The 72,089-nt window shown below is 37.4% G+C and overlaps 4 protein-coding genes and 3 non-coding genes across 8 annotated transcripts in view; 2 read left to right on the top strand and 5 right to left on the bottom strand.

The window, feature by feature from the left end:
- Positions 1–13,627: 13,627 nt before the first annotated feature.
- LOC126732461 (mitochondrial uncoupling protein 5) lies at positions 13,628–15,128 on the top strand. The gene has a single exon (XM_050435314.1). The coding sequence runs from the start codon at positions 14,068–14,070 to the stop codon at positions 15,046–15,048; it is 981 nt and encodes a 326-aa protein (XP_050291271.1). The 5' UTR covers positions 13,628–14,067; the 3' UTR covers positions 15,049–15,128.
- Positions 15,129–20,398: 5,270 nt separating this feature from the next.
- Positions 20,399–34,028, bottom strand: LOC126732460 (uncharacterized). The gene is made up of 22 exons (XM_050435313.1): positions 33,974–34,028; positions 33,387–33,827; positions 32,151–32,380; positions 31,978–32,058; positions 31,655–31,804; positions 30,259–30,383; positions 29,890–30,159; positions 27,830–27,917; positions 27,647–27,752; positions 27,446–27,559; positions 26,654–26,817; positions 26,418–26,538; positions 25,914–26,138; positions 25,641–25,831; positions 24,640–24,807; positions 24,449–24,554; positions 23,951–24,088; positions 23,614–23,772; positions 23,331–23,531; positions 22,363–22,557; positions 22,207–22,275; positions 20,399–20,785 (listed from the first exon to the last, which is right to left on the bottom strand). The coding sequence occupies exons 1-22, from the start codon at positions 34,019–34,021 to the stop codon at positions 20,639–20,641; spliced, it is 3,537 nt and encodes a 1,178-aa protein (XP_050291270.1). The 5' UTR covers positions 34,022–34,028; the 3' UTR covers positions 20,399–20,638.
- A 4,563-nt stretch (positions 34,029–38,591) lies between these two features.
- On the bottom strand, positions 38,592–43,018 carry LOC126732459 (protein CURVATURE THYLAKOID 1D, chloroplastic). Its single transcript, XM_050435312.1, has 5 exons — positions 42,758–43,018; positions 42,422–42,663; positions 39,101–39,205; positions 38,922–38,993; positions 38,592–38,838 (listed from the first exon to the last, which is right to left on the bottom strand). Exons 1-5 carry the CDS (start codon positions 42,909–42,911, stop codon positions 38,767–38,769), a joined length of 645 nt encoding a protein of 214 aa, XP_050291269.1. The 5' UTR covers positions 42,912–43,018; the 3' UTR covers positions 38,592–38,766.
- On the bottom strand, positions 40,927–41,021 carry LOC126690644 (small nucleolar RNA snoR128). Its single transcript, XR_007644689.1, has one exon. It is a non-coding gene; the product is annotated as a small nucleolar RNA snoR128 (small nucleolar RNA).
- Positions 41,327–41,421, bottom strand: LOC126690645 (small nucleolar RNA snoR128). The gene has a single exon (XR_007644690.1). It is a non-coding gene; the product is annotated as a small nucleolar RNA snoR128 (small nucleolar RNA).
- LOC126690646 (small nucleolar RNA snoR128) lies at positions 41,738–41,831 on the bottom strand. Its single transcript, XR_007644691.1, has one exon. It is a non-coding gene; the product is annotated as a small nucleolar RNA snoR128 (small nucleolar RNA).
- A 25,371-nt stretch (positions 43,019–68,389) lies between the features above and the next one.
- The window catches only part of LOC126732458 (14-3-3-like protein GF14 kappa), a 4,820-nt gene continuing 1,120 nt past the window's right edge, over positions 68,390–72,089 (top strand). The window contains exons 1-3 of one of the 2 annotated variants that reach the window (XM_050435311.1): positions 68,390–68,940; positions 69,599–69,721; positions 71,628–71,744. In XM_050435311.1, coding sequence (XP_050291268.1) covers positions 68,455–68,940; positions 69,599–69,721; positions 71,628–71,744 — 726 coding nt within the window. In that variant the 5' untranslated portion in view covers positions 68,390–68,454. The remainder of the gene's footprint in view (positions 68,941–69,598; positions 69,722–71,627; positions 71,745–72,089) is intronic. The other variant, XM_050435310.1, reaches the window with a different exon arrangement.

The raw sequence follows: 72,089 nt of genomic DNA, 5'->3' as shown, positions 1-72,089 counted from the left end.
ATAATTATATGTGCAATAGGTAAATTTTGGGATAACAGTATATTTTTTCTAAAATGTCCTTGAATAAAAAGAAAATTTTATACTAAGAAGTATGTCTCTCTCAACAAAATTTTATTTCTCAATATATCCTAAGAATCGTAAAATTATTAAAGGGGCATATAATCTATCGAAGTAGAACCATAAAAATATACTAGACTCATCACACATGCTTCGTGCGTGTGATGAGGCTTTTTTGGATTTAGTGTCATAATTTTCCATGCATCTCAATTTAAAACGTTTTTATCTTCTATCCAATTAAAGCACACGCATAATGATTTTTATTTTGGACATAGAAAATACATTCATCAAAATGAAAAAAAGGCAGTACAAACAGATGTGAAGATAGAACAATTCAAACACCAACATAAATAATAAATAAATCATTAAAAAGAAAAAAATGGAGTACATTAAAAATCACCCTTTTTTTTTTTAATAATTCAAAAATAAAGAAGAATAGATTTGAAAAAAAAAAAAACATGAGATTAGATTTTAGAAGAAAGGAAACCGAAAAAGAAGAGAGAGAGAGAGAGAGAAGTTTATGTCTTGATAAATGGGAAAAAAAGGATAAGAAAAAAAAAGGTGAAAACGTTGGGTTTAGTGATCCTATTTTATAGCGAAAAAAAAATGTGTTTTTATTTTATATATATAATTTTTATTTTGAGAATCTAGTTTATAAGTGAATAAAAGCATTTTGAAAATCAATAGGAAAGTAACCCTATTTTTTAGGCAATGTTTTAGCGCGAGTTAAAGTTGTATTTTACCGGATTGTCCTTTAACTTTGTCTCTTCTTAAACATAGGGATGTAGAGAAATTTTTTTTTTTTTTTTAACAAAAAAAATGAGGATTCTAAATAGGGAAAACTCCTTAAATAGTAGTATAGATAATTTCTCTCAAACTCTTCTCGTGTCAACAAGAAGCGTTATTCCCTCCTCAGAGGAATGATATAACCCAATTCCTCCTTCTTACACTACGTGAACTATCATATGTAATTAAGTATGATAGTTCCTAATAACTAATAAGTGTGACAACATTGCTGCTTGTGTGAATATTTAGGTGTGGCACATGGAATGCATTTCTAATCAGTTAGTTATTAATGGTTCCACATTGGTAATCTATAAACAATCTCTCCCTATTTTTTGGGGCATTTTTTGTGATAAGCCTTTTTAGATTTACCCCGACTATGTTTAACGTTGTACGTATCCATTATTGTTACAGTAAATGTGTATATTTATAGTGTTGTTGTAGCTTTCTATTTGATATTTTAATTTTTTTTTCTTTCTCCTCTTTCATTTCATTCTCTCTCTTTCCTCTATCATCTGATTCTCTCTCTTCCCCCTACTCTCTTTCTCCTATATTTTCTCTTGAATCTAGCAAGTAAATTTATACAAATCATCAAATTCTTCAAACTCATTCTGTACGGCACCAAGGTACCCAGATCCATTTGGACCTTGAGTTCTAGCCCAGCAACGTGGCCCATAGCCCTAATCTCTTTCTACCTAAAACCCCAACCTGAACCTACAAAAACTACAAGCCCAAATTTTGCCACCTGACCCTTGCTCAACAAATCATTCCTAAGCAGTAGAGAAAGAATAATGTCCAAACCCCCATCCATAGCATGCCCGGCAGTGCCTAGGAAACACCGTTGCCGGGCGTGCCTGCTCGAGTTGGAACTAAGTTCCAAGGCCACTTTCATCACATTCCACTCCCACCTAACCATCCACTTACAACTGATGATATTGGACCTACAATTGCACTAACCAAAGCAGTAATCATGACCTCTCCACTAATCCAGAGCTATAAATATGAGAAGTTGAGGAAAGGAAAAGGTTATTGAAAGGTTCTCAAGAAAATAGTAAGTAAAGAAAAAAAGTGATTCAGGAAGATAGAGAGAGAGAGAAAGGAGCTACTTCGTTGAGTCTCTGTGCCGAGAACGACCCGAAGTAGGAAATCCTAAACCCACATTGCAAATAAGTTGTGAGCCCAAGTGAGATTAGGCCCAACAGCCTCATTTCTGGCACGCAAAATTGGCGCCCACCATGAGCTATCCTACGAAGCTATGGTTCAACTGAGACTCACGCGTGAGAAGATGTTTGAAGGGCGTTCGGGAGGCCACGTCGAAAGCGGATCTGTGGGGTCTTCTCGGGAATCCACATGGCAGGAGAGAAGACAAAAAAGACGTGAGGATAAGGAGCACGAGCGAAGAGACGAAGAGTCTGGCCTTAGGGAGGGATCAGACCAAACTCACCGAACAATGTCAGATGCCTCAGGGCACGGGCAATTTGACGAGAGAGACCAGGAGCTGGAGCGGTTGCGCAGACTGGTGAGGGATTTGGAGTTGGAGGCAAGAGATTGGCGCCAAAGAAGGGACCGAGATAACCTAGAAAGGAGGGATGGTAGCATGGGAAATCGGGGTGAGGGGGGATCTAGTCAGTCCGGTTCCTGTCGACGTCGGGATCGCTCCCTTTCTTGAGAATCACGTTGACGCAGGAACTGCTCCCATTCTTGGGAGTCGCGTCAACGCTAGGCCCGTTCACGTTCACGAGGATATGCCAACCATGGTTCAGATTCCCCAGAGGAGCAACAGCCCTATAACACCGCTATGGATGCTATGAGCCGACCCTTACGAAGCGCCGCTCGGTCGCCATTCTCAAACAAAATTGAACGGGCAACTATGCCAAGTAGATTTACACGGCCGCCATTCAACTCCTACGATGGGAAAACAGACCTAGTAGAGCACGTCAGTCATTATATCAATATGATGTCTTTGTACACACATAATGATGTGCTGATGTGTAAGGTGTTTCCCTCAAGTCTCGGACCCACGGCATTCGACGCCGGGATCGCTCCCTTTCCCGAGAATCACGCCGACGTAGGAACCGCTCCCATTCTCGGGAATCGCGTCAACGCTGGGCCCGTTCACGTTCACACGGATATGCAGACCGTGGTTTGGATTCCCTGGAGGAGCGACAGCCCTACAACGCCGCTATGGATGCTATGAGCCGAGCCTTACGAAGGGCTGCTCGATCGCTGTTCTCAAACGAAATTGAACGAGCCCCTATGCCAAGCAGATTTACATGGCCGCCATTCAACTCCTACAATGGGAAAACAGACCCGATAGAGCACGTCAGTCATTATATCCACATGATGTCTTTGCACACACACAACGATACGCTGATGTGTAAGGTGTTTCCCTCAAGTCTCGAACCCACGGCGTTGAGATGGTTTAATGGGTTGCGAAAAGGTTCCATTCACACTTTTGCCGAGCTGATCCAGGAATTCAGTGCTCGATTTGTAACATGCAGCCGAGTGCCACAACCAGTGGACGCATTACTATCTATAAAGATGAGGGTCGACGAAACCCTTCGGAGTTATGCCGGCCAGTATTGGGAGCTATACAACGAAATTGGTGGAGGTAACGAGAAGATTGCAGCAAGCACTTTTAGAATAGGGCTGCTCGAGGATTCTGAACTACGAGAGTCGTTGACGAAAAGACCTCCTGAGGATATGAGACAACTTATGAGGCGTATTGAGGAATATAAACACCTTGAGAATGATCGGCTGTAGAATAAGGGCAAGGCCCCATTGCTAAATCGTTCCCGGCAGGGCGTTTTTCCCCCAAGACCAAGGAAGGATTTCAAGATGGGAGCCAGTACATAAGATCGTAAACCAGATTATGAATGAACCGTTCTTCAAGTACCCGAACAAGATGAGGGGCAACCCATCTCGGAGGAATCAAAATTTGTAATGCACATACCACAGGGATAAGGGGCACACCACTGAGTAGTGCCGGGTATTAAAAGATCACCTAGTGCAACAAGTAAAGGCAGGATATTTGAAAGAGTTCATAGTAGACTCCGAAAACTGGGAACCCTCTCTCGCCACCATTAAGGGTGATTGAGGTCATCCATGCTGCCCCAAGAGGCGCGACTATAACTGGGAGAAGGGTGTTGACAGTGGCACCCAAAGAAAATTACTCGGAAAAACAACCTCCTGAAAAGAGGATAAAAGTTGGTTGGGTGCCTATCTCCTTTGACGAGGAAGATCTGGAGGGAACGACTCAACCACACGATGACACGTTGGTAATAACGACGTGGATAAGCGGCTTCTTAGTGAAAAGAGTGATGATAGACCAAAAAAGCGGGGCCGATGTAATGTATCCGAACCTATTCGAAGGGGTTGGATTAAAAAATCAGGACTTGACGAAGTATAATACGTCGTTGGTCTGGTTTGATGGAAGGGTGGTGATCCCCGAGGGTCAAATTTCCCTACCTATAAATATTGAAGTTAAGGAAGTGATGGTGACCTTCATAGTAGTCAGATCATTCTCCCCATACACGACGATCCTGGGAAGGCCGTGGATTCATGCAATGTGGGCTGTCCCGTCCACCTTACACGTGAAAGTTAAATTCCTTACCGAACAGGGCGTTGCTGTAGTACGAGGAAACCAGCAAGTGGCAAGGCGATGCCTAATTGCCACAGTCAGGTGGAAGGGCAAACAGGCTAAACAGAAGAAAACCACCGAGGAGGCATCATTATAGCAATCACAGAAGCCTCGAGAAGAAGTGGGGGCTAGTTGTGCTGAGAAGCTGATGAAGATTAAAATCTTACCAGATACTGATAGGTATTTTCAAATAGGGACGAGCATGAAGAACCAGGATAAGGTAGAGGTGTTGTTATTCCTTATGCAGAATGTGGATGTTTTTGCATGGAGTTCGTATGAAGTGCCCGGAATGGACCCTGAGTTCATTGTCCATAAGCTTAACATGGACCCATCATTCCCCCCAAAGAAGCGAAAGCTAAAGAGAGCGGCCAAGGAGCATGTTGACGCGGTAAAGTTGGAAATCCAAAGGCTGAAGGAAGCTAGGGTGATAAGGGAGATCTTCTTCCAAGAGTGGCTAGCAAATACCGTGGTAGTGAAGAAGAAGAATAGCAAGTGAAAGGTTTGTGTGGATTTCACGGACTTAAACTGGGCATGCCCGAAAGATCTGTTCCCTATGCCGAAGATTGACCGATTGGTAGATGCCACATACGGACACCCGAGGATGAGTTTCTTCAACGCCTTTCAGGGGTTTCATCAATTGCCCAAGCACCTGAGGACCGAGAAAAGATAGCATTCATCTCCCCGGATGCCAACTATCACTATAATATGATGCCATTTGGATTGAAGAACGCCGGAGCCACGTACCAACGGATGATGACAAGGATGTTCCGAGATAAAATAGGGCGTACGGTAGAAGTATACATCGACGATATGGTGGTGAAGAGTAAACAAGAAGCACGACATGTAGAAGATCTTTGGGGAGTGTTTGAGGTACTTCAGCAACATAAGTTGCGCCTAAATGCTGAGAAGTGCACTTTTGGTGTGGGGGCTGGTAAGTTCTTGGTGTATCTGATCACCAATCGGGGAATAAAGGCCAACCCCGATCAGATCGAAGCCGTGAATTGCCTCAGGCCGCCGAGCAATCCAAAAGAAGTGCAAGTATTGACCGAGATATTAGCTGCACTTAACCGGTTCATTTCCAAATTTACTGATCGCTGTAAACCGTTCTATCAGCTTCTGAAGAAGTGGAAGGGATTTCAGTGGAATGAGAAATGTGACAGAGCCTTCCGAGATTTGAAGGATTATCTGATGTAAGCGCCCATGTTAACAGCCTCGGATTCTGGGAAGGATTTATTCATGTACCTCTCAGTGTCCGATCATGCCATAAGCGCCGTGTTGTTAAGAGACCAAGGAATACAGCAACCAGTGTATTACATCAGCAAAACCCTGGTTGATGCCGAGACAAGATACCTGCCCTTGGAGAAACTGGTGTTAGCCCCAGTGCAAGCTACGAGGAAGCTGCCGCATTATTTTCAAGCTCATACTGTATTCGTCCTAACCAAGTATCCTTTACTGTCATTGTTAAAGAGGCCAGACTTCACAGGTTGAATAGCTAAATGGGGGACAAGGCTAGGTTCCTTTGACATACGATATAGGCCACGAAACTCAATAAATGGGCAGGTCCTTGCTGATTTCGTTGTGGAGTTCTCCAAAAAACAACGGGAAGATGATCTGTCATATAGAGAATCACCCATGGAGAGTGTTTGTGGACAATGCTTCGAGTGCCATGGGGGCTGGTGCCGGAATCGTCATAATTACTCTAGAGGGAATACGGTTGGAGCATTCCTTCAGATTGGGATTTAAGGCCTTTAATAACGAGGCAAAGTATGAGGCCTTTCTTGCCGGATTAAGGACCATTTCATGCATGGGTGCCTGGGATGTAGAAATTTACTCTAATTCTTGGCTGGTTGTTTATCAAGTCCAGGGTAGCTTTGAAGCTTGGGATTCTCAGATGAAAGCCTATTTGTAGGCAGTAAAGCAAATCATTAACTAGTTCTGTACGGTGAAGGTGGCCCAAGTTGGCCGGGCGCAGAACAAACACGCTAACTCCTTAGCCACGCTAGCCTTGTCAATGACCGAGAAGGTGCCTCGGCTTATTAAAGTAGAGCTTATATGGGAGCCAAGTATTAGTATGGCAGATAACACCACCACGGCCGGGGTTGACGTCGCCATGATTTCAGCAACTAGGCCATGTTGGATGAACCCGATCATTGACTTCTTGGCCGAGGATCGAGTTCTAGTCGATGAAAAAGAGGCCAAAAAGATCCGTCGAGTGGCTTCCTGATATTCGCTGTCAGTAGATCGCAAGTTATACTAGAGGTCTTTTGGAGGACCGTACCTTTCATGCTTACACCTTGAGAAAGTAAATAAGCTTCTGTTCGAGTTGCATGACGGGGTGTGTGGCAGTCATGTGAGGGGGCACTCATTAGCACACCGAGCGATGACTCAGGGATTTTGGTGGCCGCAGATGCAGAAAGATGTAGCTGAATATGTGCATAAATGTGAGCAATGACAAAAACACGCTCCCCTGATTGACCAGCCAACAGGTCATTTGAATCCCGTCAGTAGTCCATGGCTACTCGCACAATGAAGGATAGATATTCTCGGCCCATTTCCCCACGCAACAGGCAATCACAGGTTCGTGCTGGTGGCAGTTGATTACTTCACAAAATTGGCAGAAGCTGAGGCTTTAGCTAATATCTAGGATGTAGACATCAAGAAGTTTGTGTGGAAAAACATAATCACGAGATTTGGGGTGTCGAACTGGCAGATATCAGACAACGGGCTACAGTTTGACAGTAAAGCTTTTCGCGCCTTTTGTGGAGATCTCGGCATCAAGAACAGGTATTCCACTCCAACGTATCCACAGAGCAATGGCCAAGTTGAAGCGACCAACAAGGCAATCGTGAATGGGTTGAAGAGAAGATTGGATGGGGCAAAAGGAAGGTGGGCAGAAGAGCTACCACACGTCTTGTGGGCTTACCGTACAACTCCCAAAAGGTCCACAGGGGAGACTTCGTTCTCCTTAACGTATGGAGCAGAAGCCGTGGTACTGGCCGAGGTAAACCTATGCAGTGCACGAGTTGCAAGATTCGACACTGCCTAAAACAATGAGTTAATGGTAGAACGCTTGGATTGGTTGGATGAGTGTCGAGAAGTAGCAATTATACGACTGGCAGAGTATCAGCAGAAACTTGCCCAACGATACAACCGAGATGTAAAGGCTAGGGAATTCAATGTTGAAGACTTGGTGCTGAGGAAAGTCGTGGGGAATATGCGAGATACAAATGCCAGGAAGCTAGCCCAAGCTTGGGAGGGACCGTATAGAGTTACTGCCATTGCGGGCGTGGGAGCGTACTATTTAGAAGACCTTGATGAAAGGCCACTTCCTCAGCCATGAAATGTTCACAATCTTAAGAAGTTTTATCACTAACTATCCGTGCGTGGAGGTGTAAGTCCATATATGTACATCACATTAGCTAATATGATGATGAGGTTTCTCGTATTCAATTTTATTATTACTTATTTAGAATTGCCAGATAATGTGTAAAGGGGAAGCTAAAAAAAAAAAAAAAAATCACAAGGACAGAGGCCTGATTCCTAGTTTGATCAATATCACCGAGCAGATGGAATCCTTCTATTAAAAAATATTCTAAGGAGAAGCCTGATTCCCGGTTCGATCACAATCACCAAGCAGGTAAAATCCTTCTATTAAAAATATCCTAAGGACAGAAACCTGATTCCCGGTTCAATCAATATCACCGAGCAAGTGGAATCCTTCCATTAAAAATATTTTGAGGACAAAAGCTTGATTCCCGGTTCGATTACTATCATCGAGCAGGTGGAAACCTTATACAAAAAAAAATCCTAAGGACAGAAACCTTATTCCCGGTTCGATCAATATCTCCGAGCAGGTGGAATCCTTCCATTAAAAATATTGTAAGGACAGAAGCCTGATTCCTGGTTCAATTACTATCACCGAGCAGGCGGAAACCTTATGCAAAAAATAAATAAATAAATAAAAATCCTAAGGATAGAAGCCTGACTCCCGGTTCGATCACAATCACTGAGCAAGTGAAATCCTTCTATTAAAAATATCCTAAGGACAGAAGCCTGATTCCCGGTACGATCACTATCACCGAGCAGGTGGAATCCTTCTATTAAAAATATTGAGGACATAAGCCTGATTCCCAGTTTGATTACTATCACCGAGCAAGTGGAAACCTTATACCCAAAAAAATCCTAAGGATAGAAGCCTGATTCCCGGTTCAATCACTATCACCGAGTATGTGGAATCCTTCTATTAAAAATATTCTAAGGATAGAAACCTGATCCACAGTTCGACTTCTATCACCGAGCAAGTGGAAACCTTATACTAAATATATATATATATATATATATATCCTAAGGACAAAAACTTACTTCCCGGGAAGGTGGAAGCCTACCATGCATCTTCCTGAGGAGGTAAATATGTGTTAAGATTTCCATATATCTGGGGGCTTGACCTATTCTACCTTACAAACCATCCCCGGCAATACATGCACGAAAAAAAAAAAAAAACAAAAAAACAAAAAAACAAAACAAAACAAAACAAAAAACAAAAAACAATGCGGTAGCTAAGCATTCATGAGTATGACCAAAGCAAACATTCAGCAAATAAATCATTATTCCAACAAATCAACAGAAAAATGAAACCAATGTTTCATCACCAAACCCGGTGACTGTATATGAGTTATACCCGAAAAAGAAAACAATTGTTTAGTCACCACAACCCGGTGACATAGGTAAATTGACTAAATAAAATAAAATATCAAAAGATAAGAAAAATAAATATAAGCAGTGAGGATCTGGTTTGGCAGTTAAGTCCTTGGGTCTACAGGTTCTGTTTGGGCGGCTGTCTTGGTTTGCTGCTGGTCGGCTGCAGGAAGGAGGTCCCCGCCAGGCTGATCACCAACACGAGGGATACTGGTGGCTTCCATGTCATCCAATTCCACATGAGCGTCTATTTGCTCCACAAATTCCCTCATGCTCGCCGTCTCTTCTTTGTCAATTGGCACCGGGGGGTTCTGCGCGGCTGGAATTGAGCTCGGGAATGGTATCTGGCCGGGATCCCTTAGAGGAGAATCTTCAGGGACCCCCAAGGCTTGCAAAGCAGCAAACCAACTGGCCTCAAAACCCAATCTCCGAGCCTAATTCACAACTGGCTCCGCAGAATTCTCGACGTCTGCGAATCCTTCGTTGTATCATTTTTCTTCGCAAGCCTCCAAAGTCGCTCTCAAATCGACAAGTTCCTCGGCTTGTGCAGTATTCAGACTAACTGCCTCGGCTAATTTTAGATTTGTCTCATTTTGCTTTGCCAAGAGTTCCACGGACCTTTTCTCCACCAGCGCCTTAGCCTTTTCTACGGTAACAACTTTCTTCTCGACAGTATCAATAGCCTTTATTTTCTCCTTTGTTGTTTTAACAGCCGTTTCCCTAGTAGCCTTCTCCCGGTCAGCATCCTCGGAAAGTTCCTTTACACGCCCATCAAGGATGTGGGCCAGTTGTGCAGCCTAATGAAACAATAGGAATTTGTATGGTAATGAAGGAAAAGATGAATGGAAAATAATAAATATATATAAGGATTAGTAAGAAATCAGCAAACGAAGGATTACCACAATAGTGTGCCACTACAACCTTCTTTCCATAGATTCCTCCATCCCCTCTTCAAAAGTGTGCACGTCCTCGAGTAGAAGAAGGTCATGCTCCAAACTTTGGGCAACACGACCCCCTTCACCTTTATCCCAAACCCGTACACAAGTGCTCGCGGGGAGTGGCTTGCCGTCCAACAAAAACTTGTGCTGCCACGCCTGCGCTGCTTGGGAAGAGGACGCCACGCTCGCCTCGACCTGGATCTGCGACTCTTGAATGACAATACCGCCGGATGGCCGGGGGGGAGTCCGAGTCACTGCATCTCCCGGACCAATAGAAGTATGATCGGCAACATGTTGCCTCTTTCGAGTTCGTCAGGTTTGGGAAGGAGGTGGAGGGAGGCGCTTAGCCCTGAGGCGGTTGCTGTTGCGCGGCCTGCCTCCCACCGGGCACAAAACGGTCTATGGTCATGGTCTTCTGAGTCACCATATCTTCACTACAATCAGGTTCAGAATCAGAAAGGTCAGTAATATCAACGACAAGTTGCTCGGTTTCCTCCGCGGGAGCCTCGGGTTCAGTGGGTTCTTCGAGTTGTGTGGGTTCCTCTTGGACGGGAGCTTCTTCCTCAACAGGTGAGTGAGCAAGTTCTTAGAGACGTTGGGACACGCACTCTGCCGACTCGTCCTGCAACGGCGTGAGTTTGTTCGAACAAGTATATCGCCTACCCAGCTCTCGAGCTTCTCCCACTGTAAATTTCAGCGAAAGAAAATTTGCGTGCCAAACGTCAATGTATGATAAGAGGGGGCTGTCAACCAAAAGCGCTTGCTTGAAGGACTGCCAGGTAGAGTAGACATGTTCGATTACGAGAATTAGATAGGATGCCCGGAGCTGCCTGTCCCAGTGAACGAATATCTCGGACCGAAGTACAAAGTTCAAGTCCTTGACGTGAACTACCCTGATGTCCGGGTTAAACGCTTTGCCGTCTACAAAAAAATAAATAAATATATGCATAATAAGAAGAAGTACAGCGTCAGTATCCAGATAAATAAAACAACCGTAAGTGAAAAAACAATTAAGTTAGAAATCAATACGAACTCAATTCACATTGTGAAAGGGGGCAGGAGATTTCTCCGGCAAACCAATTGCCGTGCACCCGGATGAATTCCTATTAGAATCAGGTAGGCATGATATCAACCATACCCGCGTATCTCTAACCTTTAAGTAATAGTTTGTACTTTTATTCTCACATAGACTGTACATGTGGTTAATATCATGGTGGTTTAATTGCAAACCGAATGTATGGTTCAACCTACTGACACAACTAACTACCTGGTGAAAATTGGGGGGAAGTTGGTCGAGGCAAAGCGCATAATATCTAAATGTATTGAGTAAGAGAGGTTCCACGGGAAATCTAACCCCACCCTTTAGAATCGCCATCAAGGGAAAGAAAGCAGTATGTTCCCCTCTGTGGAGAGTAATCTCGCTCTCGTGGCAATACGCCACTTCCACGTCATTAGGAATGTCAAACTTCTACCTAAATGTGGCTAAAGACGCCGCAATGTTTAAAAGGAAAGCATAACCCATCTTAAAGACTAGGATTGAAGGAAGAAACTCGAAGAAAGCTGAAGTAAAAGGGAAAGGTAGAAAACTTACTTTGGGCTCTAAGGAAGAAGGGGGCTCTAAACTGATGAATAAGCGCACAGATGAATGCTCGGCAGAGAGAAAATTCAGAGAGTGGAGAGTGAATAAGTGAAAAAATGATTTGTGGGGCTATTTATAGAGACTGAAGGGGAATGGGCAGCGTCCAATCAACCATAATGGCGCACAATTAGCGAAGAAACTTCTCAGATGCCTATGCCAACTGACACGCACGCCGCCTCGGTTCACGAACCGTCAAGCAGTGATGACGGCTGAACCAAATGGAGCGGAACGGCACGCCTTTTGAGAGCGCATTAATGGATTTCTGAGATCGCCCATACTTCCACCTGCTAACCTATTCAAACGTAAGTGCCTTTTGGATTCCTTGATTCTTCCCGGTAGCTGAGCATGAATCAAGGGGGGACTAATGTACGGCACCAAGGTACCCAGATTCATTTGGGCCTTGAGTTTTGGCCTAGCAACGTGGCCCATAGCCCCAATCTCTTTCTACCCAAAACCCTTACCTGAACCCACACAAATTGCAAGCCTAAATTTTGCCACCTGACCCTTGCTCGGCAAATCATTCCCGAGCACTAGAGAAAGAATAATGCCCAAACCCCCATCCATAGCATTCCCGGCAATGCCCAAGAAACACCGTTTCCGGGCGTGCCTACTTGAGTTGGAACCAAGTTCCAAGGCCACTTTCATCACATTCCACTCCCACCTAACCATTCACTTACAACTGATGATATTGGACCTACAATTGCACTAACTATGGCAGTAGTCATGACCTCTCCACTAATCCAGAGTTATAAATATGAGAAGTTGGGAAAAGGGAAAGGTTGTTGAGAGGTTCTCAAGAAAACAGAGAGTAAAGAAAAAGAGTGATTCAGGAAGAGAGAGAGAGAGAGAGAGAGAGAGAGAGAGAGGAGCAATTTCGTTAAGTCTCTGTGCCAAGAACGACTCGAAGTATGGCAGTAATCATGACCTCTCCACTAATCCAGAGCTATAAATATGAGAAGTTAGGGAAAGGAAAAGGTTGTTGAAAGGTTCTCAAGAAAACAGAGAGTAAAGAAAAAGAGTGATTCAGGAAGAGAGAGAGAGAGAGGAGCAACTTCGTTGAGTCTCTATGCCGAGAACGACCCGAAGTAGGAAATCCTAAACCCACGTTGCAAATAAGTTGTGAGTCCAAGTGAGGTTAGGCCCAACAACCTCATTTCTGGCATGCACACATTCTAATTCTAGATCCCAAACTCATGAAGTCCATATAGTTAAATTGAATTTTAGACGAAGTTAAAGTTAGATGGTTTAGTTTGTAATTTAATTAAAAATATCATAAATTAATAAAATTATAATAATTCTAAAAATAAAACTGCTCTCATAGTACCATCTTCTTAGTTGGGTGAATCACAAAAATGCCTACAACCACCGAATTCATTCTTTATCATCATTATTTTCATGGTTTCCTTTAGTAAGTTCCTTTTAATGGGTAAGTTTTTGTTGTTTTTTGTTTTTTGTTTTTGTTTTTGTTTTAGTAAGTTCCTTTTAATGCAATGAAAGCACATAAACACCTCAAAAACAAGTTTTTTTTTTTTTTTTTTTGGTCTAGCATAAATTAAAAAAAAAAAAAAAAAAAAAAAGGGTCGGTGTAGCATTAACTAAATAGTAAATAGGTTGGCTCGTGGTCGTGGGAAGCCCAAGTCATATTTAGCGACCTTCAAAGTCAAGCCGAAAGCCTCTGGAAAGGTTGTGATGTGAGGTGGAGATTCGTAGACAATTAAAATAACTAAAAAAAAAAAATTTGAAATTTGAATATAAATACAATTTTAAAAAACAAAATTAAAAAAAAAATTAAAGTTAAAATTATACTAGTGGACACCCACAACAAGCACAACCCCGTGTTTCAATTTGGTTAAGTTTTCTTACTGCTGATCGACTCATCGTGTTCGTGTTCGCGTTCGCGTAAGAACTAAGAACCTAACTTCCACCTTCTTTCCTTAACCAGCACTTCCCTTCTATAAAGTCTCTCTTCTCCTCACTCTCTCTCAACCCCAAACCCATCTTTCATTTCTCTCCCAAACCTCAAAAACCAAGAAAAGCCATTTTCTTATAGCATATGGCTCAAAGGCCTAGCGTTCCTCATTATTCTTCCATAGCCTTGGGCCTCCATTCTCATCTCTTGGTTTCCAGTGAGATGAACCCAAACTCTAACTGGTCCTTACATTGAAAAGCTTAAAAGAAAAAAACTTTCCCTTGAATATTCTAAATTTAGCCCCTAAAAGCTAAACCCATATAATTCCATTCTTTCTATTTAACATTCACAAAGTTCTTGTTTTTGAACGGTTTAAGCTTTTTTTTTTTTTTGCTGATTCAAAAAAATGGGTCTCAAGGGTTTCGTTGAAGGAGGCATAGCTTCAATCGTGGCGGGTTGTGCCACTCACCCACTTGACCTGATCAAGGTCCGAATGCAGCTTCAAGGCGAAACCCATGTTCCGAACCCGAACCTCCAATCTCTCCGCCCAGCTCTAGCTTTCCACACGACGTCGCTTTCGGCTCCTGGGTCCATCCACGTGCCTCCTCCGCCGCTCCCCACCGTGGCGGCGAAGGTGGGTCCGATCGCCGTCGGCGTGCGTATCGTCCAACAAGAAGGCGTGTCCGCTTTGTTCACGGGGGTGTCCGCCACGATGCTCCGGCAGACACTTTATTCGACGACCCGAATGGGACTGTACGATATTCTGAAAAAGAAGTGGTCCGACCCAAAATCCGGGAACATAACGCTGCTGCAAAAGATAGCGGCTGGGCTCATAGCCGGCGCGGTCGGCGCCGCCGTGGGAAACCCGGCTGACGTGGCAATGGTGCGCATGCAAGCCGATGGTCGGCTTCCCCAAGCTCAGCGGCGCAACTACAAGAGCGTACTGGACGCCATTTCACGCATGGCGAGCCAAGAAGGCGTGCCGAGCTTGTGGCGCGGCTCGGGTCTGACTATAAACCGAGCCATGCTGGTCACGGCTTCGCAGCTAGCTTCGTACGATCAGATCAAGGAGATGATATTGGAAAAGGGTGTGATGAGAGACGGGCTCGGGACCCACGTGACGGCGAGCTTCGCGGCGGGTTTCGTGGCGGCGGTGGCGTCGAACCCAGTCGACGTGATAAAGACCCGAGTGATGAATATGAAGGTGGAGCCAGGGGCTGAGCCACCTTACTCCGGTGCTTTGGATTGTGCGTTGAAAACTGTGCGAGCTGAGGGACCATTAGCTCTTTACAAAGGGTTTATTCCTACGATCTCGAGGCAAGGACCTTTCACTGTCGTCCTGTTCGTCACGCTCGAACAGGTTCGTAAGTTGCTTAAGGATTTCTGATGGAGATTCGATGATAGTTGATGATGACGAAAATGTTACTGATTAATTAATAATTAATAAAAGTTTCCTTTTTTATTTAATGTTATGTGTTTATTTTTCATTTTTTTAATGATTTATTTTATGTTTGGTTCCTTGAGTTTAGGAGGACTAGAAGAGGGTAGTCAAAACGAAAAACAAACGTGTGATTTGTGTGAATAATGTCGTTTAATCGGGGTAGACTCATCAACCTCATGTCCCATGATCGCAATAGGTAATATCACGTGTATCATCAGAGTTTTACTAGTATTATCGCTCAAACTGTTCATCAAACAAAACAATTCGAGAACTCCTATTATCAAACCACACCTTATGGTGATAGTTGGCGAATCTTTTTGTGATAGTGTTTCAATTTGTTTCTTCTACGGACCCTTTTTTGTTCAATGATTATTTAAACTCGATTTACTTCTTCAAGAATCAAGATGACGAGGCAATGAGTCAGATTATAGAAGTTATTTAATCTTTTATTTAATTGGAAGTCAATGTTGTATAAATTCAGAAGTTGGCCTGGAATTTTAAGATTTTGGAAGTTATACAACATTGACTTCCAATTAAATAAAAGAATAAATAACTTCTATAATCTTTACCATTATTTAATTATTCTAACTTGAAACTGTAGAGATTCTCGAAATAGTTTATTCATCAATTTTGGGGGGGTTTTATTGCCTAGAGTTTAGAAGCAATCGAGCAAAGAATTCTACACATCACATTTGAGAGTTGAGAAGTTCAATTTGTCCACTAAAAAACAAAAACGTGCACTTGTTGTATGTTTGTTTGATGGGTGCATTTGAGATTGTTGCTGGCATGATAGTTATGGGTATGACTTAACGTAATTGAAAGTGTAATAACAGCTGGAGATGTAAATTGGTCTAGCTATATTTGGCAAGAATACAGGTAGTGAATTGAATGTTTAGCAAATATCTGAATCAAACGTTTAGAAAAAAAAAAAAAAAAAAAAAATCAAGCAAAAGAGGTTTTGATTTTGACAATAAAAGAAAGGGTTTATTTTTGGCCTGAGCAGTAAAGATTGTTTGATATAAGTATAGAAACTATAAAAGTCTAAATGAGCTTTCTCGAAGACTCGAACAACCTACCGTCGCGGGCATCAAGGATATTGGCTTGAGGTCAACCACTCAAAAAAAAAAAAAAAAAAAAAAAAATAGCAAGTAAAATACTAGGAATATTAGATTCGTTTTCTCAAAAAAAAGAAAAAAAGAATATTAGATTCAAAAGAGAAAAAATGTCAACCAATAAAGGAAAATTGCCATGTTCCAAAGCTTGAAATGAATGATTTAAATTTAAATTTTTATTTTTTATAGATAATATAATAGTTGAGTGGAGAGATTTGAAAGTAGTAGGAAGAAGGTGAAGTTAAATTGATATTTTCTCTTATTTGGTAAGGTTAAAAAGTAAAAAAAATTATAGTAAATCCATTTGCGATTAAACCTGTTTTTACTTTGCCTACTCATGTTTTAAAACTTGACATTTTATCTACTTAAGGTAAATCATGTTCTTTCGGTTAAAAATATGATAAATATCTCTTTCCTAAAATAACCAAAAAAAAAAAAATGGAAAAAAAAATTGTCATTTGTAAGAATGGTAAAAACTTGCTAAAAACTTCAAGAATACAAAAATTACAAATATAACTTGAAAAAAATTCGTCTTTCTCTGACCCAGGTCTCTCCCTTTCAAACGGTCAAACCCCATATTTTACTTGTTCATCATCATCATCATCATCATCATCATCATCATCATATATATATATATATGGATTTTAAATTTTATAAAAATTCCCTATAAAACTTTCTGTATTTACACCTCTATTAAACTATTGCCACGAATAATAATTTCATATATAAATATAATCATATTAAATTATTATTAATATTAGGGATCCTAATTATTATTTAATTATTTATTTAGAAAATAAATAACATTCCGTATTTTTGGTGAGTTAATGGATAGTTTTCAGCCGTTCAAGTTCATACATAAACAGCATCACAGTAATGGTCAAGAATACATATACTATTAGAAGCTAGCAGATTTTACTTCCTTTTGAAAAGTATCCAATATTGTAACTTGTAAGCTATGATGCTTTTTTTTTTTTTTTTTTTCCTTTTATTGAGGCCAACATGATATATGTAATGCTTCCTTGTTTTGATGATTTTTAAAAAAAAAAAAAAAAAAAGATAATTAATGTTGTGAATTTCAATTAACTTAATTGGTAAAGTGTTATTCTTGAATATTAAACTTAGATTTGAATCATACATTTTCTATATATATATATATATATATATATATATATATATATATTTTGATGAAAAAAGGGCCTCAAGTTAAATTGATGGCGTGGGGGCACTCTTGGACACGTTAGGACTATCCATGCATAGCATTTTTAAAAGTGCACAACTCGAACCTGACAATTTTTGAACTTGCACATATGACTAGGTCCGGAACTCCTACCAACGCGCAACGCCCCTAAGGGGCCCTACATTTTCTATCTATCTATATATATCTTAGTATGATAATTAAGAACAATTATGATAGAACGTGACAATTTTTTTTTGGAGGGGGGGGGGGGGGGGGAGGAGGAGGATTGGAGAGCAAAAGGAAAGAAAAACTGGGAACTAGAATGCAGTTTGCATTTGAATTTCTCTTTTGGTTGGGGGCATGTGAACATGACCAAACATCATACGTTTGGAATTTAGCATTACGGCTGTGGGGGCCATGCAACGTGTATCCTTCGGTTTTTTTGTTAAATGTTTCTTTGGTTGTAATGCAAGTAGTGTCGTAGACTTGTAGTTGCATCTCACCCACTTTTGCAAATACTTGACATTATAATTGGCTCATGCCTCTGTTGGGCCCCAAGTTCTCCAACCAATTTGCCAATTGCAAATAGCATTATTCCCTCCAAAACAGCATAATTCGTTTCTTCATACAATAAAGGTTAAGAGGATGAGCAAGCATTGGCTTTTCTAATTTCTAGTAGATGAATATGGAGGAGATTGCTCCATGAAAGGCTCTCCTTGATGAGGCTATGAGAATGAATTTGCATCGCACATGTGGTCGATCCATGTGGATGGGACCCAGTGAATATATGCATTCACTAATTATGGATGAACTTAGATTGGAAACATCAATTTTTTGATTGGAAGAGAGTTCGATCATCTTGTTTATAAGTCTCCCAAAGCATGAGTATTTTCTTTTAGTATTTTACTAATAAAAGATTATTTTAGGTACCCTTTTTTTTCCTTTTTAAAGTTTCTGCAACTTTTGTTAGGATGAATCAAATAGGCATTATGATTCGGTTGCTAATTTGACTGGAAATTTCTGGGAAGCTACCGAAGTAATAATTTTAAATGGGAGACATTATTTTGGATATATCATATATGCACTTCAAATCAAGAATACTTTTCATGAACCCGCCCACCTTTTCTAGAAAAAGACATATGTTTAGTATTTTCGATCATCTTTTTCTTTGGACACTTCAAACCACGTAAGTCATTTCATAAATTCACCTACTCTAAGAGACACTAATATCTATTCCTACTAGAAGCTCCTACTAGAAGCAATAAGGAAATGCATTTTCTATAAACCGACGTAGATAAAGGTAAAAGTTAGCTGAAATAATATAGTAAAATCCATAAATAGTATCAAAAAGTGCAATAAAACTCATAAATTGTAGCAAAAATAAACTGAATAGTAAAATAAATTGTCAAAAATAATCTTTACCAAACAAACAGTAAGAAAACTCATTTATTAAACTTGATATTTGGATGTATTTAAAATATAAATTATGTAGTGAGATCATCAAGTACGCACTTGATTTTTTAATTAATGTAAATCATTACTCCAAATCATACAATTATATTTTATTTTTTGTTTGATAGATTTACTCAATTCCAAAGAAATTTATACCTACCTCAGTGCCCCAAATTTATGAGGTTCCAATAGCTAAATCCCACTTGGACTGAAATCCTTTGAAGCTTCAAGCTAATACTCTCAGAGAAAGTTTAGGGATATAAAAAATTTGACACCTGCTAAGTGATAAGTTAAAAAGTGATATCAATGGTGATGCGATGATAACCAATGAAAACTTGTTAACTCAGCAAAAGTAAAAAAAAGTCAGCTAATTTTTTTTTTTTTTTGTATGCAGAGGCATCTCCTAAATCCTAATAGCAATTGAAATTTGAAACACAAACCCATCAAAGTTGAGAGTCTTGAGACACATGGATACGCGCAAGACATTTGCAGTGTTAAGGCCCATTGCCTATTGGTACTATAGTAAATGCTAATACATTTATTGCTCTGACTTTATACTTGGCCAATTCTTCTGCCAAAGCAAAATTCAAAGACTCACCTTACCTTTGAATTTTAAGTTTTAACTTTTAACCATGTTTGAATTCACAACTCACAAGTCTCATTTGAAATTAAAGTATAAAGAGATTGGCTACAAAGGCAAGAAGGAAGACAATTTTTGGGTAAAAATAAAGAACTTTATTTGAAAAGGATATGCACCAAAACAAAGTTCTCGATCACATCATATAAAGACCGATTTGTACTCTTTTTTTTTTTTTTTTTTGTTTGATGGAAGACCGATTAGTACTTAAATTGGAAGTATTTGCAGCACAACTTAAAGGATAAATAAATAAATATAAAACATAGTTTTTTTTTTTTTTTTTGAAATGAAAAAAAAAAAAACCATGTTTTATATATATTTATTCATACATGATATAAAACATGGTATTGTACATAGAACTAGAAGGGCCGACAAATTTTGATACACTTGGCATTTGATTACCTGCTGATTGTGAGATATAAATAAGTGACAAATCATTGACGGCAACATGGTATAACAACAATGGTTTACCAAACATGTAGATGCAGTGTATGTGCAATGTTTTTCCTGCACAGGGAACGACCTTCTTATGCCTCAAAATTTTCTATGTTGAGTGGTCAGCCTTGCACCATTCAAGTCTTTAACCACCTCAAAAAGAAAACCTTAGGTTAGACTTGATTGAAGTCACATGTGACGAAGTGGGGTGGAGCTCATCATCATTCACAGAACTAACTATCAATCAAACATACATTTCAACTCATAATTCATGCATCCAAAACAAATAATACAAAGAAACCTAAATCAACAGCACTCAAGATCTTCAAAGAATAAAATGCAAAAAGATAGTTGCCAAAAATAATATGACAAATTTTTTATTATTATTTACAATATTTCACGAAAAAATTGAGACCACTTAAAAACAGCCTAGGACACTATGGAGTTCCCAAAATTTTACATATTCCAAAAGGAAAGAAAGGAACAAAGGCAATGAAAATATATTATTGAGGATATGGTGGTCAACCTACAAAAAATTGAGAGAACCAGTTCAAAATTGCCAAAAACTTGTCGGTAGGAGACTGCATTATCCTGAACTATGTACCTGCGTCATCAACAATGATTCATTGTCCCCATGCCCACTTTTCATTTACTCTCAAATGGTATGAGGTTAAAACTGAACACCCTCTCATCAGTTTTGTATTTACAGAAAAAATAGAATTAATAGTAGTTGTCCTTGTATTTAAAAGTATCACTATAGAGCAATGACCGCACTTCCATAATTTTTGGTGGCGGCTCCAAATCTTTCTCTTGCAGTGTGTTCCCAAGCAATTGCTGTATCTCTGATGTAAATATTTCGTCCAAAATCTATGAATTCAACAATGCAGATGATTAGAAGATAAAACTATATGTAAATGAAAAAGTTTTCTTGATAATATAAAAGGGCTTTGAAACTTCTTGTATGCCAATTCCGTTTTAAGTATACTTTCAAGTTTATGACTAGATCAAACCAAAACAAAACCTATCTAGCAAAGAAGTTTGAAAACTTCCAAACGCATCAAGCTATTAATCAGACAGATGTTTGTTAGGTTCTTTGGCTGCATTGTCAGACATGCAATTATTTTTACCCAATAAGAATGTCAAACAGTGGCATATACAGCATGGTATGTAATGCTCTCTCAGACACGTAAGTAATATCATGCAAGCGTAATTGATAACTAAACACAGCTGGTGCAAACTATTAGCTTGTCCAGATAGATTAAAAAAGCCACTTGATAAAATTATGTCACAAGTCCAATTTAGATAGTGGATTATCACCACTAGTCTCCCAGATAGTTTAGCTTAGGTTTGGTAGTCGAGAACTTCCAAACCTAGAGCAGGACTTAACCAATACATACGTAGATTAGCAGATATATTTACATTTACATTGTTACTAACATAGTTCTCACTGAGGAAGAATAGCAGAATACAACAATTTTATGAACCAGAATGATGTCAACCTGATATCATTGTCTTGAAGGAACCATAAGAGTAATTTTGAAATTTCAATTTTTTCTCTCTTCACTCCCCTTCCATTGAATAAAATCCAGCCCCATTGTTACATAGTCCCTCTCTCCTTGTATTTGTTCTTTATAGGCAGTTTTAAGCAAAATAGGGTGGCGAAGTTAGCTGTAATCCAAGGAAAGGTATGAGAGTGGTGGTTTTGGTGGTATGTGGTTGTGAATTCCAGTGGAGGGTTGAAGTGGTGGATGTAAGATCAACCATGGTGGAAATAGCTTACAATTGAACAAAGCCAGTGTTGGTAATAGTGGCTAAAAATTGGTTCAACAAGGTTTTGGAGGTCAAAATAAGTAATTGAGAATGAAACTCCAATATTTAATTTTTTTCAGCATTCATCTCAAAAGAACAAGAAAGCACATTTTTCATATATTTTCTAAATACTTGAGAAGTGAGGTGAGATGTAATGTTTTAAGAGGGAGTTTAAGGAAAAATTCATATCCTTTTTCCAACTAAATGTGGAAAGGTTGTTAACCTCCTGATATGTAAATTATGTCAGCTCAAATGATAATGACGATGATATTGTTAAACTACTGACAGCAGTGGCCAGACCTACAATCAGCCCAAGACGGTTTGGTGTAGAGTTCATCAGTTCCACATAGAAGAGGATTAGATGTTAAAACTTTCACAAGTTAATTTTTACTTAAAATTTTATAAGATTGAATTGAATCTGTCCTGCAACAGAGAAATTCAATTTCAAGAAGAAAGTTAGTGGCTGTGATTCTACTTACAGAAACTGCGATTCGCAAGCCTTTATATGACCCGTTTTCTCTCCTGTTTTCCAAACTACATAGTATATCCTGTGGAGAAAGGTAAAGAATGAAAAACCAACTCACATTCATAATCCAGAAAAGTTTGAAGATGAAATGCCCCAAGTATAATTTTACCTGCCCCATCCTGTCCCAAAAACCACGGCATATTGCTAGAAACACATTAGGTTCAACGATAGTATGGAGCTGATCTATTGTCCTTATTAGGATATTCCTCAAAGGCTGCATTCTATTTTGTATGTCTGATTCTACCACATTTTCCGTTAAGTGTTGAATGATCTTTTTCAAATTTGTTTCATGCTGCAATCTAGTCTGCATGTACAAAAAAACCAGAGGCAAAACCCATTAACCAATTTGAATGGTCAAAATCTAATTCAACTGATTTAAGTGGATATAAAGATGTGCTGGGTTGCAAAAGATAGAACATGCCACCACTGAGCTTTGACTCAAACGGCACTTCCTCCACTGGGTAGAGGATGAGGTCATTGGTTCAAAACCCAATGGGTTTGTGTTATTTTTGAATGAAAAGGAAATAAAAAAGAAGAAGAAGGGGGTGCCAATATGGCCACAGATGGATGAAAATCATGTTTTTTCATTGGAACTTGATGTTAATTTATAGGAACCATTGCTTTGGTTGTCAAGAAAAATAGTTGGCTATAAAAGATCACCATAAACAAGAGATCTAATAGATTGTAAGAGTAGTAAAAAATGAAGGTGCTTCATAACCAAAACAATAATAATATCTACCGAACCTACAAATTTTAAAAAGCTGGTTTCAAGTCAATTTTTTTTTTTTAAATATTCTAAACTATGAGCTACCAACCACTTCTTTTCTTTTTTAGATAATTAATTTTTTCGCCTCAAGTTTTGTACTAGTGAGCTAGGCTTCATGATAAACGGTCCCCAGCCATTGTGCTACTACTTGAGGCTGCTATCAATCACTTTAATTTCACCTTGCATTGGAGATTGATTTATCAAACTCCTGTCTTCAATAATCATAGACTTTTTTAGTAAATTAATGTTCTAGCAACATTCTTTAACATTTTGTACAATAGATCTTAAGTTTTCTTTCAAAGGGTACTCACATTCTCTGCAAGTTTCTCCACAACCGCATGAAGGTAACTTCTGAATTTGGCTCTAAGCATCACGCTTACTTCACTAGAACAATCTTCTCTGGTAGTGCCTCCATCATGAGGGATGCAAGAACTCCACAAACTCAGGTGTGTTTCTATTTTTGGCCGCAGCACATCCAACATCCTTCTCATGGAATTTAAAAGAATTCCTAACTGAAAATAAAATATACGTTATAATTTCCCATATAAAAAGAAACATACCAGTGCAGCTATACAAACTAAGAATCAAAGTAACCTCTTCTGGGGCAACATAGGTGTCACTTCGTTTAGCAAATTTCTGGACATATTTGAGGCCATATATTTTTGATGTCAGATTGTCCTTCAACGGTGTTAAAACATCAGCATACTGCTTGTCCAAAGCTTCAAGAATTGCCCTCTCAATATCTTCTATAACCTTTTTATAAAAAAAGAGAAGCCAAAACACATATAAGTACATGCAATCTCAAGTTTGGGTTAATTTCCAAATCCTCCATGTCTTGTCTTTCATAATCCATCAAAAGACAAAACTTCAGAAAGCCAAAAATAAAGTAACAAAAGAAAGCCCAGTAATGAAGAACCATATTTGGACATACCTTCTCCAAGTGACATTTGTATTTGGGCCAACGACAAATGATAACTTCATATTCATCCAATGTTTCATTTATCCGATCATACAACTCTTCAACAAAAGGAGTTGTTGAGTATTGGGTTCTGACACCTAACCATTTCACCTTGAAAACAATCGATTTACAATGTTAATCGTTATGTGCTATGTGAATATCTGAGAGTTTCTTTCAAATATTCATGTTTGGTGCAAGTGGTGTCTACGTGCTTCTGACCCAGTCATGCAGGAAATATTATGCAAATTTAAATTGGCTAAAAGCTCTACAAAGGCATTCTTAAATTTTCTATAAACTGTAGTGATTGAGCAAAATGAAAAGCAAAATCCGTGTTCAGAAACATCCTTGGATTATGAAAAAAAATAAGGAAACTATAGTAAACATCAAATCATAATCTATAAAGCTATCAATATAAACGGCAGATTCTACCGAACTTGAATTCACCAAGTTACTGCAAAAAAATAAATGTACCTTGTCTAATTTGCAGGACTCAAGCAAAGAAAGACGCTTTTCTTGAATCCAGCGGTTAATATAGTCTTGGAAAATCTCTTTTGCATCAACCCCACCTTTGACAGGACTGAAGAATACGATTAGTGGATAGAGATCACAGAGAGACAAACATGACACTTCAGTATGGAGTAAAAATAAGAGAAAATAATTACTTAATGTTCCAGCTTGCAAGATCCCTTTGGAAGTCTGCTGTTGCAATAACAAGTTCTGCAACATGAGCTGAAAGGCTAGGAGGAGGGCATGCAACAAGGAATGCACACAATCTATTGCAAAGCTCCAAACTATAAATAGCTGAAGAAAGATTTGGAAGGTCTATAAAACTGCATAAAAGTCAATATGGAATGCCAATGAGAATTAAGATTTCAAGTATATCAATTAGTTGCTTAAACTACTCTTTTAAGAACAAATGTCTACATGAATCACCATGAAAAGTAACCAAAGAAAGAAAAAAGAAAAGGGATAATGCAACAACTTTTGATTAAAAATTGCACAAGAAAGGATGTGAACACAAGCATAACTTTATCTGCTCCTAAATCTAATAAAGTTCACATTTCCATATGTAAAAGTATGCAAATATAGGAGGAATTTACAATAAAAGCATGTGCTCATAATATTATTATCACTGTTTTCTTGATGACGCTTACTCTTAGATTATAAGGACTATATAAAAACCTTTGGCTCATAAATAAAAGAGCAGTAGTGGAGAAAATAGACATTAACCCCACTTAAAGAAAAGAAGAGAGAGGAGTGGAAAGTAGACAGATGCTATTATTTTTAAAACATGGTATTGCAGAGAACAAGGACCAAATACTAATAAACTTTGTTCATTTTTTGGAAGCATTTATAGAATAGTAAATTGAGGTGCAGGATAAATTAGATGATAAATGCCTAAATAAATAGAGTATGAACTTAAAGCTATAGATTACCCAAACAAGGAAACAACAATAGTCCAAAAATGTGGTCATGTTACAAGAAGTCAATAACTAAGAAATCCAGGCTTCGAAAAGGCAAATGAAGCTACCAACTAACCTCCAATAATAAGATTAACCATAAAAAAAAAATGATAATTACATTCATAACATCTGATGTACACTGAGAATATTTACATATTTAATGTGGATAAATTACCAATGTTACAATGAGAAGATTTTACCTTGGAAGCACATGCTGATTGTGGATTTCAATGTCAGTGAAAATTTCATTTCTGAAATTACAAATAAGGGAATTCATCTTCCGATAAGAAGTTGAAAGAGACATGGGATCCATAAATGTCGCCCCTTCACTACTCAAGATAAGCTCATCTGTTTCTGCTAAGTGCCTTCTTGACCTCTTTTTTGCGGCAACCTGTACAATCATTGGCACTTCATCAGAAGAATGAAAAGACATTAAAAGGAAGCATAACCGTAAAGAAATTATTTTCTAAAACCTGAAAATATCTGCATAATGTCAACTGCGCCTCAGGATTTAGAACATCATGCAGTAAACCATATAGCTTAACAGCAGGGATCAAAGCAGGAGGTATCATCCCAGTGGCAGGCTTGAAATCATCCATCATCCCCGATGGGGAAGATTCATCTAGCAACTTGTAGTTCTCAAAAACCAATTTAATGATCTGCTGAACTTTATACTCAATCTCCCCTAGAATACGATTCTGATTGATATTTTGCAATACATCAACAAAGTTAGAAATCTAATCATCCCTGCTGTAAATGTACTACGAACTTAAAATATGAAAATCAAAATGAAGAGAACACATTGGAGATAAATTAATAGCAACTGTAACATGTTCATAGTCAAATCATTACAATCTGAAATATTAAAACATTGTTTATCTTGACTTTCAAATTTTATTTTGAAGCTGAGAATTGTTCCAAGACTACTAAAACATGAAAGGTAGCATGAATAAATGTGGTGCAAGATTAGCTCATACCTCTTGGTGACTTAATGCAATCTTGCCTTTGCTTTTCATAAATACAGGCAATAGAAACTCATGTATCAAAGTCAGACAGTCTTCTGTGGGTGTAGCCACATCCATTACATAGGTAAGGTATCTGCTAGTAGTATAAGAAATTACCCAATGTAATAGCAGTTTAAATTTCCAACAATGCATTACAAAATTATCCTAGTTGACATCATAAAAGTACCCATTCAACCATTTCCCTATACCTTAGTCGGGTGTATGCATCTGATACTCCATAATAAGATGCAAACTCGGATACTAACCACTTCCAAGGGCCATTTAGCAACAAATTTCTTTGCTGAATATGTTGAACTTTCATTGCAACTTCCAACACAAAGTCATATGCCACAGTTTCCGCAACAGAGCCACACTAGAAGAAAAATGTGAACAAAACCTTAAATTCTATAGTCAAGAATATCAAGATGTAAAGATTGCACTTAAACAATTAATGATATTGAACCTATTTCATATGTACTGTAGGCCACATTATTAACTATTTCATACAGAGGTGATTTTTTTTCAAACCAAGAAGGCAAGAAGTGGATTCTCTTTCAACAGAAAGAAGGCAGGCTGGGAAGCCAAAGGAACCTTTGAAAATGTATGTTTGCATTCAAGAAATAAGATTAAAATGGAATCGAACCCCTTTTATTTGTCCAATACTACTTATATATGAAGACAATTATTTAGAACATAAGATATTCATCTTTTGAACTTCAATCGCAACTAGGCATTTTAAGAATTTTGGCCGCCAAAATACTGCCAGTGTTGAAAAACACAAAGCCTAAGAACACACACACACATATTAATTTCATAGGTATATATCCCTTAAATACAAAGACATAATATGCCATATATTGGCCCTCTCTTTCTTAACATTTCTTTACATGGAACTTTCTTTAAATGCAAAACAGACAAAGAAAATTAATTGTAAACTGAATTAATTTTATTCTTCTTCATCTTCTTTTTTTAGTTATTGAAGGATGAAATATTGCATGTACCTTTAGATGCTTATTCTCATCTGGAGTTATTGAATAGCTTATGTATAGTTGTACTCTGCCGACCAATTCATGCTCTGGCTCATGAAATATAGGCCACCATCGAAGCTTGTTTCCCTGCATTGAACCAATATTTAAACCTTCAAGGATAATTATTTCCCTACCCAATCCATACAGAAGATAGGTGAATTCTCAAAATCTTACCGGTTCATCAGCGATTGAGGCCACTTGAGCTAGGACACGACCCTTATGCTGTCCTTTGGAATCTTGAACTTCAATAATCAGATCATCACCAAGACTATCTGGAAAGCTACATTAAAATAATTTAACAAATGCACACCTCCGAGAAACAAAAAGGAACAAATACAGAAAGGAAAAGGTACATACAACACATGTGTTTCACCAGATCCAGGTTGCATTTGAACTGCATCCTCCTCAGATGAATTTTTCAATCTCAACCAACAAGAATATCGTTCTGATAACAGATCATCAACTTAAGTTAGATACACCTTAAAGGAAGGGAGATCAAATATTACTCTTATAGCATGAAGACATTAAATAAATTGGTTATAGCTACTCATTACACTGTTGTGTGGTGGATTTAGACACATGCTTCCTGTAACTATAGTTTTCATTCTCCTAAAGCCCAGAAAAGAACAGTTTTCTTTTTCAGAAGCAGCTTCCTTTCTTGACTTCTTTGCTCAGTAAATATCGGAAAAATGCAATAGATTTAGACCGTAAAATTAATAATTCAAGTTATTCTATGGGCCTTAAAAATCTCAAACGTAAAGCAAGCTCCACAGGATGCCAAATTAAAACGATAAATTCAGATCTATTATTTCTCTACTCAGTTGGCGCTATGTTAAAATCATGCCCATGAGATGTCTTCTGAAAGGAAATGGATTTAGAATGTAAAATTAATAAGTCAACTATTCCATAGACCCATATAAGCTAAGTGTAAAGAAAGCTCCGTAGGATGACAAATTAAATGATATTTTGGATCTGTTATTTCTTTACTCAATTGGGACTGCATTAAATCACACTCATGAGATGTTCTGAAAGGTGCTGCTGATACTATGCTGGCCCGTCAGAGCATGAAAAATCCTTGGAAGTGATAGGAAGTAGTGTCATGAGGAACCATCTCCTGTTTCATTTCTTCTAAAATTCATGGTGGAGGGACAATGCATATTTGAAGAGGGTAATAAAATGCTCCTATCAGGAGGTGAAAAAAAATTCTTCTCTGTTTCACTCTAATGCCTATGTGCACACCTCTTAACACAGAAGGAGCTTTAGTTTTTCTTCTTTACTCATCATTTATCTCATTCCTGAAGAAGTGAACAAAGAAATGTACAAAATTTTAACACAACCACATTCTAAAACATATTGATCTGCCAGGGTGAATATACTGCCCCAACACACTAATTGAATTCATATAACATTCAAAAACAGTTAACCCACCCCACCACCTAATATGTAGCCCACATTTCAGAAAGCACAATCTGATCAAGGAGAGGTTTGGAAAGCGGGCAAACAGTTTCTTGTACTATCCTATGCTAAACTCCAAAAAAAGCCAGCTTATGGCCATCCTTTAGCAAGCCTAAGCCATTTGAAAGAGCTGGTAGGCAGCTTTGTAATCCACTGTATGAGTGTCCTGAAGTCTCAAGCTAAATGCCTACAAGATGAGCAGCTAAACCAGAAGGGTCTATTTCCTATGAGTATGGAATCCTAAGCCCCCTTGGACGAAGATAGCCAGAAAGGTAATTTTCCTGCCTAATTGATTAGGCCTGAGGAGCTGTCCTGAAGCTATTAGTCCTGAATGTCCAAAGACTTCACTGATGAGAGACGATTCATCCAATAACTGGCTTTTAACATGATCCTCGTCGATGAATCAATGCGAGAAGAATAGATGGATCTGGATTATCACTGAATGATTTAACTAATAGTGAACTTCATAAATTCTTCAAATGTGTAGGTTTTCTTTGTAGCTTCTAAGGCTTAAAAATTAAGCAATTCCAAGTAAAGGAATAAGTGTTATTTTGCACAATAGAAAAATGTAAGTCGCGAATGACAAGAAGAAGCCTGCAGATGATGTGGGCTAGCACTGTGAGGAAAATCATCTCAAAAATGTATAAATTAAGCAATTCCAAGTAAAGGAATAAGTGTTATTTTGACAATAGAAAAATGTAAGTCACGAACAACAAGAAGAAGCCTGCAAATGATGTGGGCTAGCACTGTGAGGAAAATCATCGCAAAAATGTATTGCTATGGAGGGAGTGATTGTGTTATAGAATTCACATCCTCATAAGCTTGGGATCAAACTTCACACGTGTATGCAATTGTCATGACTACTACTTCCCAGCTTTGGCAGAGTTTCACAGGTACAAATTGTGTGTGTGTGTGTGTGTGTGTATGTAACCAATCCAGGATAGTACAAGGAACTTACATACCTGACACTACTTCCTTTGAAGAACTATAGTGCATAGGAGTCATCCCAGATTCTAAAATCCCAGAGACCTGTCTTATAAACTGGCTGCTTGAACCATTTGCAGGAGTATGACTTGCAACCTGAACTTTCCTTGTAGCTTCCCATTTAGAATATAGATTTGATTTATATTTGGAGAAATATGAACGAAGTGATCCTGATTTAATCATTTGTGGCTTTACAAGTGAAAAACTGCAGCAAGTAGGCGGGTCTAAACCCATTTTCACTTTACGCACTGTGCAATGACCAAAATCATTAAATGAATAGTATCAAGCCTTGAAATTATCATTAAAACCACAACAAAAATGCCTTGATGAATATAATATGACAGTACCTTGAAGCTGCATTTTCATTTTGCCCGAAGTTTTCCTAGATTTTGGAGCAGCTCCCTCACTGACTATCTCTGGAGATCGTTTTGCCAATAGTTCTTCATCTGGTTGTAATAATACACATCGTAAACTGCAATTATAAGGCCAAAAAGAGGATAATGAAAGTAAAACCAATTAAAATAATAAAATGCAAACTAAACTTAAATATGATATGTCATTAGATAGTGCTGCATGTGCATGATAACACTAAAGAAATAAGATATTTACAAATTACGAATTATGGGAAGTAAGATTCAGTTCCCTAGGCCCATTTCAGTAGCTAAAATGCAAACCAAAGCTAAAAAGAGGAGACAACAGAGCTAGAATCTACCACCTATGAAAAGCATGATTTATTCACTAAAGCTTCACTGGAACACAAAATCTTTTGCTTGAGTCAAAGCATCTCCAGTGTCACATGAACAACTACCCCCTTTTGACTTGTTGCTTTAAACAGTTAAAAGAAATATTGGGAAGAAGGTGAAGTACTTCTCCTAGGAATAGTCCTATCATAAGTACGACTCTCCTTGTGTCTGCCCATTCATAGCTCAACTTTTAATTATTCCTTTCTACATCAGGACACAGACAGAATCTTGTTTTCATAATTCTTAAAGCCGCAAAGGGTATTAATAAGTTAGACAAAAACATACTCCCATTACTTATAAATAATAATAAATATAATGAGTTTGTATTTTCAAGTTCTCCAATATGGAAATTCTGGGCGGCATACTTGATAGTGTCCCTTACAATATTGTAGGCAAGATCACTGTCCCCAACAAAAAAATTTTGATACATAAATAACCTTTATTGAAAAGAGGAAGAACTTTATGTACATAGGGTCTCATTGTCCTCAAGAAATGGTACCATGATTTGGAATTCAGAAAGATTATTTTTGAAAGCATGCCAGTTTGGGTTAAACTTAACCTGCACATAGTAATGTGGTCAAAGGAAGGATTGGAATATATTACTAGCATCCTTGGTGAGGCCCTGAATGCAGATGAGCCTACTAGTCATTGGAGAATACTTGGTTATGATTGATTATGTGTTGAGATTTAAGTGAATAAGGAGATACCTAAGTCTATCATATTGAAGCTATATAAGAAAGTTATGGAGGTAGCTATGAAACTACCTTGAAACAACCAAAGTGTGAAAATTGCTCTTCCTTTGAGCATTCTAACTATGCTTGAATTTGTGTTGATTTTCTGTTTCTTTGTGAGTAGCTTCTTTTTCGAAAGAAGTTTATTGAGTACGTATTTGAGTGACTAGGGACCTCTAAATTGTGTTTGGAATTCATTGTATATCTGTTTTTTTGGTAATAGACATTCTCACACAAGAGTAAAAAAAATAATGAAACCGTGCACTCACCCAAATGCCTCTCGCAACACTGCAAACTCATCATTCAAGAAATAGGGAGCTTCCATGCAATGGCGCTGAGACCATGAGTGAAGGCAGAGACGACAACATGCTTCATAAGAGAACAAAGCACACCATTTACCTTGCCCACTGAATGCAATTCTTGCAACACAGAAGAAAATACAGTGGAAATAGTTATTGGACTAATAAATATAATAACTACAATCGTAAATTAATAACCATTAAACTCAAGAGGGTACAATAATCTTCGACACTGAAGTTAAAAACCAAGAGAAAACTGTATGCCCAAATTATAGTTCAGCAACCTAACTAACCTTGCATGAAACGTGGGGCGTTGAGTAGGCAAAGAAACTGAAGATGCATCGACTTCAAAACCAGCAAAGGTCTTGTGATGCCTAATGGCAGATTACCAGTAACTTCTTGTAAATAGAGAAATAAAAAAAATAAAAAAAAATAAAAAATATGTAGAAAACACGTATAGACAAACCTAGTTGATTGGTTAGGAATTCCATGACCAGTTGTATTTCTTGATTCTTTTGAATCATTTGTGGTGGCAGAAACACTTGAATATGAAAGGGAAGGTGTCCCATGTGCTTTAAAAGTTAAAATTTGCTCAGAAGTTTGCTCTAAGTCAGATTCAGACCCAACAAATAGAGGCGCACTGGGAATACAATTATCCAAAGGCTTCTTATTCTGCAGTCCTCTTCCATAAAAATCCTGCAGGCACTTGTCCAGCTGAGAATCCAATGAGAGTAAACTAAGATTTATACAATCAATAAGAGAATGACTTAGGCAGAAAATTGGCAAGAAACCTTTCTCAATCTTATCTATTTGTCTAAAATCTAAATAAACACTCATGCTTAATAAGAGGTTTGTACGTTGAATATAAAACATCAACAGTTATGCTTCAGATCTAATAAACTGGAATGGACATGCTTTTTCACGGTCCACCTGCATATTGATCTAAACTCTATATAAGCTACAAGCCAATCACTGAACAAAGATGTACAGATAACTCAAAAAAATTTCCTGGAACAAAAAATTTACATCCAAAGTAAAAAGGTCAATATTTATGGTTATGAACAATGCCCACCCATTGATTTCTGGTATAACCTACTAAACTAGTATAGTTTGTATTATGCGTACGCAAAGTGTCAATGGTTGTGGAGGACTAGCTTAGTTACCATGCACTAATAAAAATATTTATCTAATCACTCTTAATGAACCCCAAAAACGATATGCCAGCAAAGAATGATGATGAACTTGCCTTATTGTCAGTCAGTACCTATACTATTTCCATCAGAAAGCTTTCTCTAGCATTTAGACCTTTCAATAACCATAAAAAATGTTCATAGCAACTAGATCACTATATATAATTATAAACAAGTTGATCAAAACAATTAACTATGCAATATTTAGAACCCTCTTAATTTTGACTATGGCAAAAGGTAGAGGCATCATCAATCCATCATCATGGTAATCAAACCAACATGGGGAAAATAGAAAGATCATCATTTCATCATGTAGAGGCATCAAACAATAATAATAACCTTATATAACTGGTTCTAATTGTGCTTAGTTTGTAAAGATAACTTTATGCAGTTAGGCATCGTTGCTTTCATATATTTCATAGTATAGCTTTGTATTTTTTTACTGTTAAGCCTCAAAAACAATTTCAATAGCAAGCATTCACAATTCAACATGATTATGCATAATAGGAAACCTGCTTGGCAGTTCTTTCCACATTTTCCCCTGCAGCAACATTAGGCAAACAATCACCCATAGTGTAGGTTCCTCTGTCACATTCACCACCTTTGTTATTCATAGATTGCATAAACGGAACTTTTGCGCTTTTGGCTGAATCCAAAAGTTCTTCTGTGTGATTAGGCTGCCCAACTCGGATCCCCTTTCCTTGTTTAGATTGAATCGTCTCTCTAGACGAACTGAAGTAAGAATGTACCTCATTTTCTGAGTCAGAGGATAAGTCCATGTCTGACTCACAATCATTGCCACTCACATGTGGCATTGTTTGCCACACTGAAATCACATTTATGGGTGAACGTGCACATCCAAATACGCCCGGAGAAGGCAATCTGAGGACACGATTGCTACTCCTTAGGTTGTCAACACGTTCAGATTTTTCTTTTCTCTGAATATCATCCTCCTAATACAAGTCCTCAAAATTTAAATCAAAATGCACTAAAAACTCATACTACACAAACTAGACCCCAAAAAAAAAAAAAAAAATCATAGACAACAATATTTAAAACAAACACCATAACAAAAATAGGCAATTCAGTACTGGCTTACCCCTCGAACCCATCTAAGGGTCTCACTGTCAAGTCCTTCCTTGAACATTGTCCTTAGGTTTCTTCTTCACAAAGAAAAAAACAAAGTCAGAGTAAGAAACACATCCTAAAACCAATAAACAGTAATAAACGTGACTTCTGGACCAAGATTACTGCTTAAAACCAAGTTTTCTTGGAATCCGACTCACAAAATAACTCACATTCACAACAAAAACCACGAACAATCAAATCATTTACCGGAATCTGACAAACACAAAATCACAGAATGTACATCACCAACAAAAAAAACAAAAAACAAAAAAAACTTACTAATACTAGTTGAAACACATGCAAGTATTGTAACAAAAAATGCACAGTATTATATAGACAGAGAAATCTTTCATTCAGGCTACTTACAGTGAGAGAGAGAGTGATAGACAGAGAAAACGAAGTTTAAAGAGACTGCGGAATTTGATGGGTTTTGCTTCTATTTCTATTGCTTCTGCCTTCTCTTTCATCGAGTTATATATACTTATATTCCCTCGGCTTTTTTTAGATTTTTGAAAAAAAACAAAATTAAAATAGTGGGAGATTCGATTTTATTAATAATTATTAAAATTTGAACAGAAATAGAAATAGAAGATTTTATAGTACATGGGAGGATCACGAAAGGTTTTAAGGAACAAACGGAAGCGTACGTGCAAGTGGTCGTCGCGGCGGGACTTACGTGGCTCTGCTTCCTTTTAAACGGTCGAATTTTTTATTCAGTATTTCCGTGCACCTGTGGTTGACGCTAATACTATTGGGATTTGATTAGTTTGGTCACGTTAGTACGGCTTTTGCTTTCAATCTGACTTGGAATTTTTGTGGTACCCAAGGATCTTTGCTAATAATTTTACCTTTCCGGTGGAAGCTTAGAGAACAAGCAAGCTCCCATGGGAAAAAATATAAATATATATGGAAAAAGACCAAGCAAGCTATGGGATAAAATCAAATATGTGAGTGATACTTCTAATTTGTTTTTATAAATATAGATAAGCAATACATATTTTTTTGGTAAAGCAAGATATATATATATATATATATATATATATATAACAGAAAGTCTAATTTAATTTAATTCTTCTAAAAAAATTAATTTAATTAATTATGGGTCTAATTTAGTTTTAATTAGTATGGGATAAATAATAGATGAGATATATTTTAGTTATTCAAAAAAATTAATTTGGATTAGGATTAGTTAGATTAGTTTGGATTAGGATGAATAATAAATAAGTTTTTTTGATATATTATAAGAAGGTAGTATTTTCTTTATCTATTTGAAAGTGTGTATATATATAATTTTTTTTTTTTTTGGTTATGAGTCTAATTTTATTTAATTAGTATTGGATAAATAATGGTAGAGATATGTTCATTCATTTAAAAAAATAAATTTAGATTAGGATTAGTTAGTTTGGATTAGGATGAATAATGATTAGTTTATGAATAGATTATAGGAAGTTAGTATTTTCTTTATCTATTTGAAAGTTTGTATAAATTCAGATGTTGATAATGAATAAAAAAACAGTCATGAATTTCTAAATTATAAATTGTTAGTTTTTTTTTTTTTTTTGATGAATATAAATTGTTAGTTAGTCATGGAGGTCTAGACTCTCTTGAATTAGTTTATTTATCAAATTTGGAGGTTTGGGTTCCCTTGAAGCAACCAATAAAAATTTGGGTCCATAACAATATATGAAAAAAATTTCTTTGACATTTTTTTCATTCAAAAAAAAATTGGAAACATAAGCATTCTAAGTTAATTTTTCAAGAAAACAACAATTAAGAATTGCTAAAAGAAGTCTTAGGCAGGCCAGGAACGATTAATGACTACTATGATAATGCCTAGGTATGAAATCTACATTGGTCACCTCCTAATCATTTTTCACATATCAAAAAACAATTAAAAATTTTCACAAAGTAACTATTCCAAATTCATATGCCCAAACTGCCCTAGGAAAACATACTTTAATTTATTAATAATTAGTTAGGGTCCATAATCCATGTTACAATAGATAAGGCCTGTGTTACATAAAAATATTATGAAATCATGGTTAGGGGTCAACTGTTCAAGTGATAACCAAGAATTAATATGAAATCAATGTTAAAGTTCAAGTTATAACTCAGTGATAATGACATTCTTTGTGTTATCCTATGTTTGTAGTTCAAACTTCACCTCCCAATTTCTTACTATCTACCTATCAAAAAAAAATCACTGTTTTTTATTCTTTTTTCTAAGTACCATACCATACTGTAACAATATACAACCACTATATTAGTATGAAATCTCCCATGAAATGTACTAGATAAAATACTAAGTTATACTAACTGTACAGTTATGAAACATGCTATTGGGACTTATTAAAATATGTGGATTTTAACTTCTATGTTTATAAGACACACACATGATGATACAAATCAACACTATCACTGTATTATTTGAAGGTTATCATATTGCAAACTTGGAATGCATGTAGTGTAATTTGTGCATAAGAGGTGTGCTATCCAAAAACATCTACCCATACATATTTTCTCTATAGAGCATGTAATGCTGTGCAACTATTTTTAACTATGTACACAAATCACTCTATCAATAAATTTTTTTCTCCCTTGCAACAATTGAAGAAGGGAAATTTGAACCTTAGGATCTTCTCAATGTAAGGATTGTGCAATACCACTAAGCTACTAAGACTATGAGCCACTCTAAGTCACTTGTTAGGTCATGAGAAAAGTATAACAACAATTAGAGTTAAAAGTATCTCCCAAAAAAAAAAAAATTAAGAAAAACAGGTGAATTTATCTCTTATCAAAGGAAAGCCTTTAAATTATCCTTGTTTAAGCTTCTTGATTCTATGGCTCAAAAGATGCACTACCGTCATGGTTTTTATTTTTTATTTTTTAGATAACACTACCATGTTGGTTTAACAAGAAATGTGTGAAGGTCTGAAGGATGATGGATCTTAGGATTTGGGATATAGTGATCTCTTGAGGTCATGAGTTCAACTTTACACGCATGCCTTGTGTCTAGATCATGTGACTTACAGAACCATAAAGTTTTTAAAGCATAAGGATTCTTGAGTGCACCATACAAAGTCAGTTGGATACTTAAGATTATTTTAAGTTTTTCAAAGAAAAAATCAATAAGCTTCCTTACTGTACCAAAAGGGAATAATTTGAGCACCTATTATTTTATGAAAACCAATGTTCGTTGTTCATTCCAAAATTTTAAGACCGCATAAAATGTTATAACTTGTGTTACAATTATCTATATAGTAGACTGAGTGGTAGAAAAAAAGTGATAAATTCATGTGAAAGTGATAGACAGCCAATCACGGTTTGACAAGTAGGATAGTTGTTGCAAAAATTGTGGTATTTTATATAGTACTAGAATTACTCTTGGATATTTTGTTTGCGTGAACACCGAGCATGGAATTAGATCTTCAAATTGTAACACCATGATTTACGTATATGGCCCTTCAAAGAGTAAGAACAGGGCTGGGCACAGAAAGCAGAGGACTAAAATTAAGTTCACTGGAAGTAGAATCACTTATCAGTATCATCTAGTTGATATCATGCACAAAACGACCAAAAAACACCACATTATGATTTTTGCCTATATAAAGTTGAAACATCTCTATATTCTCGATTATTAAAAAATAAATAATTAAAATTAAAATTTTAAAAATCTTAGTCTCATTAGTTTGCATTGTTTGGTCTAAAAATATTTGGTAAACTAATGGTTTCATAAGAAGAATAGACTAAACTGGGCCGGCTTGACCACTAGCCATATCATCAATAAAAGAAGGGAGGTTAGATTCAACCATGCAATAGGGAGATCAATATGGAACCTTAAACCGAAATGTTTCCACTTTCTGGGCTTGCAAAAAGGCATGAACTATTAGCAGAATTTTGCAAAGAGGAGATCCGATGATGACCCATCACAGGGACGAGAAGAGCAGATAGCAACAAGATCAACCACGGTAGAGAGCCGACCTGGTCTCGTTCCAAGAGGGAAGCGAGAAAACAAAGCACTCATCTTCAAACAAGAGAGTCAGGCCTCCAAAAATTGTTTCACCAAAAGTAACAGCAGGAAACAAGCAATTTTCCATCAACCAATTTTAGTTTTCCTTTTAACCTGTATTTTCTGATGCTACCAATTTTAGTTTTCCTCGACCTTCAGAAAACATTTTCCGTTAAAACAAAATTTAATTCATAATACTCAACCGCAAACCTCTTATGAGCAATAACCCACATTGTTATTGAGAGGTCACAACAAACCTATTAGTCAGCTTATGAGACCCTTCTATTTTATAATGATATTTTTCGGCCTTTCATAAGTAGCGAATGTGAGTGGGGACTATTCTATCAATTTGGCTTTGAGCACGAAGTCGAATCAAATTTTGGTAAACTAATCGGTGAAAAAAATGGTAAAACTTTTAAGTGATCCTTTTTGCTCTAAATTCAATCATGACAACACAAAAGACTGAGTGGAAATCCCCTGCAGGGCCCCAACTACAGCATATTTTTCTCCCCGCCTTTTGCTGAACCTGGGCACCCTCTCAGTTTAATATTGTCACCAATGAGAAAAGGAACTAACTATGTGAGAGAACAATAAGTAAATATATTTACTTGCTCATCAAAAATAAAACTACAATCCAAATCTTCAGTGAAAGAAGAAAAAGAAAATATATGGCCTTAACTAGAAAATATGTATAAACTCTACACTGATTACACTCTTGCAAGGCAAACAAACCAAGATAAAGTGACTCTGCCACATCAATCATCATCAAAACCAAGAACCTGTTGTTTAAGCTCTTCAATTTTAACAGCCAACTCTTCCCTATTTTTCTGCAAGTCAATAGAAGTTAATTAGTATGGCTATTCATACAATCAAGGATTAATTCTAAATTCAACTCATTTTGTGGGGGTACCTTAAAGATCAGATAGCGATAGCTGAACCAGAATGTGTAGCCAAGACCCACGATTTCCATCAACTTGGGAAACTGATTTTATAACATTGAAAATCAATTTCCAGACAAGCAATATAAAATTTGTTCATAGTTCCAAAAAAGGTATGGAATTAACCCAAAAAACACACACACATACGCACCAATGGAATAGAATCAATAGCGCCTACAAAGACTGATGATAACCACAGGGCAACCAAAGCACCGCCACCATATAGAAGAATGGTAGATGTATCGAACGAATCAAACTGCATGATAACGAGAAAGCCATCAGTATTGCTATACAAAAAATATGGGAATTAAAGTCAGACAACTCAGCCAGACAAAAGTGTAAGTTCTGTATAGTATCAACATTGACACGTCATAATTACAAAATATTTTGACTTCATTTTCATGTGCACTACATTTTTCATGCGTTTGGAGTTCATAACCTCCAATGTAGGAAAACAACAATTAGATTAGCTATCTTTACCTGCAGAATTTGATTTAGTCAGTGTATGTTGTTGACCAAATAGCAATCAAAACAGTCCCCTAAAGGTCTGATAGCGAGGGGCAACAAAGCTAGTCCGGGGATTGAACTCACACAGCCATAATTGATTTAGCACCAAATTTTATGTTGCTTATACAAGTAATTAAACCCACCCCCCCCAACCCAACCCCACCATTTTATTGATCATAACACAACTCACACAGCCACAGAGAATTGAACCAACAAACTTAACCTCCAATCCTTACATAACAGGGGCATTGGTCCAAGAACCACTAGCATTACTGACTGATTCCTTTACAGACAACAAAGTCCATAAGTCAATTAAAGGTTATAAATTTTACTTTTTATGAACAAATTTCAAGATTATTACTTTCACGGCCCCAAGCTGAAATAAATCTAAACGCAAGACTATACACATACATACACTTAGAGGGAAGAACAAATGAACAAAAAAAGAAATCAACCTTGACATAAGTCAAAACCAGTAAAACAGCTACTCTACCAATAAATAAAAACAAAGGAACATTTACAAGGGGGAAAGGAAAAGAGGAAATAAAGCATACACTAGAGAAGAAAAAAAATGAGAACGCCTACATGTAAAATGGGATCATAACCAATGTGAAAGATAAGCCACTTTCATGAATGAAAGGACCAAGACGTTGCAAATATCCTCTAAAAATTTTTATAATAAATAGTTAAATACATGAGAAATAAATACAAAACATTTGCAACATAGACCAGAAACTAATCATTGTTGTGGAAAAATATGACTATATAAAAAAGACTACAAATAAGTTTGAGCCCCCAAAAAATAGGATAATAGATGTTAAAATAGAAAAAGGGAAAAAGAAAAAAAAATGGATGGAGGGAGCTGTCTGTTGCTCAGGTAAGCACTCAGTTGAATTTATATGAGGAAGCAATTTTTTTTTTGAGAGATAATTACAACATGCTGCTAACCCCACAGCTCGAACCCTTTCCCTCCTAAACCCCCAAGCACTTTGTACATGGGGGAGGTGTCAATTCAGCTACAGGGCCTTTGGCAATATGAGGAAGCAATATATAAGTTGACTGGACAAAAAATAAGACCAACAGCAAGCAGAGCAAATAAATAAATGAATATTGGTCTATAAGGACTCAAATGTACCACTGACAAGCTTTAAGATAGTAAGAGTGAGAGTCCCCCCCCCCCCCCACCAATCTCAATTTTCTCTAAAAATTGGACTTGTAAAGAAAAAGGAGAAATAAATTCAAGACTGATTTTTTTTTTTTGATAAGTTAAATTCATGACTGATTTGTTATAAACAAGAATGAAAAAGAAGTGTAAAAGCATAATGAATTCCGTTTTCCCCACTAAAATATATTTTTTAAAAATGTAGAAGTGTAAAAGCATAATGATAGGAAATTATAACAAATGGCATAAGAGGAGAAGAGGAATGAAATCTGAGTGTTAAAAAGTATTTTAATAACTGTTATTCAAGGTTGCTCAGGTAACCGCTCAGGATCGACATGACTGTCGAAATTTCATCAAGCATTCTATGAACACTCTCAACCATTTAAAGCATTCATCATAGCAACCAAGTTTGCAATTTCATTAAACCACTTTCTAGAAAAATTGAGCTTGAAAAGAAAAGGAGAAATAAAAGTCATTACTGAATTTTTATTTTATTTTTTGATTGGTAAATTCATGACTGATTTGCTATACAAGAATGAAAAAGAAGTGTAAAAAGCATAATGAATTCCGTTTTCCCCACTATAATATATGTTATAAAAACGTAGAAGTGTAAAAGCATAATTATAGGAAATTTGAACAAATGGGAGAGAAGGAGAAGAAGAATGAAAACTGAGTGTTAAACAGTATTTTAATAACTGTTATTCAAGGTTGCTCAGGTAACCGCTCAGGATCGACATGACTGTCGAAATTTCATCAAGCATTCTATGAACACTATCAACCATTTAAAGCATTCATCATAGCAACCAAGTTTGCAATTTCAATAAACCACTTTCTCTACAAAATTGAACTTGAAAAGAAAAGGAGAAATAAAATTCATGGCTGATTTTTTTTTTTTTTTTTTTTTGATAAACTCGTGACTGATTTGTTATAAACAAGAATGAAAAAGGCATTTCTTTCATTTCCAGCAGAAACCAAAATTTGAATTCCGTTTTCCCCACTAAAATATGTATTAAAAACAATGTAGAAGTGTAAAAGCATACTGATAGGAAATTGGAACAAATGGGAGAAAAAGAATGAAAACCGAGTGTTAAAATTTATTTTAAGAACTGATATTCAGGGTTGCTCAGGTAACCGCTCAGGATCGACATAACTGTCGAAATTTCATCAAGCATTCCATGAACACTATCAACCGTTAAGAGAATCATCATAGCAACCAAGTTTGCAATGTCATTAAACCCCTTTCTCTAAAAATTGGATTCAAAAGAAAAAAGAGAAATAAAATTCATGACTAATTATTTTTTATCAGTAAATTTATCACTGATTTGCTATAAACAAGAATGAAAAAGGCATTCCTTTCATTTCCAACAGAGACCAAAAGAGGATAGATATTCAATCAAGCATCCAACAGCTTTGTCTTCATCTCTCTTTTACAAACACCTAATACCCTATTCATGACTAGTCATGAAAAGAACATTATTAGTTCTACTATAGCATTTGCTAACAGAAATTCAATAGATAATCAACCCCACATGACCAACAACAATCATTCAATACAAACAAATACACTACTGAGAAACAGTCTCGAACTCAAATCTTAAATCTCTAACCATAATAATACTACCAATCTAAAATGTGTTGCCAATTTTTATCAACATCATCCATTTAAGAACCCCAAACCCTTCTAACCAATCAGATATTAACCCATATATAATTCTGTCACTCACACACACACATGCATTGATACATGCATGAATGTGAAGAAAAACAATCATAAAACTAGAATTATAGGATTTTGAAAGGTACCTTTATATTAAGCTGATCCAAAAACTCAAGTGACACTGTTTGGTTCTCCTCGGCAGGAGGACCTTTTTTAGGCACTTCTGTAGCTCCGTTTTCACTTAATGTCTTATTCTCAGCTGGTGAAACTGGAACATCATCCAACGTTATCACTCTGTCGCGTTCTTCAGCCACATACCTGTTTGCCCCACCTGATGTTTCTTCAGATGACGCTGCTCTTGGAAATGTATTGGTAAAATAAAGCGGCCCTGAAAAAAATAATCCAAAACCCATCAACCAATCAAAGAAAATATAGAGACCCAAATGCAAAACAACATGTTAAAACTACGAGAAAGAACATACGGGAGCGTAGGCCAGCGGTTGTGGGAGAGAGTATTGATTTTCTAACAGAGAAAGAAGGGTTGGAGCGGAAATGAGTAGTGGGGAGTGTGTGTGTGTGGTGGTGGTTGTGGAAATTAGAGATGGGTCGAGCTGTGATGGTGGTGCACAGCTCCATGTTCGTGGAGGCTGCTGCGGCTGCGGTTGAGCTGTGGATTCGGAAGTGAAGAGTGAAGTGAGGTCTGGTTCGAACACTTGCTGTTGCCCACCTTCTTTTTTATAAGAGGGCGTGGCTAGGGTTTGCTCTCTTTATTTTTCTCCTACTTTTAAAATTAGGAAAAAATAATAATTTATCGAATGCATTGGAATGTGTGATTGTGTATGTCTCAGCAGAAGAAAAATAATACTAATATTAATAAAAATAAAAGGGTAAATTACATTATTGGTTTTTATTTCATATAATATATTTTAATTTGGTCTATGAACTATTAATTGTGTCAATTTAGTTCCTAAACTTTTGGAGTCATGTCAATTTGGTTCTTACCATTATGTCTTAGATGAAAATATCTAACATGTCCAACGATATAATTAAAAAATAGTTTTTCTACCACGTCAATGGCCAACAATACAACCACGTCATATTTTTAAAAAAATTAAGAACAAAATTCCTCTCACGTGAGTTAGATTGGGGAAAAAAATTAAATCCCTACCTCTCAAATCCCTACCTCTCACTCTATCTCATCAGACCCTCTCTCCCTCACTCTCACGCCATTGATCCCTAACTCTCTCATTCAATATGAAGTTGTAGGTATCATTATTGATGAGAGCTCAAAAGGAGTGGCAGTAGTGGATCTCGTAGAAGTGACCAAACAGTTGTGAAAGTTCTAGAAGGTAATGTGACTAACTACTGTGAGCAAATAAGAGGAAATCAAGAAATATGGAGTGAAAGGAAATGATTTGCTTGTATTACCAATAGATCTTAGGGATGGCAATTTTTCCCCGCCCCGCTTAACCCGGCCCTCCCCGCTTCGCCCTGCACGGGTTTTCCCCGCCTCGCAAAGGTGTTGGGGCGGGGATGGGGCAAGATTTTAGCCCCGCACCACGGGGCGGGTCTGGGATGGGTTTAAACTTTTTAGACCCACCCCTCCTCATCCCCGCCCCGCCTCGCCCCGTGTTGATAAGGGTTATAATTGTAAATTTTTCATAATCTAATATTCTACTATTTAAACAAACATATCAATATTAGCTTATTTTATTTTACCCAATGTGGTTCTCTACCTTTATTTTGTTATGTGTTATACTATGAGATTTTTTATATTTTTATTTTTTATGGTTGTCTTGTTAAACACTTAGATATATTATTCAATTTTTTCTAAAAATTGATTTAATTTGATGAGATAAATTTAGTTGTAATTTCAAGTATATTTTTATTAATGAAATAGGTTTCATTAAAAAAATTGTTCTATTTGTAGGGCAAATTAACAAAAAGTAGAGTTTTATGGGGTAGGGTGGGGCTTCGCGAGGCCCTAAGGGGCGGGGATGGGGTGAGAAAGTTTTCCCTATCACGCGGGGCGGGGCGGGGATGGGGCAAGACAAAACTATGCGGGGCGGGGACGAAAACCCCATTCTTCGACCCCGTCCCGCCCCATTGCCATCCCTAATAGATCTAACTAAGTCCATTAATATATATACTGTGCATAGCCATTATACAGCGGCAATAACTGACAAACTGAGTTTTAGTATATAAAGTCAATCGCCTGGCCTCTATATACAAACACATGAGGGGGTCTTTTTTCTTTTTTCTTTTTTCTTTTTTTTTTTAAGTATGACATGGCTGAATTGTTGGCAGTTGATGTGATAGAAAAACTATTTTTTTATTATACTGTTAGACACATTAGATATTTCCATCCAAAACATAACGGCAAGAACCAAATTGACACGATTTCAAAAAATTAGGGACTAAATTGACACAATTGAAAAGTCAAAGACCAAATTGAGATATGATGTAAAGGATAATGACCAATTATGTAGTTTACCCAAAATAAAATTATTGGTTGGGTAGATAGAAAAGTGGGAAACGTGAAAAATGTTAAGAGATAAAAATAAATAAATAAATAAAAAGCTTTTCAATGTTTAGTTGAGTGAGAGTTTAGAAACGTGGAAGGAGGAAACAATGTTTTGTTTGGTTGAAAAGAAAATCAAGAAGATGAAAAATGTGCGTTTATTATTACGTCTCAATTACATAAGATCTAATTTTTTAATAGTTTTTCTTTTAGTTTAATTTTTTTAAAATATATTATAATAAGTAATTTTTTTAATTATTATAACCTTACAAACCAATTACAACTAATAAAACATCCGACCAAAAAATAATCTACCATTTTGTTAAAAAGAAGGCAAGAATAAAACACATAGTATTTGTGGGGGATTTTCCCTTGCAAGCCGTTTGTCCTCTTTGGGGAGCCAGGCCCGCAAGGTTTTGTTCTCGTCCCCGAGTGTGGGGTTTGGGATTTTCACCTCAGGCACTTTGGCCGATATTGGCTTGAGACCCTAGTCCCACATCGGTTAGAGATGCGCCTCACTCATGGTTTATAAGCTTCTGGAGCGACCATGAGTGTACCACTACCCCGGTCGTAGTGGTACACTCATGGTCGCTCCAGAAGCTTATAAACCATGAGTGAGGCGCATCTCTAACAGATGTGGGACTAGGGTGTCAAGCCAATATCGGCCAAAGTGCCTGAGGTGAAAATCCCAAACCCCACACTCGGGGACGAGAACAAAACCTTGCGGGCCTGGCTCCCCAAAGAGGACAAACGGCTTGCAAGGGAAAATCCCCCACAGTATTAATAATAAAAATGGGTAAATGAGTCATTTCTTATCTATAAGATACTCACTTTTCTTCCCCTTGTTATTCTTAGATTGTGTAGATTAATTTTTGTAAAACTGTGAAATGATAATTAAAAAAAAAAATTAAAAATCTATAATTTATGTGTTTGATATAGAATAAGGAAAAATTAAAAGATTAACATTCATATAAATGTTATAGTTCATATAACATGCTTTCGTTATGTGTGACAGTTATGTGTGACAAATGAATATCTTCTCTTTTTCTCTATTTTTTTTTTCTTGTTTTCTCTCCTTATGCCACGTGAATCATCCTACATTCCTTTTATTTTACACACTTAGGGGCTGCTTGGGTGAAAAAAAATGCTCACTCATCACTCATCATTGAAATATCATCACTTTATAAACTTATTTCTTATCACTCAATAATGATGAAATATCTCACTCAGCCCGTTTGGCACCCAAAACCTAGTTATGTTTTCAACATAAAAAGCTAAAAAATTTGGGACCCACACACTCTGACCTCACTTGTGCACCTGAACTCCTACTTGGCCTATTAACTCCACTCAACCCAAATATCTCACTTTACCAAACCACATTTCTTCTCCATTTCGTCTCGCATGCTCAACACCATCAATGGCTTCTGCTCAAGCGTCACCTACTTGCGTTGACGCCACCAACAATGCTACCAATTTCTTCCTCCTTCCTCGTCGCCGGACTTCACAATGCCCGAGTTTGGGTTTGATTCTTCTTCGTCTAATGGGTCGGCGTGATTAGGGTGAAGGATGAAGAACAAAAGGCAGATCGGAGAAGAAAGGTGTGAAAGGGGAGGGCGTGTGAGATTGGAGAAGAAATGTGTGAGATGCTCCTAGGGATTTTGCTCTGGAGATTTTCGTGTGAAGGGGAGGCACTGTGATTAGCTGTTGGGTGGAGTGTTGGGGATAGCAAAGCTCTGAGATGTATTTGACAACTCTCTGCCGTGGGCACATGTTTTTTGATGGAAATTACCAAAATGCCACCGTTACTCAGTTCCCATAATTCAAAAACATCTAAAACATGTTTCTAGTTTCCATAACTCATCACTCAATTTAGTGAGAATCGAGTGATGAAAACAAAAACTCAAAACAACTCCAAACAGGTGTTTGCTCCGTGGGACCCACCAGTTTTGAGTGATGGGTGATGAGTGATGAAAATACCAAAATCCAAATAGCCCCTTAAATTTATATCCCTATTAAAAAATAGTCCTCACCACACAATTCACACAAGTGATACTTTATTGCATAGAGTGCTTTCGTCATGTGACTCGTCATTGTATTAAAAAATATTAAGTTGGTTTGTGCTATGTGAGCTATATATCTAAAGTTTAAAATATTACTCCAATTAAAATTATATAGTCAATTTTTTAAAAAAATAAGTTTAATTATTTATTTTAGATTATTTAAATTTTGGTTACTGACTATTATATGTATAAAACAAAATTTTTTAACTTTTAGTTGACCTCTAAATATTGTGTCACAAAGGTTTTGGATGTCTTTTAATTTTAAATATCATTATTATAATATATATTTTTACTTAAATAATATGATATTTTTAATTGAATTTTAACTTTATTATATATTTAAATCTTATATTACAATATTGTTATATCATAATTGTCTTAAAATACTAAAATAGATAGCTCTATATACTTATTCTCAATATATATATATATATATATATAGTTTTATATACAAGCACAATTATATTAAACTAGCTTGTAACCCCATGTATATGTATAAATACACTTAAAGATACACAAAAAGATGTATAGCATAATTCATATATATATATATATATATATAATTTAATTAAATACTATTGATAGTCATTCTTATATTTTGTTAATTTTTTAAAAAGACTTGTAAAAATATTATTAGGTATAAAATGTAAACTTTTCATGGTTTTTATTATTATTATTGTGGGGTCATGGGCCCAAAATCATACAATGGGGCGTGAGGCTTTGGCCGAGAGCGTGGTAGTCCAAGTCCGAGGAGGAATATATCCTCGGACCAGCTAAAGCACGGTCAGATATAAGTCCTAAATAGTCAGAGTGACCTTCTAGGAAGTTCTAAAGGATAGGAATTCAGGAATATTTAAGGGAAAGTTGCTAACGCCACATTTATGTGGACAAGACCCTTGAACAGTGCTATCTCAGTTACTGCAACTCACAGAACGCCAGGGAGGGTGTCTGATGGGACAAGCACTCAAGTATAGGCTTGGATGATTAACAAGTGGAAGGCCAAGATCGTTCAAAGGGGACTATATAATAGGAGAGACCCACCATGGAGAGAGGGCTCGGGAATTAAGAAAGAAAGCACTGTAGCAATCTCAAGAACTCCTGTAACCATTCTCATTCAATATTTACTAGAACAAAACTCCTCGAATTGTGCCAATAACAAACTTTCTTTGATAAACTCAGTTCATCTATGTTTGATTGTCATGAACACCATATTAACCGTTATCCATGCACCAAAACCTAACTCTTTTTGACCCACTCTCTACAAATTTATTGTACTGGGTTCACTGGTCCAAAATCTCATACACCTTGGGCTTGGGCTGCAAAACGTGTCCCTACAATTGGCGTCGTCTGTGGGAAGAGCTTGTGTGATAGTGAGTGCAACGGTCAACTATGGTGGGTTCAGGTCCTCACCCGGCGTCCCAATGTGAAAATCCTTTCGCCAACCTTGAGCGTAGGAGGAATCGAGAGGGCAGCGTGCACACTACGCATACAAGCAAAAGCCACTCTCGAGTTGGAAGTCACATCTCTCAGGAGCGACGTAGAGTCTGGGACCCGTGGCGGTGAGATGGTTCAACGGCCTAAGAGCAAATTCCATAGACTCCTTCAAGGGGCTCCCCTCGAGGCTAAGCCTTATAAGGCACCCGGGAAAAGTGGTTAAACAGAACCTTAGTCATGCCTGTAGTCCTCGAACCAGATGCTAAGGGGAAATTAACACACAGTGACATCTTTGCACTCGGGGCTGAGCCTTATAAGGCACCCGAGAACAGTGGTTAAACAGAACCTTAGTCATGCATGTAGTCCTCGGACCAGATGCTAACGGGAAATTAACACACAGTGACATCTTTGCACTCGGGGCTGAGCCTTATAAGGCACCCGGGAGAAGTGGTTAAACAGAACCTTAGTCATGCCTGTAGTCCTCGGACCAGATGTTAAGGGGAAATTAACATACAGTGACATCTTTGCACTCGGGGCTGAGCCTTATAAGGCACCCGGGAACAGTGGTTAAACAGAACCTTAGTCATGCCTGTAGTCCTCGGACCAGATGCTAAGGGGAAATTAACATATAGTGACATCTTTGCACTCGAGACTGAGCCTTATAAGGCACCCGGGAAAAGTGGTTAAACAGAACCTTAGTCATGCCTGTAGTCCTTGGACCAGATGCTAAGGGAAATTAACACACAGTGACATCTTTGCACTCGGGGCTGAGCCTTATAAGGCACCCGGGGAAAGTGGTTAGACAAAACCTTAGTCATGCCTGTAGTCCTCAGACCAGATGCTAAGGGGAAATTAACACACAGTGACATCTTTGCACTCGGGGTTGAGCCTTATAAGGCACTCGGGGAAAGTGGTTAAACAGAACCTTGGTCATGCTTGTAGTCCTCGGACCAGATGCTAAGGGGAAATTAACACACAGTGACATCTTTGCACTCGGGGTTGAGCCTTATAAGACACCAAGGGAAAGTGGTTAAACAGAACTTTAGTCATGCCTGCAGTCCTCGAACCAAATGCTAAGGGGAAATTAACACGCACTGACATCTTTAGAAGCAGTTAAACAGAATCTTAGCTATGTCGGGTCCCTCGGACCTCCTGCTTTGGGGAAATTAACACTTAATGACAACTTTTCTAGGTGTTTAAACTGAGCCTAAATCATGCCTCGGTCCTCGGACAAGATGATGCGGGAAGGTTAACATTCCATGACGACTTTTCAAGTGTTTAAACAGAACTTTAGTCATGCCTGGCTCCTTGGACCACATACTTTGGGAAAGTAATGTTCCATGATATCTATTTGTTTCTCACTAAATGTCAAGACAGACCCAAGATTATAACCGACTCCTCAAATTGGTAGCTCTGAAATGTGCAATTTACAATACAAATATAGGGCGCGTGAAACGGCACTCCCACGGGTGTAAATCAAAGGATCAAGTAGAGTTAACTCTTAAAAAATTCAAAACTCCACTTTTCTCCTCGGGTGAGAGGAAAAAATCGGAATTTTGAGGGGCTATTGTGGGGTCATGGGCCCAAAATCATACAATGGGGCGTGAGGCTTTGGCCGAGAGCGTGGTAGTCCAAGTCCGAGGAGGAATATATCCTCGGACCAGCTAAAGCACGGTCAGATATAAGTCCTAAATAGTCAGAGTGACCTTTTAGGAAGTTCTAAAAGATAGAAATTCAGGAATATTTAAGGGAAAGTTGCTAACACTACATTTATGTGGACAAGACCCTTGAACAGTGCTATCTCAGTTACCGCAACTCACAGAACGCCAAAGAAGGTGTCTGATGGGACAAGCACTCAAGTATAGGCTTGGATGATTAACAAGTGAAAGGTCAAGATCGTTCAAAGGGAACTATATAATAGGAGAGACCCACCATGGAGAGAGGGCCCGGGGATTAAGAGAGAAAGCACTGTAGCAATCTCAAGAACTCCTGTAACCATTCTCATTCAATATTTACTAGAACAAAACTCCTCGAATTGTGCCAAGAACAAACTTTCTTTGATAAACTCAGTTCATCTCTGTTTGATTATCATGAACACCATATTAACTGTTATCCATGCACTAAAACCTAGCTCTTTGACTCACTCTCTACAAATTTATTGTACTGGGCTCACTGGTCCAAGATCCCATACACCTTGGGCTTGGGCTGCAAAACGTGTTCCTACAATTATTATTACTTCTTAACTTTTGTTATTGTGAAAAACTTTTTTTTACGATTTATTTATTCTAGATTTTTTTATTTTTGTACTCGATAACTCACTTAGATGAATATTTATGTTGTGATCTCACATTTGATTTTAAATTTAGGAAATAAACTCTTTCTAAAAATAAGTAATTTAGGACATATGACGCAAAATTGGACTCTAATTTAAAAATATAATTGGACTTTTTCTAAACTTTGCATATATATATATAGATATAGATATCTATTCTTCTAAAAAGATTAAATATCTACTAATAACTACCATTGTGGGGCCGGGGAGCTTACGATCCGACCCACGCTCTATCCAGGCTCAGGGCCCGTGCCGAGGACGAATGATCGAAGGCCGAGGTGTCAAGGGGAACAGCTGAGGACGACCCTATCCTCGGTACTCCAGGACTTCAATGGGAAGAGCAACGTCTCGATGAAGGCTATCCCCAAACAGCCCCCTGAAAGGGATGCGAGTGGAATGGGGCCCACGTGGAGGTACGGTGCAAAATTGGTTCAAGGAAAATACATCCCCTCCGCATTAAATGCACCCGCCAGCTTCCTGATCATGTTAATGAGAAAAGACGCTTGGGCGGTATAACTTCGATCATCGCAACTAACAGAAAGTAAGAGGGTACAACCGATGAGACGGGTACAGAAGTAAGCACCTGCCTGACCAACAAGTAGAGGGCTAAGATCAACCAAGAAGGACTATATAATGTAAAAGTTAGTGCACCAAAAGGGTGGTTGGGAAAAATGGCCAAAAACCAGAGCCTCCCAACCCGCCTCCAGGAGAAGAACTCCCAAGGCGAACACGATTTAACTATGTATGAACACCACGAAAAACCAACCGTCTGGTGACTAAGGCCTAACCTTTCAAACCCACGCTCTATAAATGATATTGTTTGGGCCTTTTTACGTGCGAACCCAATACTATTACGGGTCGTTACAAATCGTGTCCTTACAATTGGCGCCGTCTGTGGGAAAGGCTTGTGTGTTGGCATAGGCGGTAGGTCGAGACAGTTCCCTTGTCATTTCTAACAGCCGGTTATAGTGTTCTAGCGTAAAGTTCCACTAGGGGCTATGATTCTTGACTAGGGGTTACGCTTTGTAGCGTCAATCGCATGGATGGTTCTAGGGGCTTGGCCGAGGAGCTAATCCCCCTAAAGCCAAGGCCCCATGCCAAAAACTGAGTTTTGGACAGAATCAAGATATTGCATGGTCCTCGGACTTAAACCTATGGGGAAACCAACTACTTGGAAGAAAAATTGAGTTTTAGACAGAACCAAGGTATTGCATGGTCCTCAGACTCAAACCTATGGGGAAACCAACTACTTGGAAGAAAAACTGAGTTTTGGACAGAATCAAGGTATTGCATGGTCCTTGGACTCAAACCTATGGGGAAACCAACTACTTGGAAGAAAAACTGAGTTTTGGACAGAACCAAGGTATTGCATGGTCCTCGGACTCAAACCTATGGGGAAACCAACTACTTATCAAAAATCAAGTTTTGGACAGAACCAAGGTATTGCATGGTCCTCGGACTCAAACCTATGGGGAAACTCACTACTTATCAAAAATCAAGTTTTGGACAGAACCAAGGTATTGCATGGTCCTCGGACTCAAACCTATGGGGAAACCAACTACTTATCAAAAATCAAGTTTTGGACAGAACCAAGGTATTGCATAGTCCTCGGACTCAAACCTATGGGGAAACCAACTACTTATCAAAAATCGAGTTTTGGACAAAACCAAGGTATTGCATGGTCCTCGGACTCAAACCTATGGGGAAACCAACTACTTATCAAAATCAAGTGTTGGACAGAACCAAGGTATTGCATAGTCCTCGGACTCAAACCTATAGGGAAACCAACTACTTTAAAGAAACCTGGGTACTAAGCAGGACTTAGCAACTACACGTGACATCTAGAATGATGCCTATATCTTCGTTGAATGAGGGTCAGAAATGAGTTCGAGGCTGTAACGCCCCAAAATTCATAGGCAATAAAAGTCTATTTAATCTGAATAATCCATAAAAAAATATTGAATAAAAGGAACTAGCAACCTTGAATCTGATTACAGAAGTCAGAGCTCTAATTCACCAAATACAAAACATCCACAAAATAATTCTCCAATACAAAGTTTAATGCCATAAAATAATAATAAAATTCTCAGTTCCACAAAAACAGTTTGTAACTTCTGTCTCCTAAGAATCTCTACTCCAGTAATCCACCTAATGTATCTGTAATGGGAAATAAAGGGGGGTGAGATAACTCAATAAGTGGAATTCACTAACATTGGGGTGTGGGAACAAACCTTTCAAGTAAATAATTCTTTCAAAAGATTCACAACTTATAATTCACCAATATTTTGTCATCAACTATTTCATGTAAAAGAAAATAATATCTTTATATTGTGAGCCATCATGATATATATATATTGATACCATCACATAAACAATTTCCTAGGCTTTTCTCGTGGTCAACGTTTACGCCCCGTTGACAGGGTTGTGCTGTCCCCTTTTTAGGACTGGAACCTCCTTTCATCCCATTTCTCAAGGATGGCTCCTTTGAAATCTAAAGGTACATTCCCTTGCTAAGGAGCTTCCTTTTGGATCCTCAATAGTATGCTCCCTTGCTAAGGAGTTATCAAATGTGCACTGTCCCCTTTTGGGACCGTCCCTTGCTAAGGACTAGCTGCAGCATGATTGTCCCTTGCTAAGGACTAAATATCATACTGAGCTTCTAATCACGACTTGCCATAGGTTTTCAAAACATATTCAATATGCTCACAAAATAATCCATTCATACTTCTCAAAATATAAAGACATATTCACACATACAAGTTTAAATAAAATTAGGTTGTCCCACAAGTTTTTCATAAAACGAATAGCCAATGTGCACATCAAACATTTGTAAAATATTCATTTATATATAGAATATCAACATATTCTTTCATATAAAATAGTTTAATAATTAACACTGTTTTGGGAAAACCCCCAAAATTAGTAAACACCACTTACCTCTTAGTTGCAAAAATAAAGGAAATCAACCTCCCTTGAATTACAACAATTCAGTAGAATTAGAACCTAACAATACCAAAAATAGGTTCATCAATACACAAATTCCCACTTAAAAATCTATTTTCACACTTAAAATGGTTTTATCCTAGACAACATTGATTTATCCAAAATCCTCTATTTATTCACCTAACTATCCAATTTACTTTCAGCTTTGATCAGATTTTTGGACTTATAAATATTGTTGCCTGATTAGAATATTCATGAAACTTCAATCAATCTCAGAGCCAATAGAGATATGACTATACATACTATTCATACATAATCAAATTTCAAAGCCTGGACCATACGGCTATATAAACAATTCTTATTATAATATTATAATCATCACTCCAAAGACCCAAAATCTATTACACGGTTGAACTAGTGTGAAAGCAAAATAACCAGTCAACAATTGTGGCTTAGTGTGAATGCATAATAACCGGTCAATGGCTTAGTGTGAATGCAATAACAACCGGTCAACAATGGTGGCTTAGTGTGAATGCAATAACTTAAGCATTCTTTTCACTTTAACATGGTGACCAAGTCCAACATATTACTCTATTTGGCTCAATCTCACGTCTGTGTTCCTTCCTGACATATTGGCCAAATCTTTATCTAATATAATACAATTATAGGAACCCTTTTTCTATTAGAATAATGATAGTTTAGGTTCATATCAATTGCAAGCTATATGACTATTCAAACTTCCTAAATCTTGAGCACGAGAAACATCGTACCTGAAGACTCCAACTCAACGCCACAGTGGAGAAAGGTAGAATTCAATTGTCGGCTGAAGCAAAAAGAAATCCCATCAGAAAAACACGTGTGACCTAAGAGGAAAAAGGCTAGGATTTTCAAGGTCCATATGTGTACTTATGTCACCTTACTTGGGCTTCATATTCCATAGAATTTATATTCTTTTTAATACCTTAGGCCCAAATTTATTTAATCCATTTTAATTATAGGCCTCCATTAGAAATTTACGTATAATAATTTAATTGGTATCAAATTATGGGGTGTTACAGAGGCTCTGCAGGTGCAGGTAAGCTAAGGTTATGAAACATGATGTTAAATGTATCGCATGTACAACTATTCATACGTGTTAAGATAAATTAGTTTAAAATTCATAAACAATAGTAAGTATTGACAAGGGCAACTAACAAGTAACCAAAAGGAAAAAGGAAGAAAATGATTTCATATATACATGTTCAACAGGTTCAAACTACTAATAGATTACAAAGTTTTCAAAATAAAAAGGAAACAAGTTGATCGTCAAACTAAAAACAAATACGAAGCCTATCCAGGGTTTCTACTTCTTTAGTTTTGCGTCGGCCACGTCCTGGGAAGGCGGAACGGGATCAGCTTCGACGCCCTGGAGGATAGTCCCTTCTGGGGAAGGCTGAACAGGGTCAGTATCGGTACTCTTAGGGACCACAGCAAGGGGAATTGCCTGTGGGGGCTGGGCAAGTATGGCTCGCTCCTCAGCATTAGGCATCTAAGTGCCAACCACGGGCTTAGTAACCTCTTTGGGTACCTCAGGATCCGTATGCTGAGATATTTTTATCACATCCTGAAGTTCTCCCTCTTTGAGCGTCTTGCCAGGAGAGCCGCCGGCCTGTAAGTTTTCCGACTGAGTGACCCCTTCCTCAGGTTGGTCGCTCATAGCCACGGAGCTGGAGGAGGTGGCCTCACGGATGGCTGTAGGGTAGAATATGTTCTCCGCTTTCCACAAATCGGATGAAGCATTCACCCCAGCTCACTTCAATGCCTCTTCCCAAACCTGGGAGCAGTAAAGCCTGCATACTCCAGGAATCTGGGCTTTAAGGATGGCTTGGGTTTCAGCCACCCCCGCATTATAACCATCATCCTCGGCCGTTTCCTTGGCAGTCTCAGCCTCATTTCTGGTAAACTCGGCCTCCTGCTTGGCCCTTATGGCTTCGTCACGGGCATACTCCGCCACACCTTTGTTATGCTCTGCCGTGGCCAGTTTTTTACTTAAATCCTTGACCAGCTCTTTAGCTATTTGCAACTGATCCTCGGCTTCTAGTAGACGTTTTGTTTGGTCCTCGGCCTGTTTTTGGGTGCTAGCTAAGCCCGCCGAGGCGTTATCCCTTTCTCGGATAGCGACTGTTAGGTCAGCCTTGGCCTTGGCGAGGTCCTCCTCAGAAGCTTGGAGAGTCTTCGCGGCCGTTAAGCGCTTGGTGCGTTCATTCTCGGCCGCCTTACTCTTATTATTCACCTCTTCCTCCATCCTATAGGTGGCCTGGAGAGCCTGGCAAGGGAGATAAATGCATAGTTAATGACAAACCAGAAGCGAGAGTTAATAAAGTTTTAGGTTTCAAGAAACCTTACCATGCCCAAGTACCTCTTAGTACTGAGGAAGACCTCTTGCATCCTCATTTTCCTCAGTCCATCCACGTCAGTGGGAAGCAGCATGGTTCTCCCTAGTGCGTTCGCCACGTAGCCACCCTCGCCATCTCCAAGGTCCCTCATGGATGCAGTTTCCAGCAGTGGACCCCCGTGAAGCATTGGGGCAGGAAGCCAGGCGCTTGGCGAGGACTGGGCCTCGATCCCTTTTCCCTTGCCTTGAGAGGATTGGACTTTAGTCTCCTTACCGTTGCTTTGGTGCCCAATCTTCAGTTGTTTTGTGCGCGGAGCCTCCTTCTTCTCCTTAGAAGGTTGAGATTTTCCCCCGTCCATGGTTTCCTTGCCCTTGGGGCTCCTCTTTCTCTTTGAATCAGTGCCTTCCGGCCGAGGAGACAGAGATGGTTGGGAGGAAGCAGGAAGTTTGGGGCGGGGGGATTGTGGCTGTGACTTGGTGGAAGATGACCTAGTCTGGACAATCTGGGGTTGAGGTGGTGGGGAAGGAGCATTGGGTTGTGGTGTTCCCTGCGTATCCTTCCCAGGTTGACCCTCGAGGAGTTCAAGTAGGGGGGTCGAGGGTTTTCTCTTAAGTTCCATCTCGGCTTGAGAAGAGGTGCCTACTGATGACAATTCCGCCTCGGACAAGGCTGGGTCACCTATATCACCAGAAGGATCCTCGGATTGGTTGGCTTGGTCAAATACCCCAAAACCTTCCTCAGGCTGATTTAGCTCGCCTTCGTCCTCTGCTACTTGATGAGACGAGGAGGGGTCCACCGGTGGGATGTTCTCGGGGACAGATGGTTCCTCGGAGATTAAAAATCCTGTCTCGACCATGGTAATTTTTGGAAGCCAAGGACGGCTAGCGCTGATCACGTGCCTTGCGTCCGCAAATGACTTCTGAACAGGAGGGTACCCTAGTATTTTGTGAGCGGCTCGGACTTGACCATCTCCGTCATTTACGAAAACTGCCACTTGTAGAACAGTCTCCAAGTCCGCCCAGTTGACTAAGTGAAAATGCCGTTGATAGGCGTGTGGATCTACAAAAAGAAAAACACGTATGCATGGTTAGTTACCGAACAACATCAGATTAGAATGGCGTAAAGGGTCATCGCCCTTCCATTCCCAGTACCCCACCTGGTTCTCCTTCTACTATGGGGCACGGATTGCCATCGTGCCATTCACCAGAGACGATAAGGAAATCCTTATTTAATCCCTTGTTGGAATCAGGGAGGCACTGGATTAGTCGAACCATCTCGTCTCTCGTCTTCATGTAATAGGATTTCCCCTTTAAATTTTGGAGATTATAGCACCAATTCACGTCATGGTGGATCAGTCTTAGCCCCATCTTTTCGTTTAATGCATCCACGCAACCCAGAATCCTAAACACGTTGCCGGCGCACTGGGTGGGGGCTAATCGGAAGTGCCTGAGGTAACCCCTCGTTACCGGCCCCATAGGGATTCTCATACCCCCCTCTACAAAGGGAAGGACGGGAATTATTACCGCGCCCGTTTCCCTCTTATAGTGCCACTCCCCCATCTTACAATACCTCAGACTTACGTTGGGAGGAATCCTGTAATCGACGATGAACTTATTCATCGCCTTTTCAGTATCGACTAACTTCCTCAGTCTCAATTTAGCCATCTCTATGATTTACTAAACAAACCCAACCCGCGACGGGAGAAGAAAGGGAACCAAAGAAAAATAAACCCAGAAAAGAAAAAGCACGAGTTAATGGAGGTAGGGAACTTACATAAAAGAAGAAAACATGCTTTTTGTGCTGGAGATAGACTTGAGTTTGGGCGAAAGTTCAGATGAACCCAAAATATACGCGCTAGAACTCTTAAGTGCAAAACTGAAGAGATAGATCCGTTCCAAAAAATCCTTTATACTTTCTAGGGTAACTGCACACATTTTCCTGCCCATAAAGACCAAGGGATCACCACTGTTTGATCTTCATCATGCCGTAGAACGTGGGAAACACAAAGCCGTTCGTATTTAATGAGGCCACGTTTCGCCTTCCAATGGGCTCTAGGAACATGTCTCGGGCAGATGAAAAGTCTCGGGAACCGATAGGTGACAAGGATTGACAGACATTGGCAGATATCTGATGTCATCAAAACCCTCCTATCCGTCCGAGGAGTCAGATAGCAGGATTTTGAGGGGCTATTGTAAGACCGGGGAGCTTACGATCCGACCCACGCTCTATCCGGGTTCAGGGCCCGTGCCGAGGAGGTCGTGTGCCAAGAACGAATGATCGAAGGCCGAGGTGTCAAGGGGAACAGCTGAGGACGACCCTATCCTTGGCACTCCAAGACTTCAATGGGAAGAGTAACGTCTCGATGAAGGCTATCCCCAAACAGCCCCTGAAGGGGATGCGAGTGGAATGGGGCCCACGTGGAGGTACGGTGCAAAATTGGTTCAAAGAAAATACGTCCCCTCCGCATTAAATGCACCCGCCAGCGTCCTGATCATGTTAATGAGAAAAGACGCTTGGGCGGTGTAACTTCGATCATCGCAACTAACAGAAAGTAAGAGGGTACAGCTGATGGGACGGGTACAGAAGTAAGCACCTGCTTGACCAACAAGTGGAGGGCTAAGATCAACCAAGAAGGACTATATAATGTAAAAGTTAGTGCATCAAAAGGGTGGCTGGGAAAAATGGCCAAAAATCAGAGCCTCCCAGCTCGCCTCCGGGAGAAGAACTCCCAAGGCGAACACGATTTAACTATGTATAAACACCATGAAAAACCAACCGTCTAGTGACTAAGGCCTAACCTTTCAAACACACGCTCTATAAATGATATTGTTTGGGCCTTTTTACGTGCGAACCCAATACTATTACAGGTCGTTACAAATCGTGTCCTTACAATCATAATTATCAAAATTCACGTTAAAAAAAGAACATATATTTTTGTTAAATTTCATCATGTATTGCAGCGATTACACCTAGTAAATAAATATTACACAGGACATTAGCAAACAAAAAGTGTCTAACAATATAAAATAATGAAAAAATAACATCTTCATATCCCTTTTCCTTTCCCAGAACCCTTTTTTCACCCCAATCAAGCATAAAGTTGTTTTTTAGTGTCTGGTTGAGTCTTAAAAAAATATTTCATAAAATATTTTAATGTTTAGCCTTGTATGAAAAAAGTCTCACACACACATATGACAAAGTTTAGCTATAAAATTGATTGCAGTTTAAGGCTGCAACCTTACTCAATATCTTTTTATTAAATGTGAATTTTAACAAATCCAAAATTGGATTATATATTCTTCTTATATCCTCTATACTTGCAAAATTTATAAAAAATTAAATAACAATAGCTATGTCATCGATAAATTTTTTAAATTGCAAATTTTTGTAATTTAAAAGTATGCATAAAATATAAGTTTATAGATCATATAGTAGATAATAATTGATTCACACAAAATTTGATATATGTATTAAAAATATAAAAAACATGCAATTCAACAATTATATTTTTAAAATATGTAGTAACATTTATTTTATTGAGTAAAGTTATAGTCTTAGGTTACAATTAATTTTGTGGGGGCCAGTTAATTAGGAAGTATTGTTAAAGCAGTATTAATTGGGCCTATGGCCCTATCCGAGGACGTTAGACCATCCGAGGAGGTCCAAATAAGATTATGAAGAGAACATAATGAAGAGAGGAGTAGAGACAATATGAGATAGGTCCAATAAGCGTCCGAGAACAAAAGCCCTCACGGCCACATGTGTCCGAGGTAAATTTGAGTGTCATATCATCATGGACTTACTTCGAAGTTACATCACAACTAAGGGTAGGATATTGAACCAGGGATAAGAAAAGAAAGGTAAACAAATATCTTCAAAAGCTGCTACCTCCGCATTAAATGCCTTTCAACCAACTCTCTAGCCGCATTAATGTGGAAGTGATGCCTGAACAGTGATCAAGCAGCCTTACAGCTACTGGTTGATGGTTCTGGGAGGTGCTGGATGGGACAGGAAGGAGTCCCCCGAATCTAACCTACACATGTGTGGTAAGGATGACACCAAGATTGTAGTATATAACATGGAAATATGTATTGAGAAAGGGGATCGAGGAAAAGGATTGGAACTCTTGTACAATTTTATTGTTCAACAAAACCATATGATACAAACTACTTAATCTGGTCCGAGGATAGAATTTCTAATTTTACTCATGTCAAACAGTCTTGAACCGTTAAATCTAATCGTTTTTCGTCTGAGATAGATCTAGTTCTTCTACCCACGTTCTATAAATTTATTGTTTGGGCCGTTAGGGTTTGAGCCCAATCCGGTTTTGGGACTAATCCAATTTCAGTCCTTACAAATTTTGTAACTAAACTTTGTCTATATATATATATATATATATTATTGGTTTATAAATGAAAAGAAAACACCCAAATCATGAAATTCGACGAGGAATGATTAAAAAAAAATACTTTTTTATGGGAGATTAAAAAATACAATAGACCATATCAAATCATAGCAGATCGTACCAAATGATAATAGACTGGGGGAAAAAATATTGGTCAATACACATTCCAATAGTAGTAGATAAAAGAGCTATTATTAGGAGCGGACGCTATAAGTTAAAATTCTCTCAAAAAAATAACAGTAGATATATAACCTATAATCAACTAGTAAGACAAGCAAAATATGAAACACCAAATTGACAACAACTTGTAGTGGGAATAATAAATTTTGATCCAAGGCAAATCGAAAAAAAGGAGAGAACGAAAAATAACCTGACCAATTTAAGACTATGCAATGAAAAACAACAACAAAAATTTGTGGAACATACCTTGACGAAACTAACAATTTTGTGGATTGTATGTCAAAGAGCTTTTTCATTGTGTGTGCAAGACAAATTCTATGGACAATATTTATCTGGCACTTAAAGATTATATTACTAATATAAATGAGTGACAATGCTAATATGAAAATAAAATCAAACATAAACTAAAGATGTAAATAAAAATTTTGAAATATAAAGAATAACAGTAAAAACAACACTAAACTTTAAGGGTTAAAAATGAACTTTAATGATCTTTTGACTCTTTTAAAACTCTACTTTTTTAAAGGTATACTTGTACTTGTACTTAACTTTGAAAAAAAAAAACAGTAAAAACTAGCTCATCCAATAATAGTCATATTAAATATTTAAATAACCTAATAGTCTATATGATTAAAATACACATCATTCAACGTCATTAGTCATTACATTTCTCTAATGATTTGAAATGAGACTATATCGTTTTTAAAAGAAGTTATAAATAGATTAAATAAGGGAATATGTGCCTTTGATAAAAAAAAGGGTGGGTGGGTGGGGGGAGAAATAATTTAAAAGTTTTTTTATTTTTTATTTTTTAAGTTAAAAAACTATATTTGAATTAGCTTAACTGATCAAGTTTGTTAATTTCAAATAAAATACATTAAATCAAACATCGTCTACAGTAAAAACAAATTAATTGATAATTTATTAGTATATTTTTTTGAGAAACAATAATTTAGTATCTTAATTCTTCACGTAATATTAATGAGTAATCATTATCAATATCAATTGGACATCGTAATTTCAAAGAGTAATGCCTAGGACATAGAAAAATGAACAATTTTATGCTACAACTCATCACGTGGTAAGTTGTGATTGGTGTAAGTGTGATGATGGTCATGTGGGGACACACCTGCTTCAATCACAACTTGATGTTGAGAAATACAAACAAGTTGTGGTACAAAATTGTATACTTTTCTGTCCCCTAAACATTATTCAATTTCGAATATTATCCTTATCTAAAATAAAAAGAAAGGAAAGGATAGAGGACAAATAATAAAAAAATATTAGGGTATGTTTGGTAGACTGTAATAGGCACTGTAATATAACAGCTATTCCTATGGTTTACCTATTCAATATTTTGATTATGTTTTTATTACAAGAAATAGTCATTCCTTATGAATAGCTATTCTTTAAAATAAGGAATAAATATTCCTCTCTAAAAGGATTGTAATGACTATTCCTTAATAGATGTAATAATTTCTAACATTAAGATATTCCCAAATAAATAAACTTTCTATATCCACCTAACAATTATGGAAATAAAAAATATTAAAAAATAACTCATGTCTCTAAAATTTAAAATATATTATTTTCTAAGAAATATAATTATATGAATGAGATATTTTTTAAAATAGATCATATGTTTTATTCTAATGTTATAATTCACAACCAAACTAATAAATATGTTTAGTTATTCTATTACAACACATTTTATTCCCAATAATAAAGATTATCATTTCTGTTGTAATCCACATTCAGTATACCAAACGTAGTGTTTTCTTTGGGGTGGGTTTGGGCCTTTTGGGCTTTGAGAAACTTCTTCCTTCTAAGCCCGTCAAGACGCCGAAATATGACTTGGAGTATTAAGTGGTGGAATCTGACTCTCATCCATATCACCTTCTATCTTGTTCTCATAATTATCGACCAATCAAAACCATTAATTTCATATCTCCACACGCGCTTGTACACCCAAAGCAACAATACTCGCCACTCTTGTGGCCCCACTCCGCTACAATGCATATCCGTTAACTACAATGATCTCCAAACGACAACGTCCCAAAAATCCAAAGCACAATAATATGCCATCTCTTCCCCACCTAAATTACGAATTTACCCAACACATCTCCTTCCAAATAGTGTTCAATCTGCCCGTACAATAGTACAAAATTTTAGAATTGTTCATTTAGATTTATTTTGAATTTTTTTTATCAAATAAATTCGAGTTTATTCACAAACTACTAATAAATTTATTATTTTCTCATATATAATAAATAGTACAATTTTTTTCCCATTTTCAAAGCTATGCTAATAATATAAGAGAAATGATATATCCACAATAATTTCACAAAATATTTACAACAAATCTTAAATAGCAGATTGTTATTAGTTATTATTGTTGAAGCAAAAAAGTAATCTTAGTTGTGGGGGCCGGCCCAAAAATGATGGGCTATTCCAAACTCAGGCCCGTCCGAGGAGCGTACTATCCGAGGAAGAGCCTCGTATGCAGCATTACCCAATCCCAGCAGCTCCAAGGAAATCCGTCCGAGAAGTAATTCGTCCTCGGACATCACGAAGCCCAGACGAGAAACTCTGCTCAGCCCTTTCAGCTCACCTTTCCCAACATATAAAACGAATTAAATTCAAAATATCTCACGGAAGGCTACCACCACATTAATTGCGCCCCAACCACCCTCTTGGCCGCATTAATGAGGAAAAGACTCCTGAACAGTACCGTCTTGGCCTCTGCAACTCACAAAGGGTCTGATGAGGGCGTCTGATGGGACAGGTGCTCAAGTGGATGCTTGGATGACTAACAGGTGTAAGGCTGGGATGAAAAGAAGAAAAATATATAATGTAGTGAAGTCCCTCAAAGAAGGGACGGCAGAATTGTAAGAGGAACAAAAGAAATAAAATCAGACTTGAGGAATCCTTTTTTGCGTTCTTATTTCCTTTCTGCAAACAGTACACTACATGCATTAGACTAGCTAGTTTCACTGAGACCAAGTTCTTTAACCCATTCTCTACAAGTATTTATTGTGGGTTGTGCTTTGGGCCAAGGCCTGATCAACGGAAGTTGGGCCAGGAAAATCGTGCAACCACATTAGTGTTAAGTTCAAATTTGATCGAATAACAACTAACTACCTATGATTTGTTGTGAAAATGTTGTGGACGTAACACCTTTCATAATATAATAACCAAATTATAATAAGAAATATATATTATTTGAGTTAATCAGATAAAATGATTTTTGTTTATATTTTTATAAAAATATTTTTTTTAGAATCATAAAAATCAAATTAACTAACTTTATATGGTTATATTTATTTATATTATAAATAAATTACAAGTAATCATTTGATATCTTATAGAGTTATTTACAATTTTACATAATCCAATTTAAGTCACTTGTGCAGACAGAGTGTAGAAGATGTTTTGCATTCCTTGTGGCTTTGTCCTGAACTTTTATGAGGTTTGGGGTGAAGATTCACAATGGGAATTTTTAATGTCTAGGAGTTTCCCTTGCTTCCTTTCTTTGGTCCAATAGGTCATGGAATTGGGCAAGAATTTGGAGCTCTTTTCCATGATTTTGTGGACTATTTGGTTTGGAAGAAACCAACTTCGAATATCACCACAAAACTTCCCAAATGAGTTGATTAGTCAACGAGCTTTTGATGCATCACATGAGTTTGTCAGTGCCTAACTACGACTCTCCCGTCCTTAAGCTATACTTAAGTTGATTTGGAATTTACCTTTAGCCAAGTTTTTCAAAATAAACTTTGGTGGTGCCATATTTAATAAGGAAGATCGAGTGAGTATTGGAGTTGTTAGTAGAGATGATAAGGGGTAAGTAGGGGTGTCAATTTTTATCCATATCCATGAACCCGTCCATTACCCACTTTATTTGGATAAGTCTTAACCCAACCCATTTGAACATTTAGGTTAAATGGATAAAGACCCATTTGGTTATTTAATTAGATGGGTCTAAATAGATAAATCCACTAATACCCACTAAACCCATCTAAAATTTCAAATTAAATATACCCACTAATACCCACAAAACCCTTCTGAAATCTAAAAACTTAAATAAACAGTATAATCTCTATATTTCTAAGCCCAAAGCCCTCAGTTTCACTCTCCCTCAAATTTTCTCAGTAGCCAAACACTTTCCCAAAAACTTTAACCTCTAGATTTCTAAGCCCAAACACTTTCCTCCCTCAGATTTTCTCAGTAACCAAACAAAAGGAAATTCTAGAGAGAGTACAGGGATGTAATCGGAGTTTGTCACGCTGATCGACTCCTATCGCAAGAAATGGTACTCGCTCCGACGTGGGAATCTAAAGGCGACCCACTAGCAGGAGGTGGCAGATTCAGTCGTTTGTCGCTGCTCCGTTGCGTCTCCTCCTAAGATTGTCGTGCAATGTTGTCACAAGATGGAGAAGTTGAGGAAACGGTACCGCACGGAGTTGCAAAGAGTGAGATCCATGCCCGTTTTGAGGTTTATCTCCTCCTGGGTCCATTTCAAGTGCATGGACACCATGGAGAAAGGTCCCTTAGCTAAGCCTTGAGTCAACAACTCCGATAGTGACAAAAATGACAACAATAACAACAAAGGGCTCGACGTTGAGAATGACGAAGAAGAAGATCAGGATTTGTATGAAGAGTTCAAGAATGAAGGGTAGAACATGAGGCACATGAGTTTTTTTTTTTTACTTTTCATTTTTCGAGTTTTTCTGTTTAGTTTCTGAGAAAGTTTTGAGAAAATTAGGGAAAAACTGTATTTCAGAGTTTAGACTAAAGTTCAAGTTAGTTCTATGAGTATTTGTTTGTTTGCTTAAAAGATTGTTTGATTAGCTAGGTATTGGTCTGAGTGAGGAGAAGTTCTGTTTGGTTTATGAGAAAGTTTGGGAAAATAAATGAAAATAAAGTGGTTGATGTTGTTATAAAGCTAAAAGATTTTAATCCAATTTTCAAGGGTCCTGTTTGGTTTATGAGAAATTTTGTAGTTGCTAACTTAATGGGAAAATCTAGTAACAAGTTATTTATTTATTTGGGTCATATTGGGTTAAATGGGCAAGTTACTAATTAAATGGGTTGTGTGGGTAATGGATAATTAATTTATATATAAACTGGTCATAAATGGATAAATGGGTAATTACACACCCAACTCATTTATGACCCAACTCATTTATGACCCAACTCACCCATTTGCCACCCCTAGGGGTAAGTTATTGCCTTTCTATCCCAGATTATTGCCCCATTGCTTTCAGTTGTGGAGATCAAAGTTTTGGTTGCTACAAGAGCTTTGGATTTTGCTCTAGATATTGGTATTGACTCGGTGATCCTTGAGGGTGATTCAGAGATCGTCATCAACTCTTTAAGAGACAAGTCTACTTCTATGTCCTCTTTTGGTCATTTTATTCAAGATACTAAGTTTACTGCAATAGCTTCTAGGGATATTCATTTTTCTCATGCTAGGCATGAAGGTAATTCTGTAACTTACAACTTTGTTAGACACGTTTTACATGTCACAGGTTTTATAGTATGGAAGGAACGTGTCCCGCCACACCTCTTAGATGTAATTTAAGCGAACTTAGCTTCGGTTACTTAATAAAATTCATAGTTTTCTCCTAAAAAAAATTGAAGTCTACATAAATATATTTTAACATATAAACATATAATATTATATTAATCAAACCTCATAATTACAAGTTTGTTCATGAGCATATTATTATTATGCTCAAGTTAACATTGTTTAATAATCTAGTGAAAACTTAACCTTGAACTTAGGGCTCAAAAAAAAAAAAAAAAAAAAAAAAAAACCTTGAACTTGTCTTATTTGTTAATTAAATAAATGCATAAAAATAAGTTTCCATAAGACTTTCTACAATATCTTACATTAAATTATCCTATTATATGCGTTGTAATGACAAACTAAGCACAAATAATTATATTATTGTGGGGCCAAAGAATGTGACAACCTCGGCCCACTCTATACTAAGCCCAAGGCCCATGCCGAGGAGGAAGAAATGGCTGATGACAAACAAAGAAAGCCTAAATAGCCTAGAAACGTGGTCGAGGACGATCCTGTTCTTGGCATTCCAGATCCCAGAAGGAAAGAACGGTACGCCGTCAAAGGCAGCCTCTCAGAACGCCCCCAGGAAAAGGGGAAGTACAATAAGACACTCATGGGGGTATGGTGTAAGAGCAATTCAAAGAGAAACTGTCACTTCCGCATTAAATGTACCCAACTAACGTTTTGGCCACATTAATGAGAAAATGACCCCTGAACAGTGCGGTTTTGGTTGCTGCAACTCACAGAGAGTTTAGGAAGGTGGCTGATGGGACGAGCATTCGAGTAAGGACCTGTATGATCAACAGATGGAGGGCTAAGATCGATTGGAAGGAGAAATATAATGTGAGGGATCCACCAAGAATAGGGGATCAAAAAATGGGCGAAAGAAAAAAAAAGAAAGGAGAAGACAGTAGCAATTTGCATGATTTTGGAGATCTCTGTAACCTAGCGCTGAAGAAAGAAGAAGAACACTAGGTTCCTCGGACGAAGCGCCTGAGGACAAAATTTCATACTTTAGCCTATATCCTTGTTATTTAATCCATACATAACCGTGTTTAGTTGTTGTAATCCTCACTAAAACCTAGTTCTTAAACCCATTCTCTATAAATTTATTGTATTGGACTAGTTGGGCTTGAGTTTACTCATCTAGAAGTGGAGTTGCTTGAACCCAGTCCCGACAATTATTTATTTAAAAAAAATCTATAATTAATCATATCATATCATAAAAGTTTGGTTTAAAAGACGTGGTTGTGTCAAGTAGTTACTCCCACTAATTAGTAAATTAATTATATATTTTTTGTTAAGATATATTTCCTCAATTAAAGGATAATATTTTACTTAAATTAAAATTTTATTATAAAAAATATCTATTAAAGTCCACACAATTCATGCTTTTGTTTTTATTTTTTTTCCCTCAAGTTACATTTTATTAAATTAATATTTTATTAGAATATTAAGTTATGAAACTTTGGACTAAGTAATAAGATTTAACAATGATTTAATTTAGAACTTAAAAATAATATTTTTATTAAAATAATTTACTTATTTTATAATTTATCGTTACTATTTATTTAATAATTTAGTTTTAATTATTTTAAAATTTTTGAGCTTTACACATGAGTCTAGCTTCCCACGAAATTATGCTGCACTAGTTTCTAAGAAAAATTAGATTTGCGTGCATTTGAGAAACAATTAAAAATTAAAATTATTTTACTATTCAGTTTATTTTTGCTATTATTTATAGACTTGATTGTACTTTTTGGTACTATTCATGCGTCCACTGTACTATTTTAACTAATTCTTACCTTTATCTACAGAACTTTTAGCAATAAGTTTTTAGTTTCACCAAAATAAGTGGTATCTAAACGCACCCTCAATCCAACTTTTATGAGAAATTATGCTGCCTTCACGGTGGACTACGTCATTAGTCTACCATTCTACTAAATGACTTCTTACCTATTTAAAATTGCTGAGTTAGTAGTTAATTATTATTTATTTTTTTATTTAATAATTTTAAACATGTTTTTTTTTTTAAAACTAATAATTTTAAATATGTGAAAGTTTTTAAGTGGAATAGATAATAAATAACGTGCTTCACGCAACCGTATTATATAATTTCTAAACTTTCACGTGCTTGGTTCGTATAGTGCTGTGATTCCCAAATCACAACCTCCAAAAAAGCGAGTAGGACACGTTAATCTCACTCGCGGAAGTACGTTGAGCGGTCACAGTCTCAAAAATCAAAAAAGCCAGCCAAAACCACCTTATATTCCTTCTCTCTCTCTCAAAGCTGTTCAAACTGATTTCCTTTCTCTCTCTCTCTCTCTCTCTCTCTCTTTTTTTCTGTGTTTAGTCCAATGGCTTCCTCACTGAGCAGAGAGCAGTACGTGTACCTGGCGAAGCTGGCGGAGCAAGCCGAGCGCTACGAAGAAATGGTACAGTACATGGAGAATCTGGTCACCGGATCAACGCCGGTGTCGGAGCTCACCGTGGAGGAGCGGAACCTCCTATCGGTGGCGTACAAGAACGTGATCGGCTCGCTCAGAGCCGCTTGGCGCATCGTGTCTTCGATCGAGCAAAAAGAAGAAGGGCGCAAGAACGAGGAGCACGTGTCGCTCGTCAAGCAGTACCGCTCCAAGGTCGAGGCGGAGCTATCGGAGATCTGCGCCGGAATTCTCAGGCTGCTCGAGTCGCACCTGGTGCCTTCTGCTTCCACCGGCGAGTCCAAGGTCTTCTATCTGAAGATGAAAGGTGATTATCACCGCTATTTGGCTGAGTTCAAGGTCGGCGATGAGAGGAAAGCCGCCGCCGAGGACACTATGCACTCTTACAAGGCGGCTCAGGTATATATATATATATATATATATATTTTTTTTTAATTTTTAAAATTTTATTCATTAATTTTTGAATTATAATTAAATAAAATTATTAAATTGTAGTCCTTATAGCTTTTTGCAATAGCATCAAACTACTGATTAAATTCATTAGTTATTAAGCTTGAGTTGGAACTATGTCTCCACTGTAAATATCATTTGTTAATAATAAACACATTGAATATAATTTACATTATGTCATTAATAAATGCGTACTATCTCTTCTCACTTGAATAGTGGGTTCCATCCTGAATTTAATTAATGAAATACGTTGCGGCGTATATCGCTTATCACTTGGGTAGAGATGTTAAGAGTTAATGTATGTTTTATAAAGTATTAGCAACTGACTTCGCAGATTGATTTCTTTTTGGAATTTACTTTGTCATTTAGAGTTTTATGTTTGCACAATTGCACCGATGCAATGGTATTTTGTGTTCCTCTCTCTCTCTCTCTCTCTTGTTGGTTGTTCTATAGGGTGTTTACTTTGCGTATTTTTGCTCAAAAAGGAAATTTTATTTGGATTTTAGGAAACTAAAATTTATATCTGCGCTTCGTTTATCAAGTTGAAGAAGTTTCATTGAGGCCTGCCCTCATTTATGTACTTATGTGATTATTTATTGGCTTGGAGGATATTGCACTCACCGATCTTGCTCCAACACACCCTATAAGGCTGGGGCTGGCACTTAACTTCTCAGTTTTTTACTACGAGATCCTCAATTCATCGGAGAAAGCATGTAACATGGCAAAACAGGTTTGCTCCTTTCCTATGACTGCTAAAAGTTAGGAATATATTTCTTTGTATCATCTTATGGCATGAGCATGTCTAACTGCTGAATTAAGATTTAAGAACCATCAAAGTTTTTCAGTATCTTTCAGGTGGAAAATCCTATTAATAGACTTATGGATTTTTTATACTCTGCTTCACTATCATGATTATGCCTTGGTCTATTTCCCTATTTGTCTCCTGGTATTTATCTTCTGTTTCTTGTATGACTCCGTGAATTCATACATGTACATGCTGCATTTCAGTGTTTGCACATTTTAATAATTAACCATGGTGCTACGTGCATCAATTGAAGAGTGATATCGAGGTTGCCTAATTTAATTAAGTATGACATAATATAGGGAAAACTAATATGCAATGTTTGAATAGAATTTATACTGGATTAATGTGACTTCAAATCTTGACCACGTTTTCAAAGTAAATTTGGATCCATATTTGGTTCAATCATTCTGTTCTAACAATAGGGTTCATATACAGGTCACTTGCATTGCAAGTACATTGTCTTCAATTCCAAAAGCCTGAACTGGTAGAATTCAGAAAGATGCCATCATCATGGATACCATTGGATCTTTCTTTTTCTTGGAAGTTTTTTTCCCCTTTCAATTTGGGCATAAAGTAGGATCAATATTGGTTCATATTGAATCTGAGAATAACTTCAACCACATGAAATGTTCCATATGTCCTAGGAAAACCCTAAGTGAGTTTAAATCCTAATGCGAATCACAATGCACGTCTCAAATTGTTAAAACTAGGCACTGCAAATTATTTCCATTCTGAGCATACCAATCTGCTGGAGGGATGTAGCTTGTTACTATTTGTGCTAAGGTTGGTCGGTGATTAAGAAATTGGTTAGGTTTTATTTATTTATTATTTTTTGGTGAAAGTTATGGTTGTTATGTGGTAATGAAGGGATGTGGCTTCTAATACACACACACACACACACACGATATTGTTGGGATGTGGGTTAGAAGGTTATATCATCAAGGAATTGGAGAATTAAACAGCTTATGGAAGATAAAATTATATTACTTAAAAAAAAAAAATTGGAAGATCACATGATATTGCTGGTACTATTGTGTTGAGGTTGTTCTGGTGTAAGAAATTGGTTAAGATAATCTTTTGGTACTTAAGCATGAAGGCTATATCATTTAGGTTGGAGATCTAACAACTTATGAATGATCACATTATATCACTTGTAGACTGGGGCCTGTACTGGTTTAATTCCAATGAAAACTGAAGGATTGATTTCAGGAAGAAGAAAAAAAAGGTCATCTATTCTTGTTTTGGGGTTTCTCTGTGTTCTATTTACTTCCTGGTTAATAGCAAAGCAAGAACATATGACAGACTAATTGTAAATGCAATGATCGGTCATGGGTGTCAGATTTTTGGCAGCATTTAGTGTAAGTATTCTTGAACTTCTCTACTGGTTATTTGGAAAAAACACTCTTTAGAAGAGAAGCTGAGGTTGATATTGAGCCCCTCAGTTGCACTGGAAAGAGTGACCAACTGAAGGTGCAAATTTAGCACATTAGGGATTGAATGATAGGCTTATGGAAGTTCATTTTTTGGGAACTAAATCAAGGTGTGATGCCTAAGGAACTTTGGAACTAATCATGGAACCAAAAAAATACAATAAAATTAAATAAAACAATCAAAAAGTTAAAAAAGAAAAAAGAAAGAAAGAATGAAAACTGCATGATAAATACATGGGACAAATTTTGGTCTATAGTAGATATGAAAGCACCCCTTTTCTTGGGCCACTTGCTTATATGATAAAGTTGAATGTTCTGCTAGAGGCTGAGTAATGGTAATCAGTTTTAATTTACATAAAATATTACTGATTTGGATGTTTAAACCTTGTATTTATCCACAGGCATTCGAGGAAGCTATTGCTGAGCTGGACACATTGGGTGAGGAGTCCTACAAGGACAGCACTCTCATCATGCAATTGCTGAGGGACAACCTCACTCTTTGGACTTCAGATATGCAGGTAAGTTCAACTTGAAATTAGAGGAGCATTTGGTCATTCTGGGGCAAAAAAATCATTAAACCTTTTATTTTTTGAGGCACAATCATTAAACATTATTACCTAGCATTTAGAAGCACAATCAGGCCTGCAAGAGATACAGGATGAAAAATTACAGAGCATCACTGGAATACCCTCTTGAAGACTAGAAAAGAAAAAAATCCTGATGGTGGTGTGATATAATTATTAAATGTAATGGAAAAAACAAAATGGGTTTACTAGAAGTGCTATATGGTACAAAACTGAATGGCTTCAATCCCTGGTGGTCTAGAGATATCCTTTTATTTTCTGGTAATGTTAATTTCGTAT

This window comes from Quercus robur, chromosome 6 (genome assembly GCF_932294415.1).
Source record: "Quercus robur chromosome 6, dhQueRobu3.1, whole genome shotgun sequence".
Taxonomy (NCBI): Eukaryota; Viridiplantae; Streptophyta; class Magnoliopsida; order Fagales; family Fagaceae; genus Quercus; species Quercus robur.
The sequence above is the reverse complement of the archived record's forward strand: the minus strand, read 5'-3'. Positions and strand labels throughout refer to the sequence as shown.

Bases quoted from the DNA above. Each gene is read 5' to 3' on its own strand.
- LOC126732460 (XM_050435313.1), bottom strand. From the start codon at position 34,021: ATGTTCAAGGAAGGACTTGACAGTGAGACCCTTAGATGGGTTCGAGGG. The intron at 27,918-29,889 runs GTATGTAAGTTC...ATCTGTTATCAG, and splicing joins TTCAAAGGAAGTAGTGTCAG to AACGATATTCTTGTTGGTTG. The intron at 22,558-23,330 runs GTGAGTACCCTT...TTGTACATGCAG, and splicing joins TGGAGAAACTTGCAGAGAAT to ACTAGATTGCAGCATGAAAC.
- LOC126732461 (XM_050435314.1), top strand. From the start codon at position 14,068: ATGGGTCTCAAGGGTTTCGTTGAAGGAGGCATAGCTTCAATCGTGGCG.
- LOC126732459 (XM_050435312.1), bottom strand. From the start codon at position 42,911: ATGGAGCTGTGCACCACCATCACAGCTCGACCCATCTCTAATTTCCAC. The intron at 42,664-42,757 runs GTATGTTCTTTC...TATTTTTTTCAG, and splicing joins AACCGCTGGCCTACGCTCCC to GGCCGCTTTATTTTACCAAT. The intron at 39,206-42,421 runs GTACCTTTCAAA...GTTATCATGCAG, and splicing joins TGGATCAGCTTAATATAAAG to TTTGATTCGTTCGATACATC.